The sequence below is a fragment of the Neoarius graeffei genome, chromosome 2, assembly GCF_027579695.1.
Source record: "Neoarius graeffei isolate fNeoGra1 chromosome 2, fNeoGra1.pri, whole genome shotgun sequence".
Taxonomy (NCBI): domain Eukaryota; kingdom Metazoa; phylum Chordata; class Actinopteri; order Siluriformes; family Ariidae; genus Neoarius; species Neoarius graeffei.
This window is the reverse complement of record NC_083570.1, coordinates 68,813,756-68,885,844: the sequence shown is the minus strand read 5'-3', so window position 1 is coordinate 68,885,844 and position 72,089 is coordinate 68,813,756. Positions and strand designations below refer to the sequence as shown.

The 72,089-nt window shown below is 42.9% G+C and overlaps 1 protein-coding gene across 2 annotated transcripts; it reads left to right on the top strand.

Moving 5' to 3' along the window:
* The first annotated feature begins 33,971 nt into the window (after positions 1 to 33,971).
* Positions 33,972 to 63,738, top strand: znf800a (zinc finger protein 800a). Of its 2 annotated transcripts, XM_060914789.1 has the most exons (6): positions 33,972 to 34,110; positions 49,097 to 49,225; positions 54,289 to 54,384; positions 54,516 to 54,659; positions 54,920 to 56,804; positions 61,654 to 63,738. In XM_060914789.1, coding segments are annotated over exons 2-6 (2,244 nt in total). In that variant the 5' UTR covers positions 33,972 to 34,110; positions 49,097 to 49,107; the 3' UTR covers positions 61,655 to 63,738. The 2 variants fall into 2 exon arrangements, with proteins under 2 accessions (XP_060770772.1, XP_060770771.1); XM_060914788.1 differs by lacking the exon at positions 61,654 to 63,738 and having other exon boundaries at positions 54,920 to 56,808.
* The last annotated feature ends 8,351 nt before the right edge of the window (positions 63,739 to 72,089 follow it).

Below are 72,089 nucleotides of genomic sequence, written 5' to 3'. Positions count from 1 at the left end.
CATCACAGATGTCAAGGTCATTCACTCAGACCACTACCTATATGAATCATTTTAATCATAAAAATTACTATATTAGATTTATTGTTAATGCTTAAAACTATTCCTGTGCCATTCTTGAGGTCTCAAGGCATTTATAAACAAAAAGTGAGGCCATGATTCTGTGTATCTCCTTTAATGTTTACACATAAGACAGTGTACCTATTATACACAATCCAGAACACACAATGAGCTATTAAACACAAGACAAATATACAAAAGGTATGATCCAGCACAACCAACGTTTACTCCTGTACCCTGCAAAATCAATAATACTAATAATAATACCTACATCAGCCAGCTTGTGGTCTTATTTTCCATTAAAGTGACTCACAGATTCTTCTCCATAGCAGAATCAAAAACAGCGATCACATTATCTTATCTCTGTACACAAACTATCAAACAAAACTTGAGGAAAAATAGCAAATACAGGTTGTTTGAACTTTTCCAGTATAAATATACTGTGTACTACAGGGGTGTCCAAACTGATCCATAAAGGGCCGTGTGGCTGCAGGTTTTCATTCCAGCCATGCAGCAGCACCCTGATTTGGCTTATTCAATCAACTGACACACCCACCCTTTAATCAAGGGTGGGTGTGGCTGCAAGTATTTGACTATGTGAAGACAGTTCAGTTGATTGAATGGGCCAAGTCAGGTGTGCTGCTGCATGACTGGAATGAAAACCTGCAGCCACACGGCCCTTTATGGATCAGTTTGGACACCCCTGGTGTACTATATTCCTGCATGTGGAGACTTACCATATCTGTGTTCTTGCTTCTCGTCCAGCTTCCTTACCTGTTCCTCAGATTCTGTCACATAGTGTTGAAGGCAAATTTTTGCAGTGAACATTTAGTTTCAGTACCTGTTTCCTAGTGTGACGTATGCATCCGCCATGACGTTGGATGATACACAAATCCAAAATGCCATCTCGTGTGAACAATAACTGTGATGCATCTCTGACTTTCTTGAAATATTATGATTCTCTGGAGTCCTCTGCCAAGTCAAGATTCACAGAAAAAGTTGAACTTTGTGGCTTTGACCTGTATATGTTAAAGCCATCCGATTATACAGAGGATTTAGCCTCATTACCACTGATTGAATACCCTGATATTGTGAACTATCTTGTTCTACAAAAAAAAAAAGGGGGGGGGGAGCATAAGTAAAACAAAATTACTGGGTTCCTGGAAAGTTGACCCACATTGTTTTCCTTGTGTACCCATGTGTTGCTTCTAATCTGGCTTTCTTGGCAGATCTTTCATTTATCCTGTTGCTTCTTGATACTGCGAGATGAGTTTTCATCTTGATCTTATCGTGTCCTAATTTGAATGTTGGTGTCCAATCTGGATTTATCACGTAGGTTTGCCGGTGCTCCTGCAAGGTGAGAAATAGAGTGTTCGCGTTAAAGCTTAAAAGTTCAATTTAATCAACAGAACACATAGCTTTAATTAGCAGTTAACTCCTACCAGATATAACGTGGTCACCATACACGCGAGTGTAATTAGCTTTTTTGTCAGTTAAGTCCTTACGATGTGTGTTTTTGAACCACAGCGCACGGCATTCTCTGGATAGTTCTTCATCTGTTTTGTCACCATTTTAAATTATTTTGGCAATTCTGAAGAACCATTTCTCTTTGTCACGAGTAGCATTAAAAAAAGTAGGCACTGTCTTTCTCCAGAGGCAATGAAATCAAAAGAAAATCATGGAGTGTTGCAGCAGCTCACATGTGAAGCGCTGCTATCTTGATTGTTGTTTTCATCTAACATGGCGGACTTCCGATTTGGAAAATAAGCATGACGTCACATGCACATGAAGAATTCATGCTAAAAGACCTGTAGTCCTACTAGCTCTAAGGGGATTCAAATTCTTATTGATATGTTGGCAATCTTGACCATGTGAAGTTAAAATGACATGGAAAGATGACTATTTTTTTTTACTGTTATTAACACTTATTGTTAATCTAACTGTTAGCTAATAGAGTGCTTCAAGGTCAGCGCGAACCCAGCGGCGGACATATTGGAAGTCAAAGCTCGCTGTGTCAGTGCATTGTTGTTGTTCAGCGAAGCAAAAAGGGGTGACAATGCCGAATACGTGTGTCATTGTCGGCTGTAGTAGCCGGGGGGAAAAGGGTGGCAAAAGCTTCCACAGACTCCCTAAAGTCGTGACTAACCAGGGAATTGCAGCACAGGAGAAAAGCGAGCGGAGGAGACGACAGTGGCTGGCTGCCATTAACCGATCAAATTTAGGACAACTTGACTGTATCCGGATTTGTTCTGATCACTTTGTGACAGGTAGGTTAAATTGTCTTGAATTTCATAGTTACTAAAATAAATGTGATACAAACTATTATCTTTTCTATGTACTTTCAGCAATGATTAATGGATATATTTGTCACATTAGGTAGCTTATGTCTACTGCAGTGCATTGTTGCATCAAATGGCATTTAAGATCTAGGCCTAGTAATGTTTATGTACACATGCTGTTAGTACAAGTTACATACTAGGCCTACATTTTATTCACTGACTAAATACTGACTAAAATAATTGATAATAATTATAATAGTTATAACACCGACACATCGCGGACCCAACCGGACACAAATCTATCGTATGCTTCCATACTCTTGTAGTTCTGGAAATCCTTTAGTTCACAAAATGGACTTGGGTGAAACAATAGATAGTTCACAAGATCGATGTATGTCACATGCGGCAACAAGCTGGGGTCAGCTTTCCATTCCTTCTCACTAACAGTGTATGGATCTACATTCCCAATGAAACGTACCTTCTCAGCATAACGCTCCCGTGCCTGCTTATCCAAACTTTCACAGTAGTGCTCCATCACTTCAGATGTCTAAATTCTTAAAAAATCCAAGCTTCTAAGCCCTCTAACGCAGAAACGAATCAGTGAATGTGTACTCTATGATGTGTACTCTATGAGCGCTCTGGAGCGAGTGACTTCCAAGATGGCCGCGCAGACCACAGTGTTACTATTTTTAGCATCATCTCGGAGCACTCTGTTAACTAGACATTAGTTATAAGCCAAGAACAAAACTGTTGAATGAATGTTTGGTTTTATCAGATACCTATCCTGCAGAATACAGAACGTACAATACAGGAAATACGAGTGAAAATGTTAACTTACAGTATTTTTGTTGTTTTTTGAATGAGGAAAACATGATTTGATTTGACACCCATGATTTGCTAGTATCCACTGTGATTGACAGGGGAGCGAATATGCCATCCCTCCCATCCAGAATTATTGGCCAGAAAGAGTTTCCCCAATTTTGCGCCTCCTCAGCCTGTATAAACTCACTCCCTCTCCACCCATTAACATCCACTTTCAACTTAATTTTTGTCTTTGCACTTTAACAGCTGATTTACACTAAATACCTTCAAGTGGCACATTCAAACTTACACCATTTTATATGCATAGTTTAGAATGTACAGTACCAGTCAAAAGTTTGGACACCCCAAAAGTTTGGACGCCAGCGGCGCCACCGAAGAGCCACGCTTGCTCAGAGATGACGGGGACCATAAGGACTTATTCATAGGGTTTTTTTTCTGTATTTTGACTATTTTCTACATTTTCTTCAGTACTGAAGACATCAAAATTATGAAATAACATGGAACATATATGGAATTATGTGGAAAACAAAAAAGTGTTTCAAAAACATGTTTCATATTTTAGATTCTTCAAAGTAGCCACTGTTTACCTTGATGACACTTTGTACACTATTGGCATTATCTTAACCAGCTTCATGAGGTAGTCACCTGGAATGCTTTGCAGTTAACATGTGTGCCTTGTCAAAAGTTAATTAATGCAATTTCTTGCCTTCTTAATGCGTTTGAGATCAAACAGTAAATAGTAAATAATAAAAATACAGTAACTAGCCCTACTCCACAACTGTAGTAATCCACATTATGTCAAGAACCGCTCAACTAAAGTAAAGAGAAACGACAGCCATCATTACTTTAAGACATGAAGTGTCATTTATTTAATAGAAATAAATAAAAACATTGTATTAGAAGGTGTGTTCAAACTTTTGACACTGTATATTCATAGTTATTTTGTTTCTTTTTGTTATTTTGTGTACATGATAGAGCAACCTGCCTCTCTGCCATTGGTTTTCTGAAATCAACACAGGGTCAAAATTATACATACAGGGTCAAAAATATACATACAGCACACCTAATATTTGGATTAAATGTCTCTTCGTAAGATTCACCTTGACCAAACATTTTGTTTACCATGAACAAGCTTCTGGCAGAATTCTGGTTGGATATTTCACGACTCTTCATGGTAGAATTGGTAGAGTTCAATTAATTTTTTTTTCTTGGCATGGACTCGACTTATAAGCACAGTCGATATATTTTCAATAGGGTTGAAGTCAGGACTTATTTTAAGCTTAATATTAGCCTGCTTTATCCTCCACAACCAGCTCCGATGTGTGTTTGGGTTCACTGTCCTGTTGTAACTCCCAAGTCCCAAGTTGTGTTCAAGTTTCTGATGGTTTATGCTGAAGAATTCTGAGGTTCTTCATTATTCCATCCACTTTGTGCAATGAACCAGTTCCACTGGCAGCAAAACAGCCCCAGAACATGATGATCCTACCACCACCACCAGCTGGTACAGTGTCTCTCTGTAAATGGTGGTCATTGTGGCCAAACAACTCAATCTTTGTCTCATCTGACCATACAGCTATCCTCCAGAAGGCTTTTTTCTTTGTCTGTGTGGTCAGCTTCAAACTTTAGTTAAGCTTGAAGGTGTCAATTTTGGAGCAGGGGGTTATTTATTGGATAGCAGCCTCTTAGTCCATGGTGATCTGAACTATAGACAGTGATCCATCACCTTCCAGTTCATGGCAGAGCTGTGCCATGGTGGTTCCCAGGTTGTTCCTGACCATCCAAACCAATTTCCTTTCAGCTGAGGGTGACAGTTTGGGTTTTCTTGAAGCAAAGTGGCTTGGAAAAGTGACTACACCTCACAATAACTTGGATACAATTGTTTGAACTGATTTTGGAATTTACAGTTATTTAGAAATGGCTCCAAGAGGCATTCTGGAGTTGTGTATATCTGCAGTCCTCTTTCTCAGATCTGCACTGAGCTCCTTGGACTTTCCCATTTTACTGTGTGTTGGTCAATCCAATAAGTGCTGTAAACAAACCCTTTTTATGAAGGCACAGAGAAGCTTCCAGCTGTAGTCAATCATGATCACTAACAGGAAGTTAAGAGCCTTGGCAAGATAAGACACATTTTGGAAGTTTCAGCACCTCTGCATTAATAATCTAAGCAAGCGTATGTAGATTTTTGACGCTGAATGTATAATTTTGACCCTGTGTTGATTTCAGAAAACCTAAAGAAAATTAAAACTTGTGCACCAAATTCTAGTGTTTTTTTAAATTAAAGATGTATGCTGTACATTCTGCCACAGAAAAAGAACAGTTCAGAGAAATTACTGAAAGCCCAATTATTGCCATGACATCCAAGATGACATTCATGTCACTGCATGTAAACTTCTGACCACAACTGTAGCTTCCCTTAAGCACTATAGTAAAATCATATTTGATCTTGTTTAAATATGTAATCAGCATAGTTATCCTGTTTATCCTGAAGTACCATAGTAAAACAGTGGTAGCCTCAGGGTTACAAGAAAGTAACATCGTTAACCAGGATAGCATCAGAGTTACCATGAAGTACCATAATAATGTTTTGGATGCCATGAACTGCCATAGTAAAACCATAGTTAGCCATGGTTATCCATGAGTATCGATGTGTTTACTGACAACACTGAATCTTAGTGAAAAGCAAACAATGTAATGAAGGGCATTTGCTACATACAAGCCTGTTTTGTGAGTGTTTCTCAAAAACCTTCATTAACAGAAATTTAAATAAACAAATAGGATTTTTTTCTTGTCTGATGAAATGCAGCTGATAATTAAACAATTGATCAACTGTCTGGAGGTAAATTCTTTACATGGATCAATGACTGTAACAGCATAAATATATGCTGACTGATGGTTTTATTTTATGAGGCAGATGACATTGTATGTATCAACATTTTACAACAGAAATTACCTTTGATTAGCTTTGATAATTTTGAAGAATAATGATCAAATTATATAAAGACTTTATATATATATATTTAATTTATAGGAGAAGTTTATCAATTGGGACGAGAGTCCTGTAGCTTCCACCTGTCACAAGATTTAATTTTAGAAATTTTATCATTACCTGCTTCTCATTTTATTTTATTGTAACTGTATTTATATATATTGTGACAAATAAATAAAAAAATTACCTTCTGAAATCAGAAATTAACTATTGGGGGAAAAAACAAGTTGCATTAATTTCTAAATCTCGTGGCATGGAATGCAGGAAAAAGAATAAAAGGGTGTCACGAGTGGCAAGCTGAGGTGAAGTGAGCACCCAAGAGCAGACTCAGAAAACAGGTAGTGTAAAGAAAAAACTTCTTTAATGAAGTAGATGGCAGAAAGGCAAAGGTACAGTAGGGCTCAGGCAAAAATCGGTAGTCAAAAAACAGGCCAGGAGGTCAAAAACACAGAGGAGCAGGTAGACATGACCAGGGACAAAAAACAGGACAGAAAGATCTTCACAAAAACTGATGAGCACATGGACAAGGGAAATCCAGGCAGAGGTAGCAAAAGACACAATCCAAAAGAACAGGCAGGTGAAAACAGGGACAAAAAACTGGACAGAAAAACAAGGAAAAATTCAGGCAGGGGGAATCAAGAAGACACAATACCAATGAGCTGTAGTGAGGCAAGGAAAGTCTACAAGAGACAGGGAAATGAAGACAAGGGGTTTGACTTGGGAGACATGGAAAGTTGGGCGAATACGGCGCATGGTTACGGGCAGATACAGTCTTACAGAGCAGGGATTAATTACCTTGGAGACGGGGAAAGGTCCTATGAACCTGGGGGCCAGTTTGCAGGAGACTGTCTTGAGGGGCAAGTGGTGAGTGGAGAGCATTACCCGCTGCCCCACCTGATAGATGGGAGCTGCCGAGCTGTGTTTGTCGGCTTGCTCTTTAAACATCTTGACAGAATGTAGGAGCTTTTTCCTGGTCAATGCCCACATTCTCCTGTAGCAGCGCACAAACATCTGGGCAGAGGGCACGGCAATGACTTCTTGGATGTGGAAGAGTGGTGGCTGGTAACCCAGAGAGCACTGGAAGGGGGAAAAGACCTGTAGCAGAGGTGGGTAAGGAGTTGTGAGCGTACTCTATCCAAGGAAGGGTCTTGCTCCAGGAGGCAGCATCCTTGGACACCATGCGCCTGAGAGCCACTTCCAGCTCCTGGTTGGCCCGTTCCGTCTGTCCATTGGTCTGAGGGTGAAAACCTGAAGACAGACTGCGAGAAGCACCAATGAGTTTACAGAAAGCCTTCCAGAATTGGGCAGAGAACTGAGGTCCATGGTCTGATACAATGTCTGAGGGGAGTCCGTGTAGATGGAAAACATGGAGTATCAGCAATTCGGTGGTCTCCTTGGCAGTGAGAAGCTTGGGCAGAGGGATAAAATGAACAGCTTTAGAAAAACGGTCGACAACAGTGAGGATACAAGTATTGCCACCTGAATTAGGGAGTCCTGTGATGAAATCCAGGGCTATGTGTGACCACGGCCAGTGGGGAACAGGAAGGGGTCTCAGCAGACTGGCAGGGGGTCTGTTGCCAGTCTTGTTCCTGGCACAGATGTCACAAGCTGCCACAAACCTCTGGATGTCCTCCTTGATGGATGGCCACCAAAAACGTTGTCAGATGAGTGCCACAGTCCGGGCTGCTCCTGGGTGGCACGCCATTCTGGAACCATGACCCCAATGCAACATCTGTGCCCGCACAGAAATAGGAACAAAAAGATGGTTAGGAGGTGCATTACTGGGCCCTGGGTCCTGCTCATGGGCATTCTGACCCAGGGTTTCCACCTCTAACAGAGCAGCCCCCACCAGGCACCGTGGAGGAAGGATGGTCTCAGGAGAGGTCGATTGCTCCTGGAGGGGAGAAAACATTCTGGACAAGGCATCGGGCTTACCATTCTTAGAGCCTGGGCAGAAGGAAAGTGTTAACCTGAAGTGAGAAAAGAAGAGAGACCATCGGGCCTGATGAGAATTGAGGTGCTTGGCAGTCCTGAGGTATTCGAGGTTCTTGTGATCTGTCCATATGATGAAGAGAAGGTCTGACCCCTCCAACCAATGTCTCCATTCTTCCAAGGCCAGTTTAATGGCCAACAGTTCCCTATTGCCAACATCATAGTTTCTCTCAGAGGGGGAAAGCCGATGAGAGAAGAAGGAGCAAGGATGAAGCTTGTTGTCACTAGCCGATCTTTGGGACAATATGGCCCCCACCCCTGACTCTGAAGCATCGACCTCAACCACAATCTGCCGGGACGGATCTGGAATGGTGAGTATAGGTGCTGACGTGAACCTTCGTTTGAGCTTGGAGAACGCCTTCTCGGCCCCTTCCTCCCAGCTGAAAGGGACCTTGGTGGAAGTTAGAGCCGTGAGGGGCCCAGCCACCATACTAAAGTTCCTGATGAATCACCTGTAGAAATTTGCAAACCCAAGAAACCATTGGAATTCTCGCCGAGAGGATGGGGTGGGCCAGTCAGCAACTGCCTTGAGTTTCAGGGGGTCCATCTGAATCTGTGCGGGGGAGATAATGAAACCCAGAAAGGAGACAGAACTTCTATGGAACTCGCATTTCTCGGCCTTAACAAAGTTTATTTTCCAGGAGTCGCTGAAGGACCTGCCTGACCTGGATGCGGTATTCATCAAGGGAGCAGGAAAAAAATCAATATATCATCCAGAAAAACAAAAATGTTAAGGTAGTCCCTCAGGACATCATTAACGAGGGCCTGGAAAACCGCAGGAGCATTAGTCAGGCTGAACGGAACCACGAGATATTCGTACTGGCCCGTGGGGGTGTTAAATGCCATCTCCCATTCGTCTTCTTCCCTGATCCTCACAAGGTGGCAAGCATTACGCAGGTCTAGCTTGGTGAAAATCTGGGCTCCCTGGAGTAATTCAAATGCCGTAGACATGAGAGGTAGGGGGTAACGGTTCTTGATGGTGATGTCATTTAGCCCATGGTAATCAATGCAAGGGCGCAAGGATTTGTCCTTCTTCTCCACAAAAAAGAATCCTGCCCCTCCAGGAGAAGAGGAGGGACAAATAATTCCAGCTGCTAAGGACTCGGTGATGTATTTATCCATGACTTGCCTTTCAGAAGGAGAGAGAGAGTAAAGTCGCCTCTTAGGTGGTGCAGTTCCAGGGAGAAAGTCAATTCCACAGTCATAGGGCCTATGGAGAGGAAGGGAAACAGCTTGAGACTTGCTGAACACAGGTTTTAAGTCATTATACTTGGGAGGCACGTTAGAGAGGTCAGGATATTCACCAATGGTGGGCTGGAGCAGCTCAGTGTGAGGGAGGGCAGATCTCAGGCATGACAATAAACAGAATTGACTCCATCCTAAAATGGTGTTGTTAGTCCATTTGACATGGGGGTTATGTAGAGTTAGCCAGGGAAGACCAAGAACTATGGGCACATGGGGATTACTCATGACAAAAAACTGGATGGATTCAGAGTGGTTGCCAGAAATTCTTAAGGTGATCGGGGCTGTTCTATGGGTGATGGTGGTCAGACCAGTACCGTTAAGGGTCAGGACAGTGAGGGACGGGTTCAGAGCCAGTAGTGGAATCCCCAGGTGCTTGGCGGTGGTCGAGCAGATCAGGTTTCTGTCAGCCCCTGAATCAATGAGTTCCTGGAGGTTGTGTGGCTGATTGCCATGGATAATGACCACTGGGAGTAGCGGTCAATTGGTAGTGGGCTGATTCTGGACATTGCCCACCAGTGCCCCTAAACTCACTGGTGGGCTCATCCTTTTAAAGGGCAAGATTGGCAGAAATGCCCTAGCTGTCCACAATAAAAACATGCCCTCATATCCCGATGGCGCTGTCGTTCCTCAGGTGAGATGTGGACTTGGTCTACCTGCTTTGGCTCAGCGGAAAGAATGGGAGGCTGAGGGGGAGAAAGACTAGTCAGAGTTCTCTCTTTCACCTACTGTCTGATCCGGGAGTCAATACGACTGGCGAGGTCCATGAGACCGGGGAGATCAGGTGGCAGTTCTCGTGAGACCAGCTCATCCTTGATGGAGTCTGACAGCCCATTCAAAAATGCGTCAAACAAGGCACTCATTCTAGCCACAAGATGCCGCCAAAGTGCGAAACTCAATCGCATAGTCAAAAGCGGACCGGACATCCTGCCACAGCCCCATGATTTCTCTTGCTGCCTCTCTGCCAGACAGAGAGCGATCAAAGGGCCGCCTCATCTCCTCTGTGAAATCCTTGAAGCTGGTGCAGCATGGTGCATTTGCATCCCACATAGCTGTTCCCCACTCACTAGCAAAGCTAGGTGGGGAATGATAGTGTAGGCCACGCGGGAACGCTCTATAGGGAAGGCCAGTGGTTGAAGCTCAAGGGTTAGTGAGCATTGAGATAAAAATGATCTGCAGGTACCTGGTTCTCCATTGTATGGCTGTGGGGCGGGAAGTCTCGGCTCTCTGAAGAGGGTTGGAGCAGGAGCTGGAGCAGTAGGTGGAGGGGGTTGTGTAGGAGCAGATGTTACTTGAAGCTGTTGTAGCTGAGTGGCAAGAAGATTGAGAGTGTCAGAGATGGCGACAAGGTTTTGATTCACCTGTTGGATGTTCTGTTGGTGAGTCCCAAGGAGAGCTCCCTGTTTCTGCACCGCTGCTCTTAGCTGGGCGAAATCTGCTGGGTCAATGTTGGCCAGACTGTGCTGTCACAATTGGCGAGCTGAAGTGAAGTGAGGACCCAAGAGCAGACTCAGAAAACAGGCAGTGTAAAGAGAAAACTTCTTTAATGAAGTAGATGGCAGAAAGGCAAAGGTACAGTAGGGCTCAGGCAAAAATCGGTAGTCAAAAAACAGGCCAGGAGGTCAAAAACACAGAGGAGCAGGTAGACATGATCAGGGACAAAAAACAGGGCAGAAAAATCTTCACAAAAACTGATGAGCACAGGGACAAGGGAAATCCAGGCAGAGGTAGCAAAAGACACAATCCAAAAGAATAGGCAGGCGAAAACAGGGACAAAAAACTGGACAGAAAAACTTGACAAAAAAACAAGGAAAAATTCAGGCAGGGGGAATCAAGAAGACACAATACCAATGATCTGTAGCGAGGTGAGGAAAGTCTACAAGAGACAGTCTGGCAAATGGAGTAGCTCCAAACAGTTCATAAAAAGCCCTGACTGATGGGAGAGGAGTGGTAGCAGGTGTGGGAGTGCTGCTTCAGGAAATGGCTTTCAGCAAGGCAGGACTGAATTCCTGTCCTGAAGCCAGCCTAGAGCCAGCATGGAAGTCCCACGGTCTAAAGTATGGATGGACTGGACCAGACTGTGACAAAGGGACGACACTGAACAGAGATTGTGGGTGCACCTTGTACAGTCAAACAGTGATTTCCACAAAACAATGGTAATTCGGTGCTAATAGATAAGAGAAGTTTCAAAAGAGAAGCCATCGGGGAGCAATGAGGAAGATTAATACTAATACTGTATTAAGTGCAAACCTGCTTTTAGAGGAACAACATAAAACAACTTTCAGTATTGGTACAGTACCAATGTTCTTGCTTAATGAACAAAGCGAGTGTAAAATGTTAGTTTGTATTCAAATAAATAAACAGTGGGTTGTCTATTTTGACCAATACATAACAAGGACTAGACACTGCATGAGACCAGCCCTTAGTTTTGCTTCCACTACAACATACTGTAGCATTGCATCTCTCACTCTCCTGGCCAGGAAGTGCAATGTCCTGCTGTTGCATTTCTGGTTTCATCCTTCCACATTAGGGCCACTGTGCCACTGAATTCACATACCACTCTCAGGGCAACGATTCTGCAAGTTTCTCCTGTACCCGGCCAAACTGATCTTTATTAACATCAGGGGGTGGCCATATAGAATCACTGGGTAATACCCTTGATATAAACCCTGGTACCTATAAGTGATCTGTTGTGTATGTACAATAACATGCAGATATAATGAATCATATCTAGCTCAACTTGATTTAAATAACCATTATCATGTTGTAGGCATTTTGGCCAATACCAATACTACAGTGTTTGAAACAATAGAGAAACTATAGTAAAGAAATCTGGGCTGAAAATTGTTGACTTTAAACACATAAGGTCTGTTTGTGGTAAGTGTATTGTGGGTCAAAAGGTGCCCAAAGTTAAGCAGCCACAAGTGTTTAACAGCATTTGTAATGTGGGCCTAAATGTTTGGTTCTTTCTTGACAAAAATGACTCAAGTGTAAACATATGGTCTCATCAAGGATGGGTTATAGGTGTGTAATGGGAGCCAGATTTTGATTATTTTATCACTGCCACTCCTCAGTGATATGTGGGACAGATGAAGTGGTTCGTGCAGTTCATGAGTGGGTCATTACTCATTTGATATCAGAGTAGTGCAGTAATGTTGTGGCCATTTGTTGTGCACCAAGGAACAAATCGAATATTCTAATGAGACTAATAAGCTGGGCACATCACTGCTCACTGCCACTGGTTGTAAAATTAACAGTTATTGCACAAAATCAAGTTGTACATGAGCTGACAGCCAATGAGGCACATAGTGTAGAGTTGGCTATAAGCCATTTATGATGAGATTGAATGGAATAACTGTTTTATTCTATTCACATTCACTGGATTTGGAAAAACAGAGCATTTTTAATTTATTTTTTATTTTTTGCAAATTTAATAAATAAAAACTTTATACAAAACGTCTGACAAAATTATTTCCGCTTAGAATGTAAACAAACCAGCAAAATGACAGTAGCAATTTGTGAAAAATGCTATAATAATAATTATTGAAAAATAAAAAAAATACATTCTTACCATCAAATAAATTTATTCCATATTTTATTGCTTTTTATATTTTTGGGTTGTTTTTTTCTTCTTTCTTAGGGTTTTTGGTGGTTGGCAAACCAACTTAAAGGTGCATTACTGCCACTGACCAAGCTGGAATGTAGAACAGGAGATGGGGGGGGGGGGGGGGGACGACAACTATATTCTTTTAGCTATTTCTGTTTCTTTTAAATACTCGATAACAAATTTTGGGGTTTTCTTTTTGAGTAGAGTTTTTATTGCATCCGCATTTGGTTCAGGAACATGCTCCACCATTTTACTTTTCTCTACTCATGGTATATGAGCTGATAGCCTAGTAGTAGAGTAGCCAATCAGAGCATGAGACTACTCATATGCAGTGAATGTGGATCGAATAATGGGTTTTCTTATATCGACATGAGTGCTTTACTGGGAAATACACCATTTGTATTTTTCATATGAACTATATCCAGGACATTGAGTAACATATTTTCCAATATCCTCACTTATGAGGAAACTGATTAATTGTTTTGATAAATTTGGGGACTTTTTGTTTGTGAATGTGTCTGTATAATAAAATGAAAATCACACGTTGGCTTGAAGATATGAAGTTTATCTTTTCATTTTGAAAAACTCATATTTTTCATACAAAACACGTCCTGGACCTGAGTGACATATTTTCCAATATCTTCATGCCCATGATGTCATTCCCAGTGTTTTCTTGCTGACTAGATGTGCATTGTCACAATGGCAAACCAGTTCAAACTTAAATTTTTTTATTACGTGTCTATATAATAAAAAGAATACTACATGAGGGCACAAAGATATGAAGTTTATCTTCTCGTGTTGAAAAATATTTCACTTGTTTGCTTCGCTCACTCGTGAAATATATTCACCACTCAAAGATAAACTTCACATCTTCGTGCCACCATGTAATATCCTCTATGTTTCATAGCATGAGGACAAACAACTTCACTTGATTCACTCCACAGGCTACGTTGCTGAGGCACTATCATCATCATCATCGTTTAAGTTTTTTTTTTTATTTCAGTGAGAAGCATGTGAGCTTAGTTTATAAAGAAGAGTGAGGAGTGAAAACACTGAACAACAACAATGTAAAAAAAAACTAAGTTTGGGCAAGTATATGTAATGTAGACGTTTTTAAAAAACAAAATTATGAAAAGAAAAAGCCTCCGCCATTTTGAAGTTGAACTGCATGGAAGATTCATAAAACAAGTGCATATTGAATAAATGAGTGGCAATAATTTAGATGCAGTTTTGGGAAATGCTCATTAATTTAAGAATGTTATTAAGACATCATTAAGTAAGTACTTAGTATTACAAACCTTTTTGAAAAATGCACCCCCACATGATTGACAAATTAAATGAAACACCAGTGACTCTATTATGCTGTGGGCTTTTGTGTGGAATGGTATGGGTTAGTTTGGACCCACTTGTCTGCTTAAAGGGAAGGGTCAGTGCAAATCAATACAAAGGTCTTCTGACTGATCATCTTGTTTCATCTTCTGATGAAGCATTTCTATCCTGATGGAAGTAGTGTTTTCCAGGGTGAAAATGTCCCCATCCACAGAGTATGAGGACTCACTGAAAGGTTTTATGAGTATGTAAGTGATATAAGTCACGTGCTATGGTCTTTGCAGTCACCAGATATCAATTTCAACCTAATCGAACACCTATGGGAGATTTTGGATAGGCATGTTAGAGAGTGTGCTCAACCACAATCATCAAAACATCAAGTGTGGGAGTATCTTTTGGCATAATAGTCTGTCCAGAGTCCCAGAGACTTGTAGAATTCATGCCAAGATGCACTGAAGGTATTCTGTCACCTTGTGGTGGCACAACACATCTGACACATTATGTTGGCATTTTTCTTTAATTTGTCATCTGTCTGTAAGGTATAACAAACCACCTAGACACTTTCTTGGAAACATTTTGCCTGAACAAGGAGACATTAGATAAGCCACAGAGATTCCATTGTTCACTTTGAAGGGACTCTAGTGTTTATGAGAGGAGTAAAGGAGCCCCATTCAACCTATAGAGATCTCTGCATAACTGTGGCCTGTATGTTGGAGGGCACAAAAGATCTGAAGGCTAATACCCAAAAAAAACAAGGCAAGTGCATCTGTAATTGCCCAGAAAGGCTAGACTATGATCTGGTGCAAAATGAGAAAAGATTTAGAATTATCTAAAAATAACTAAGTGGCTGTGCTAGCACTTTCTGGAGACCAGACCTCTTTTTTTTAATATTGCAATTTTTTAAAAAATTCGATCTTCTGGAACAGTTGCAAACATCATCTGTCAGCAGGTGGTACAAGTGTATAAAAAGAAAAAAATAAAGGATTATGATGGCCGCATAAGGCCTAGGAGTTTGATAACTGCATTTCACATGCATGAAGCTCAGTTTTGAACGTAACTACATTTTGACTTAGGTCAAATTTACTTCCACCTCAGTACATAACTGGAAAGTTGTGGTAAAATTACCCCTGAATCATTACAGTACACGTTAGTAGCTAGATTTTGTTGTTCTATTGGATGTTCTTAATTTAGGAACATTTAGAGTTGCATATAGACTCCAGGGCAGTGGACACTGAATGGGTTACAGCTCTGGGCTACTGATCTGAGGGTCAGGGGTTTGAACTCCAGCACTTCCAAGTTGCAATGTTGGACCACTGGGCAAGGCCCTTAACCCTATTGGTTCAACCTATCCACATTGACCCCATGTAGAGGAGGGGGAGATGTAAGAGGAAAATGTAAACTGTGGTCTGGAATCAAGCAAAAAAACTCTTGAAAGTTATTCATGTTGCTTGTCCCCAAAATGAAATGCAAACATGGTAAAAACTACTTCCCTGTATTGTTTCTATTGTCATTCTAATGCTGTGAAATTCTAAGCTGACCAGATGTAAGGAATCTCATTTAGGACACGAGTCAACATTAAACCTTTTCTTCCTGCTTCACAGGTCAAAGGTTCTTTCAAACAAAAGGTAATCCAGTTAGCATTGTCTGTCTTGGAACTTGGAACAATTGCTAGTTTAAATAAATTTCATAGTTAAACCTAAATACAGGGTGTTTCAAAAAATTTGACATCATTTCACAATCTAATAACTTTGCCAATTCTCGTTCAATCGACCTCAAATTTTAACAGCATGTGTGGAAACAGGTCAAAAGTTTATGATCAGTGTTTTTTGTTTTTATCTTTTTAGGTATAGAAATGCCATTCACTGGAAAAGAAAAGGCGTTGTGTGTGTTAGAGTATGCTCGAACACAGTCGAACAAGACTGTGCAGTGTGCATTTATGAGAGAATTCTCTAAAAATGCACCAACTGCAATGGAAATTTGGACATGGCACAAAAAGTTCAAAGAGGAAGGCTGTCTGTGCAGGGCAAAAGGATCTGGACGACCATCAGCATCGGAAGAGACGGTCGAGCAGGTTCGCGAATATTGAAACTTTGTGAAATCGTTCATGGAATCCACATACCTTTGAATTTCTCATTCAAATTTTATATTGCTCAACATTAAGCCTGTTCAGTTTCATTTGCCTAGACTATGTAATTTCTGGAATATTTACATCTCAAATTATATCAGATTTTTTTGAAACACCCTGTAGTTCCTTAGTGTACAAGCAATCATTATAAATTTGTCTAGAGATGCCTGTGTGTTGATTGTGTGGGATTTTCACACACAATAGTCTCTAGAGTTTACACAGACTAGTGCAAAAACAAACAAACAAACAAAAATAACGGAGTGGCTGTTTCATGAGTAGAAACAACTTGTTGATGAGAGAGGTCAGAGAAGAATGACCAGACTGTTTCAAGCTGACAGGAAGGCTATGATAATTCAAATAACCACTCTTTGCAACCATGGTGAGCAGAAAAGCATCTTGGAATACACCATACATTGAACCTGGAAGCAGATTGGCTCAAACCAACTCAAATGGATCACATTCCCCCCTGTACAGTATATATATATATATATATATATATATATATATATATATATATATATATATATATATATATATATATATATATATGTGTGTGTGTGTGTGTGTGTGTGTGTGCGCCACAGCACTGGCACATTTCCAGAAATGTTGATTAATGTATGTTGTCCTGAGAAATAAATAAATATTTAATGAAAAAAAGAGTTTGTTTTCTACAAAGTCGAGAAAAATGCAGTCGTCTGTGAGGAGCCACTGTCATCTGCTGGTGAGAGGTATTGTGCAAGGAAGGAATCCTTTACCAGGAAGGCTGTTCATGTTCACTGTGACTTTACCTGAATCCCTACAACAGCGTAGTTTAAATCCTGTTAAAGAAGCACCATCCATTCATAATGTAGCACAAAACAAACAAATGAACAAACAAAACAGGAAGGATGCTGAAGGGGCCATCATGGAGATGAAAGGTATGTTTTTCTGCAGCTTGTGCAAGAGTGAGTTCAGCTCCAAAATGTTGCTCAGGGAACATGAAATTTCTGACCCATATGGAAAAGATGTAGATAAATCTTATAAAATTTGTATGTCCTTTGTCTGAAACTTGTATGTAAAGCATACAACAGTGAAACCAGATATAAGATCCTTAGTAAATTTGAACAAAATGAAACTTGTATGATTTGTGTATTTATCAGAACAATATATGACAGGAATGCAAAAGTGGCCACTTTCAGGAGTAAATCATATTCCTTATATGATGCACAATACATGAAACATAAACTGAAGGTGATGGAAAGTTTTTTTTTTTAAATATGTTTCTTCTATTTCTTTTCCATATGGGTGAGGCTGACCATGACCCTGTGGATAGACCAAAAAATGTACACCATGACTTCTGTGCATACTACAGACAGAAGCTGCTGGAGATACAGAGTTAGACAGAGAAAGGCACAGGTCCCATCAGCTTTCTCCATAAGGTCCACTCCACTGGAATACAGTTTTGCTGTCAGCTACAACACCTTCATTTCCAAGACAGTTTGAGTAAACTTCCCAATTCCTCATTAAGCTCATGTCTACCTTGGATAGAAGAATGAACTATAAGACTACTGATGCTTAGAAACCATTTTAACCCTTTGATGCAAAACATATGCACACCCCTTCTAATGCACAACAGGGGTCAAAAATGACCTGCATTCATTTTCCAAGTTATTTCATGCTGACCAGGGGTGCAGATAGGATTTTTGAACTGGGGGGGACTGAGCTGTCAGCAAATGATTCCATTTTGTGTATATATGTATGTGTGCGTGTGTGTGTGTGTGTATATATATATATATATATATATATATATATATATATATATATATATATATATATATACACTACAGTTCAAAAGTTTGGGGTCACTTTGAAATGTCCTTATTTTTGAAAGAAAAGCACTGTTCTTTTCAATGAAGATCACTTTAAACTAATCAGAAATCCACTCTATACATTGCTAATGTGGTAAATGACTATTCTAGCTGCAAATGTCTGGTTTTTGGTGCAATATCTCCATAGGTGTATAGAGGCCCATTTCCAGCAACTATCACTCCAGTGTTCTAATGGTACAATGTGTTTGCTCATTGCCTCAGAAGGCTAATGGATGATTAGAAAACCCTTGTACAATCATGTTAGCACAGCTGAAAACAGTTGAGCTCTTTAGAGAAGCTATAAAACTGACCTTCCTTTGAGCAGATTGAGTTTCTGGAGCATCACATTTGTGGGGTCAATTAAATGCTCAAAATGGCCAGAAAAATGTCTTGACTATATTTTCTATTCATTTTACAACTTATGGTGGTAAATAAAAGTGTGACTTTTCATGGAAAACACAAAATTGTCTGGGTGACCCCAAACTTTTGAACGGTAGTGTGTATACATGTTATTTCACCTCCCTCACTGCCATCACCAGGAACTACCTGCAGGTCAGGACAATGATAACATTTTAACATAGCCTATGGAAATCCAAAGTTTACACATTGTCATCATGCACAGAAATTGCAAAACTGCAAAACTAGTTTTAAAACCGCTAAGTTCCAACTGTTAAACATAGCGAGAGGCTGGGCTACGTGTGTGTGTGTGTAAAGTGTAAACCAGTGCATCCTGACTTTCTAACTATGCCTGTGTGTTGTGTGAGCGGCAGTCAGTCAACAACTCTTCGCAAAGTTTCCTTATGAAACAATATGCTCGCTGAAATTATGGCAGGGAACGCCAGATTAAACATTAAAACTGCCTTCTGAGCACTGTATCTACAGGCTACCACCGAAAGAAGGAGGCTACCAGAAAGGCATCTCTATTCCGTACGATTTTACTTTCACTATCACTACGACATTACTTTGAACAGACTATCAAAAAATTGCAAGGTGATATGATAAAGTAAGGCACAGTTTACTTACAGTCGTTTTTTTTTTTTGAAAAAAACGATGCAATCGTTTTCTGCCTTTTGGCACCCTTCATCATGCCGTGTTGGGGTCCTGAACTAGCAGGAGCTGTCCCCGATATGCCTGTCAAACTTGTTGTGCGTAACCATAGCAACCAAGCTCGAGCTCACAACCCGTGCAGTCTGCGCAGTTGCAACTATGTATGTACTGCTGTGCACCTCAATAAACCGAATGGTAATTAGTCTTTTGATTTTTCCGTGAGGTTTGCCTTATGCAAAGAAAGACAGCATAGATGTTTTTTCCTCCCTATAAGTGGGGGGGACCGAACGAGGTGAATTTAAATCTGGGTGGGACAAATCCCCCCCATCCCCCCCTCTATCTGCGCCCGTGATGCTGACTGAGTTTTTCCTTTGCTCTATCTTTTGAAATCAATTTATTTTATGATTGAATATTCCAAGTATTCTTTAAATATCTTGTTTTTAATTACCACAAATTATTAATTTAATTTTTTCTTTCCTACTTTATGAACAAAAATACTTTTTATATTACTACACATGGGTTATCCAAGCGTGATTTAAAATTAAATGTCTTAATACTATAATAATCATTTGTTTCAAGTAATTATTTTAGCAGTGAATGGGGCCAGTTATTTATTTATTAACTATGTTAGCTAAGCCAACTACAATAAAATTAGCTAACTAAAGTAGAATATGTCAACAGCTAGGTAGCTAATAGTAATTGCTTGTAACTTTCTGACAAGTAATCTACTCACTCTCAAGGTAACCTAAACATAATCAATTTTTTTCTAAGGTAATGTTAGAACAATTGAAAAACATTACTTGCATGTATTAGATGGGCAAAGGGCGCTGTGCTGAGCTGTGAAATATCTGACACAAGCACAATTCACAGTTCCCACCAAACGCTGTAGTAAATGCATGCGGGTCGGTTCTGACCCATGTGTGTAAACTTGATGTAGAATTACAAAAGCTGTGCTTGTTCATAACTTAAGAAAGGAAAAATAAAAATGATGATTTGTGCTAAACAAAAACAAGATATTTACTGCATATTTGGAAAAGTAAATGACAAAATGAATTTATTTCAAAAGTACATCATAGAAACACTCAGCCATACATGAAATAACCTGGAAAATGAATGCAGGTCATTTTTGACCCATGTTGTGCATTAGAAGGGTAGTAATACAGAAAGGGTTTTTATTCAAAAAGTAAGAAAAGAAAAAAATAAAATAAGGATGTGATGATAAAAAACAAGTTAATTGAGGAATACCTTGAATACTGAATGATGGAATTAATTTATTGCAAAGATATAGAAGATAAAAACTCAGCCGGGTCACTTTTGACTCATGTTTTGCATCAAAGGGTTAAATGTGAACACTACAGACAGTCAACATGTAAAATGCTCCATTAAATACTGAAGTACAATTAAAATTTATGTTATTATCCAGACAAAAAGAATCCAATTTGTAAAAGCATGGACTAGTGCATCTCAAAAACTGAGAACATCATGAAAAAGTTGAGTACTTTCCATCAGTTATTTAAGAAAGTGAAACTTCAATATATTCGAGACTCATTACAAAATAAACCCAAATGTTTCAAGCATTTTTCTATTTTAATTTTGATAATTATGGACTACAGCACCAAAAAAAATTCAAAAACCATCTCAAAATATGAGAATATTTCATTTCAAGTTTGAGTAAAACAGTATTAATACTGCACATCTCTCGGTCTAGTTCAGTACACACAACCGCAATCATGTGGAAGACTGCTGACTTGACATTTGTCCGGAAGACGATCATCAATACCCTCCACAAGGAGCATAAGCCACAGAAGGTCATTGCTGAAAAGTCTGGCTGGAAAAGGTGCACAAGCAACAGGGATGACTGCGGTCTTGAGAGGATTGTCAAGAAAAGTCAATTCAAGAACTTGGGAGAGCTTCACATGGAGTGGACCGAGGCTAGTGTCAGCACATCAAGAGGCACCATGCACAGGTGTCTTCAAGAAAGGGGCTACAACTGTTACATTCCTAATATCAAGCCACTCCTGAACAAGAGACGTCAGAAGCATCTTATTTGGGCTAAGGAGAGAAAGTACTGGACTGTTGCTCAGTGGTCCAAAGTCCTCTTTTCAGATGAAAGTAAATTTTGCATTTAATTTGGATCAAGCTCCTAGAGTCTGGAGAAAGAGTGGAGAGGCACAGAATCCAAGGTGTTTCAAGTCCAATGTGAAGTTTCCCACAGTCTGTGATGATTTGGGGTGCCATGCCATCTGCTGGTACTGGTCCACTGTGTTTCATCAAGTCCAAAGTCAACACAGCTATCTACCAGGAGATTTTAGAGCACTTCATGCTTCCATCTGCTGACAGGCTTTATGGAGATGCTGATTTTCTTTTCCAGCAGGACTTAGCACCTGCCCACAATGCCAAAACTACTACCAAATGGTTTGCTGACCATGATATTACTGTGCTTGATTAGTCAGCCAACTCGCCTAACCTGAACCCCAGAGAGAATCTATGGGGTATTGTCAAGAGGAAGATGAGAAACACCCGACCCAAAAATACAGATGAGCTGAAGGCCACTATCAAAGCAACCTGGGCTTCAATAACACCTCAGCAGTGCCACAGGCCGATCACCTCCATGCCACACTGCATTGATGCAGTAATACATGGCAAAGGAACCACAAAGAAGTATTGAGTGTATAAATTAACATACTTTTCAGAAGTTGGACATTTCTGTATTGTAAATCCTTTTTTAAAAAACATTAATCTTAGGAAATATTCTAATAATTTGAGATACTGCTATATGGCTATTAGCCATAATAATAAAAATTAAAAGAAAAAAGGTTCAAAATATTTCACTTTATATGCAATAAATATAGAATATATGAAAGTTTACCTTTTTGACTTAAATTAAGAAAAAAATGAACTTTTTCATGATATTCTAATTTTTTGAGATGCACTTGTATGTCAACACACTGATTCTAAGTATGTTGCATATAACGCTTAGCTGATCATCTACAACGAATCTTATTTAACAGGAGTTTAAATGTTGAAAGAAAACAGTTCTGCCTTCACGTAGCCTTCTGATCTTTAATATCAGTGTTCTTTTAATTTGGCTGCAGTTGATAAGTAATGCTTTGTTCAATAATTTTGTAATTTGAAGCCATTGTCTGACTTAATCGAATTGCTTATTATTCTGTAGACATTGTGGGACGTGTATGCCAAGCAATTTGAGAGCTGAGATATTTTGATTTTTAACTTGTATTCTTTTGCTTAGAAAAGTCATAATTTTCTGTCTTTTCAGGATCCACAGATGGTTACTAAAATAGTATACCGCTTTTTACTACAATTCCAAATAAAGTTCCAAGACCCTAGTACTATGAGGTTGTAACACTACAATTCCACCTCATATTTTTTTAAAAAGCAGTAAATACAGTGTTAGGGTTTTGCTGGGATTCGAACCTGGTTCGTTGGTGTGATAATCCAGCAAACCCCCACTAGGCCACCAGGGGGATGACTCAAATGCAGAGGCGTGAGGCGGAAGTAGAAAAAGAATCAAAAGGTTTATTTAAACTATATACACTATATACAGGGCAAAACAAAAGACAACAAAAAAACCAAAGAGTATAATCCAAAAGAAAAGCAAAGTGCAAAAATACAAAAGCTAGGAAGATCAAAAAACACAGTACAAAGGAAACTGGAGATAAACATAACAGCACAAAGACTCCGTGACAAGAGGACTGAACTCAGGGGTATAAATAGACAAACTAATTAAGGACACAGGTGAAGATAATTAGGCAATTAACACAAACACAAAACACAGGAACAGTGGCGGCCTCTAGAGGCCAAAATAAACACGACATGAAAAGGAAATAACAGCGGCCTCTAGAGGCCAAAACAGTCCTAGTCCTAACAGGACCCCCCCCTCTAGGAGCGTCTCCTGACGTTCCCAGGGCGATCCGGATGGGCCGAATGGAAGTCCCGACATAGTTCTTTATCAAGGACATCCCGAGCAGGAACCCAGCAGCGCTCCTCAGGACCATAGCCCTCCCAGTCCACCAGATATTGCAACCCGCCGCGGACCCGGCGGGAGTCAAGCAGGCGATTCACAGTGAACACAGTCTGCCCCTGGAAGATGCGGGGGGGTGGGGGGTTCCTAGGGGCAGGGGCATACGTAGATGTCAGTACGGGCCGTAACAGGGAAACATGGAAAGTGGGGTTGATCCTCAGAGTCCGGGGCAACTGGAGCCGGTAGGAGACAGGGTTCACCCTGCGCACCACCTTGAAGGGGCCAATGTAGCGAGGAGCAAGCTTGCGGTTCTCCACCCGCAGTGGAAGGTCCTTAGTGGACAGCCAAACACGCTGCCCAGGGCGGAAAGCGTGTGCAGGTCTTCTATGGCGGTTGGCCTGAGTCTGGTTGGTTCTGGAGGTCTGTATGAGGGTCTTCCTGACCTTGCTCCAGGTCTTGCGACACCGTCTCACATATTGGTTGACCGAGGGCACCCCCGCGTCCTCCTCCTGGTCCGGGAACAGAGGTGGCTGGAACCCGAATTGGCACTGGAATGGCGACAGCTTGGTGGCCGATGACTGCAGGGTGTTGTGGGCGTACTCCGCCCATGGCAGCCAGGTGCTCCACGATGTCGGGTTATCCATAGCCAGGCCTCGCAGGGTGGTTTCCAGGTCCTGGTTGAGCCTCTCCGTCTGACCATTGGACTGTGGGTGAAACCCAGAGGAGAGGCTGGCAGTGGCTCCGATGACCTTGCAGAACCCGTGCCACACTCGGGAGGAGAACTGGGGCCCTCGGTCTGAGACGATGTCCTGTGGAAGACCAAAGACTCGGAAGACATGATTAAACAAAAGTTTCGCAGTTTCAAGAGCAGAGGGGAGTTTGCACAGTGGTATGAAGCGGCAGGCCTTGGAGAATCTGTCAACTAGGACCAAAATGACCGTGTTACCTTGTGACTCAGGGAGACCCGTGATAAAGTCGACTGCCACGTGGGACCAGGGACGCCGGGGAATGGTCAGAGGATGCAGGAGACCCTGGGGACGCTGTCGTGGGTTCTTGGTTCTGGTGCAAACCTCACAGGACAGGACAAATGACCTTACTTCCTTCTCCATGTTAGGCCACCAGAAGCGTCTTTTCAGGAAGTCCAGGGTCCTCCGAGCTCCCGGGTGGGCGGTGAGAGGGGAAGAGTGACCCCACTGGAGAACCTTGGCCCGGGCTTGATGTGGGACGTACAAGAGGCCTGGTGGCCCCGTCCCAGGACCGGGGTCCTGGCGTTGGGCTCGTCGGACAGCCTCCTCAATACCCCAGCGGACAGGGGCCACAATCCGGGACACAGGGATAATAGGCCCGACTTCATTCTCCCTGTTAGTGGCAGAGAACAGTCTGGACAGTGCGTCAGGTTTGGTGTTCTTGGAGCCGGGGCGGTATGAGAGGGTGAAGTCAAACCGACTGAAAAACAGGGCCCACCTAGCCTGTCGAGGGTTCAGTCTCTTGGCTTGCTGGAGGTACTCCAGGTTCTTGTGGTCAGTCCAAACCAGGAATGGATGTTGTGCTCCCTCCAGCCAGTGCCTCCACTCCTCAAGGGCCAGTTTGACCGCTAGCAGTTCTCGATCCCCCACATCGTACCGGGACTCAGCAGGACTCAGGCGGTGGGAGAAGTAAGCGCAGGGGTGCAGCTTTCCTTCCGAACGTTGAGAGAGCACCGCGCCGACACCACTGTCCGAGGCGTCCACCTCCACGATGAATGGTTGGGAGGTGTCCGGGAGAACCAGAATGGGTGCCGTGCAGAAGCGGTCCTTGAGGTCTTTGAACGCCTTTTCTGCCTGAGGAGACCAGCCATAAGATCCACCTGTCCCTTTGGTGAGGTCAGACATGGGTGCTGCCACAGAACTGAAGTTCCTGATGAACTTGCGGTAGAAGTTAGCGAATCCTAAGAACCGCTGAACCTCCTTAACGGACTTGGGAGTAGGCCAATCCCGGACGGCCAGGGTCTTGGCAGGGTCCATTTGGAGTTGGCCTGTCCGTACAATAAATCCCAGAAAGGAGACCTCGGGAACATGAAATTCGCATTTCTGGGCCTTGGCGAACAGATTGTTCTGTAGCAGCCTCTGGAGAACCTGGCGGACATGGTGGCAGTGCTCCTGCACGGTCTTGGAAAAGATAAGGATGTCGTCGAGGTAGACAAAAACGTATAGGTTAATCATGTCCCTTAAGACGTCGTTGATTAGGGCCTGAAAAACAGCTGGTGCGTTGGTGAGTCCGAAGGGCATCACCTGGTATTCGTAGTGCCCAGACGGGGTGTTAAAGGCAGTCTTCCACTCGTCTCCCTGTCGGATACGGATGAGGTGGTATGCGTTCCGTAGGTCCAACTTGGTGAAGACGGTGGCGCCTTGGAGCAGGTCGAAAGCTGTGGACATCAGCGGAAGGGGATATCGGTTGCGCACAGTGATCTTATTCAGGCCCCTGTAATCAATACATGGTCGGAGCCCCCCATCCTTCTTGCCGACAAAGAAGAAGCCGGCTCCAGCAGGTGAAGTGGAGGGTCGAATAAACCCAGAGACCAGGGCATCTTTGAGGTATTCCTCCATGGCCTTGCGTTCTGGCTGAGAGAGTGAAAACAGTCTGCCACGAGGAGGGGTAGTCCCAGGGAGCAAGTCGATGGCACAGTCGTAGGCCCGGTGCGGAGGAAGAACGGCGGCCCTGCTCTTGCTGAATACCTCCTTGAGATCCCAGTACTCTGTGGGAACTTGAGATAACTCGGTGAGATCAGGGGGCTCGGCAGGAGACACAGGAGAGCTAGAGAGCAGACAAGAGGCATGGCATGCAGGGCCCCATTCCACAACCTGGCTTGTTACCCAGTCTATGCGAGGGTTGTGGCGAGTAAGCCAAGGAAGGCCTAGAATAACTGGGAACTCAGGTGAAGGAATCAGGTGCAGGGATATTTCTTCCTTGTGACCTTGAGACTGGAGGAAAACAGGAGAAGTAACTTGGGTGACTCTTCCATCACCTAACGCTTGGCCATCGAGGGCAGACACAGACAGTGGGACTTCAAGAGGTGCAGTCGGAATATTGATGCTTTGGGCGAAGTGAATATCCATAAAGTTCCCAGCCGCCCCTGAGTCTATCAAAGCTTGACAAGAGTGGACAGACTCACCCCAGGAGATGGAGACCGGGATGTAGATTCCTTGGCCAGGGAGTCCGGGAGAGAGGGTAGGCCCCGTCACAACCCTCCCTCGGCTGGACGGGGCGGTCCTTTTCCCAAGAGTTCGGGACATGATGCTCGGAAGTGACCAGGCTTGCCACAGTAGATGCAGCACTTGTCCCTCCTTCTGCGCTCCCTCTCAGATGCGGAGAGGCGAGTACAACCCACTTGCATGGGTTCTGGACAGTCACTGAAGGAGGTAGACGGTCTCCAGGTAGAGGTAGGGAGGCTGGGGGGGCTCAAGGCTTGGTGGCGTTCTCTCATCCTGTTGTCCAGACGAATAGCATGTGAGATGAGGGTTTCGAGGTCACTTGGGCATCCAATAGAGGCCAGACCGTCCTTGATGGGGTCAGACAGACCATGGTGGAAGGCTGACACCAGGGCAGTCTCGTTCCATCCACTTACTGCTGCGAGTGTTCGGAACGAGATGGCGTAATCTGCGACGCTTCCTCCTTGCCGGATGGACATGAGCTTTCGGGCTGCGTCGGTACTGATGTCTGCCTGATCGAAGACCCGAAGCATCTCTTCAGAAAACAGCTGGAAATCAAAGCACTCAGGTCCCTGTCTTTGCCAGATAGCAGTAGCCCAGGCTCGCGCCTTACCAGCTAATAAGGTGATCACAAAGGCAATCTTGCGGCGATCCGTAGTGTAGGTGGTAGGCTGAAGCTCAAAGGTGAGTTGACACTGGGTAAGGAACTCTCGGCACTCACTGTGCTTGCCGTCATACCTCTGTGGTGCAGGAAGGCTGGGTTCGCGAGGTGAAGAAGGCAGCATTGCAGGAGGCACTGGAGCAGGAGTGGGAGCTGGATCAGGAGCAGGAACTGGATCAGGAGCAGGAGATGCAGGCAGAGATGTCAGCTGTGCCAGGGTTTTCCCAATTTGCTGAAGCAGTTCCTCGTGGCGAGCGAGGGCCTCACGTTGGCTGGTGAGCGTACGTCCATGAGCGTCCATGGTCGCTCCGAAGCGTGTCAAAGCTGCCATAATTCCCTGAAGGTTGGCCGGGTAGACAGTTGAAGCAGCCTCTGCTGAGTCGGTCATGACGGAGTCTTTCTGTTAGGGTTTTGCTGGGATTCGAACCTGGTTCGTTGGTGTGATAATCCAGCAAACCCCCACTAGGCCACCAGGGGGATGACTCAAATGCAGAGGCGTGAGGCGGAAGTAGAAAAAGAATCAAAAGGTTTATTTAAACTATATACACTATATACAGGGCAAAACAAAAGACAACAAAAAAACCAAAGAGTATAATCCAAAAGAAAAGCAAAGTGCAAAAATACAAAAGCTAGGAAGATCAAAAAACACAGTACAAAGGAAACTGGAGATAAACATAACAGCACAAAGACTCCGTGACAAGAGGACTGAACTCAGGGGTATAAATAGACAAACTAATTAAGGACACAGGTGAAGATAATTAGGCAATTAACACAAACACAAAACACAGGAACAGTGGCGGCCTCTAGAGGCCAAAATAAACACGACATGAAAAGGAAATAACAGCGGCCTCTAGAGGCCAAAACAGTCCTAGTCCTAACATACAGATAACATTGAAAATATACAGTGTCTTGCAAAAGTATTCATCCCCCTTGGTGTTTGTCCTGTTTTGTCACATTACAAGTTGGAATTAAAATGGATTTTTGGGGGGTTAGCACCATTTGATTTACACAACATGCCTACAACTTTAAAGGTGCAAATGTTTTTTTTTTACTGTGACACAAACAATAATGAAGATGAAAAAGCAGAAATCTGGAGTGTGCATAGGTATTCACCCCCTTTTGTATGAAACCCCTAAATAAGAGCTGGTCCAACCAATTCACTTCATAAGTCACATAATTAGTTGATTAAGATCCACCTGTGTACAATCAAAGTGTCACATGATCTGTCACATGATGTCTGTATAAATCAGCCTGTTCTGGAAGGACCCTGACTCTGCAACACTACTAAGCAAGCAACATGAGAACCAAGGAGCCTCTAAACAGGTCAGAGACAAAGTTGTGGAGACGTATAGATCAGGGTTGGGTTTTAAAAAATATCCCAAACTTTGAATATCCCATGGAGCACCATTAAATCCATTATAGCAAAATGGAAAGAATATGTCACCACGATAAACCTGACAAGAGAAGGCCACTCATGGAAGAGTGGCCAGAAAAAAGTAATTGCTTAAAGAAAACACGTTTGGAGTTTGCCCAACAGCATGTGGCAGACTCCCCAAACACATAGAAGAAGATTCTCTGGTCAAATGAGACTAAAATTGATCTTTTTGACCATCATGGAAAATGCCATGTGTGGCGCAAACCCAACACTCTGAGAACACCATTCCTACAGTGAAGCATGGTGGTGGCAACATCACGCTGTGGGGATGTTTTTCATCTGCAGGGACAGGAAAGCTGGTCAGGATTGAAGGAAAGATGGATGGCAATAAATACAGGGCAATTCGGGAGGAAAACCTATTTGAGTCAGCCAGAGGTTTAAGACTAGGACGAAGGTTTACATTCCAGCAGGACAATGACCCTAAACATACTGCTAAAGCTATATTGGAGTGGTTTAAAGGGAAACATTTAAATGTCTTGGAATGGCTTAATCAAAGCCCAGACCTCAATCCAATTGAAAATCTGTGGCATAACTTGAAGATTGCTGTACACCAACACAACCCATCTAACTTGAAGGAGTTGGAGCAGATTTGCCTTGAGGAATGGGCAAAAATCCCAGTGGCTAGATGTGCTAAATTAATAGAGCGATAACCCAAGAGACTTGCAGCTGTAATGGCAGCAAAAGGTGGCTTTACAAAGTACTGATTTTGTGTGTGTGTGTGTGTGTGTGTGTGTGTGAGAGAGAGAGAGAGAGAGAGAGAGAGAGAGAAGGTGAATACCTACAGTATGCACACTCCAGGTTTCTGTTTTTTTCATCTTAATTATTGTTTGTGTCACAATAAAACAATAATTTTTACCTTTAAAGTGGTAGGCATGTTGTGTAAATCAAATGATGCTAACCCCCCAAAAAATCCATTTGAATTCCAGCTTGTAATGCAACAAAACAGGACAAACACAAAGGGGGACGAATACTTTTGCAAGACACTGTACCATGTAAACTCAATGCAAGTGTCCCAAAATAATCCAAAAATAATGAGTAAACCTGTTACACACACACACACACACACACATAGCGAGCCTCTTTGGATTTGTTACATGCACTCCATCTTCGGCCTCTTACACATGCGACCAGTAATGTTACAAATAAATGTTTGATTCACTGGCAACTTTATGTGAAGAAACAGTGTACACCACTTATGATTTAACCAGCTGGCCAGAAAAAACAATGAAAAATAGGTGTCACGGTTACAAAATCTGATGTGATTTTTTTATTCCTAAGGAGCTCATATAGGTAGCTAGGCTAGCTACCTCCAGTTAAAAGCTAACAAAGGCCTTACTGATAACATCGCAAAATGATTAAGTGAGGTGTGGTCACTTGGCTAACTGAGACACACTTGACCAAGTGTGTAGCTAGGTAGGTTAATTAATGCTGGTAACAATGCTATCAAAGGCCATTTCACCAACAAAACAAACTAAGACAATGAAAGGCTTGCTGCCAACTGACCAAGCTATCATAACAAAGTTCTGTAAATTGTATGTATTTTTCCTGTAAATTTTATGGGACAGGTTTGTGATTAACAGCTAGGTTTGAAACTTAGCTAGCAGATGGATAATTAGCTAGCAATCTAAGTAATGTCGATAAAGTCCACTGGACAGCATATAAATTGGAGGCACATAAGCATGCCTGAGAAATTGGGTTAAGAACAATTTGTGCTTTATCTTGTAACCACTAGAGCTCCAGTTCTATCCGGTGCTTCTTTAAAGGCCGCTTCACAAAAATATTATCTTTAACATGGACATTTTTGAGGCATTTACTGAGCTTATTTCTCCAGTTCACTTTCTAATACACAAGAAATTGTGCACTAAATTCTTCTGACTTATCTGAGACTGGCATCATTCAGATGTGAGGATGCATCACTTGATTAATTTCTTCATCTCCTGTAACTGCTTTATCCTGATCAGGGTCCTGTATCTGAATACTGGACAAAAGGCAGGACTGCACCCTGGACAAGATGCCAGTCCACTTAAATAAGTGTACTGAATACAAAGACATTGTAATATCAATCATATGTGTTACATGAAAGAATAGTATAAAGATAATTCCCATGTTGTTGAATAGCTTACATTTCAACAACATTTCAATTCACTGAAAGTGTAATCAATGTGTTCCATTATGTTGTCTAACATTATTATTTTACAAAACAACACTGTGGTCACATTGTTGAAGTAGTGTTTTCTTGCTAGTTGGCTAATATTTAAAATGTTTTTTTTTAAATATCTTTTATGGAAATCTATCAGCTGGTAGCCTAATATTCCGAGTTTATATATAGCAGCTAATATACTAGGTATAAATACATTCGTCAGAATTAGTTTTTGAAAAAAGCTAAGCTATTGAGAAATGGTTTTATTTTTGGAAATGTGAAATGTCTAGTTAACTTTGTTATTATATAATGAAATAATGACTTTGCTTATTGGGCGGCACGGTGGTGTAGTGGCTAGCACTGTTGCTTCACAGCAAGAAGGTCCTGGGTTCGAGTCCAGGCCAGCGCCCGGCGAGGGCCTTTCTGTGTGGAGTTTGCATGTTCTCCCCGTGTCTGCGTGGGTTTCCTCCGGGTGCTCTGGTTTCCCCCACAGTCCAAAGACATGCAGGTTAGGCTAATTGGTGGCTCTAAATTGACCGTAGGTGTGAATGTGAGTGTGAATGGTTGTTTGTCTCTGTGTCAGCCCTGTGATGATCTGGTGACTTGTCCAGGGTGTACCCCACCTCTCGCCCATAGTCAGCTGGGATAGGCTCCAGCTTGCCTGCGACCCTGTACAGGATAAGTAGCTACAGATGATGGATGGACTTTGCTTATTATGTCTTCAAATAGTATTGTGAGGAGTGTAATTACAGTTAATAATTGATTGAGGACTTATAAAATTCCTACTTAAACAAGCACACTCCACAACAGGGGCAAACATGGCATTTTTTTAATTAGCTACGAAACTACCACATCTAATGTCTACACAGCATTTACATTTTTGGCTAAAAGTCTCCCAGTCGTATAGCTGAGATAAGGGCTCCTCAATGTTCAAGCAGAAATGTCTAATCTTGAATCAGACTGATCTCTGTCATTACACCTTGGTCTCCTACTGAGTAAGATGCAAAGTCAAGCCTTTCTTAAATGATGCTCGAGTTTAATGCCTGATCCATCCTGATGCCCTGTGTCTGGTCGGAGTCTCATCACATCGCTCCTGTAGAGGACGGCCCCATATGGACAGTTGAAAGTCACACTTGGAAGACGCTCTGGACACTTATAGTAATGCTTTTATGGCTGAGGACTACAGCTGACTTGCTAAGTTTAGGACTGTAGTTGTCATGAACAGTTTTGCCCTCAAGTATCCATTAATGAAGAGTTTATAACATCAACTAAACTGACTTCATGCTAAAACTGTTAATGTTAAACTCATGTTGTCTGTTATCACCCAAATGAGGATAGGTTCCCTTTTGAGTCTGGTTCCTCTCGAGGTTTCTTCTTCATGTCATCTGAAGGAATTTTTCCTTGCCACCGTCGCCACAGGCTTGCTCATTGGGGATACATTAGGTATAAAATTAGCTCGTGTTTTAAGTCATTCAAATTCTGTAAAGCTGCTTTGTGACAATGTTTATTGTTAAAAGCGCTATACAAATAAACTTGACTTGACTTTAATGGGAAAAGCTGTACAGCTTGGGGCGGCACGGTGGTGTAGTGGTTAGCACACAACAAGAAGGTCCTGGGTTTGAGCCCAGTGGCCGGCGAGGGTCTTGCTTTGTGGAATTTGCATGTCCTCCCTGTGTCTGCATGGGTTTCCTCCAGGTGCACCGGTTTCCCTACAGTCCAAAGACATGCAGGTAAGGCTAATTGATGGCTCTAAAATGACTGTAGGTGTGAATGCGAGTGCGAATGGTTCTTTGTCTCTGTGTCAGCCCCGCGATAACCTGGCGACTTGTCCAGGGTGTACCCCGCCTGTCGCCCATAGTCAGCTGGGATAGGCTTCAGCTTGCCTGCGACCCTGTAGAACAGGATAAGCGGCTATAGATAATGGATGGATGGATGGATGGATGGATGGAAGTGGAAAATTAAATATGGTGGTATAGTGGTTAGGACTGTTGCCTCACAGCAAGAAGGTCCTGGGTTCGAGCCCAGCGGCTGGCGAGAGCCTTTCTGTGCGGAGTTTGCATGTTCTCCATGGGTTTCCTCCGGGTGCTCCGGTTTCCCCCACAGTCCAAAGACATGCAGGTTAAGCTAATCGGTGGCTCTAAATTGACCCTAAGCGTGTACCCTGCCTCTCGCCCATCGTCAGCTGGGATAGGCTCCAGCTTGCCTGCGACCCTGTAGAACACGATAAGCGGCTACAGATAATGGATGGATGGATGGATGGATGTACAGCTTGGACTTCAAAACAACTCATGCACATACTCAAATATGTCCACATTTCAAATGTGTATATTTTAAATTCTTCCTACTTTTGTCTTTGCTAAATTATTCCATCTGTTCAATCACCAAAACAAATTGCTTGTACAGTATGTGAGAGTGGACTTGGCAATAAACTCGATTCTGATTCTGGTTCTGAATGCTGCTGTTCAGCAGGCGGGCCGTTTCACCTGCAGCTTTCAGTGCAATGCAAGTGTAAAAAAAAAAAAAAGAAAGAAAAAAGAAACACTGAAGCCATGGATAAGTGTGTGTGGTGTAAGTACTCATCAACATTGGCTAGTATAAAACTTATTCACTTTTCATAGCTGTCTATACTGGAGCTGTTTTGTCTTGGAGGATTTAATGTTATTGCTTAATTCGGCATTAGTTTACACAAGTTATTTGTTTTCCCCCCCTTTAAAGATTTAAGCTTGTCTGTGAGAACAGGACTCAGCTCCTGCCTGGCAGACAGACCATGAGAAACACTTGAAAAAACTGCCCTGTTTAAACGAGAAATAACTCGAAAGACTTTTAATAACTCGTACTGGGGAAATCAACAAACTTTCACCGACCAAAAAAGTTGCACGACGTTAAGTCGAAATTAATTAGCTCGAACCAAAACTAGTTTGATGAAAAAGTGGTAAACTTTGCGGTTTCACATCGCTATTATTTGACCGAGTTTAAGTTCTGTCTTCTGTCCTAAACTCCAAACTCCGTCAAGAGTTTCCTTGGGTTGGTAGAACTGAAGCAAATTTAGTAAACAAACGCGCTTTTAAAACGACAAAAGTGTTCAGTTTAAGCGATTGAGAGACTCTGTTGTCGGTCCGTCCAAAACCGTAACTCAAAACACGGTCACGTTTGTGCGGTCCCGAGCGTTCAAACTGCGCCTTTGCGCAACAGCCGCCTCGTTTGGAGGAGTCCGGTTAGTGCACAAAGACAGCGCCGGAGAGAGAGACAGAGCGAGCGAGCGAGCAGCCACACACACACCGTCTCCACACATCCACTCGGAGAAATCCTCCGCCGGAACTCCAAAGTTATACCTCGTGAAGGCCGAGGCTCGGTAGAGCCTTTTAACAAAGGTAAGAGCCATCCAGCGGCACATTATACAGTCATTTTAACCGCCGGTTTCCTACTTTGGGCCCGACATCGCGTAGCGGACCCGAGTGGCTTCGCTTCCTCACCGAGCGTGGTGCTCTGAGCAGAAAAAAATGGCGTCACCACCTATCCTGCCGGCTGTACGGCCGGGTGAAAACGCACTTATTCCTGAAGCTCACACGAACTCCGAGCTTCAGTTTAAAGCGTGATAATGTTATCTCTAGGCGGATTCGAGCTAGAAGTCGAACTGGACGGTATTACAAGGCCTCGGGTCGAAATAAATACCCCGAGAAGGACGCGTAAAGCCGGAAGGGTCACCAGACCTGTGCGCCAAAGCCTGTTCAGGGAAGATGTGGCACCGCAAAGCGCAGCACTTTTACAAACACACACGCCGTAGATTAGAAACACCCTCTGTGTAATATGTAGACGTGCGAAAATAGCTGAAAACCGTGCGGGCTGATGGATGCATGGATGGATGGATGTGTATGGATGGTGTTCGGTCTTTGTATCGGCTGCTCGGTTCAGCCCGCCTTTACGCTGCACTCGCTGGGAAGAGCGTCAGCCTCTTGAGCGTGTAGGCTTCTCTCCACCATTCTGAAAAAGATGGACTCTTCCTTCCTTGATCAAAGATAATCTGGCTCACATCGTGGCCTGGAACGGGCAGATTTGGGCCGTAGGAAGCTATATTAGTGCGAAGATAGAGTCGGATATGGGAACGTGAGCGGTTTTACGCTAAATGTCGTGCAGCAGGCGAGAAAAAAGTTGCTAACTCGGGTGGGTTTGTGTTTCGTGCCTGCGCCTCGATGGCTCGTGTTGCGCAGAACGGCCATCAAGGCAAATGGTGCACGCCACCTTATCCGGCAGGTTTTAGCCTCAGCGATAGAGCCGACGGAACAACCTGTCTAATGCGGAAACGGAGGCTACAACACGATTCCTCCTACGCGTAGAGTAGCACAGTGTTGTCTTGGCCGCGTGTTTATTGTGTGGAGTTGGCGATGTGGAAGTTGTTCATGCGTTATCGCACACAAACCCGCACATGGTCATCCGCGGCGTAGGCGTCGCTATCCGATGGCATACACAACTGGGAAACTCTTATTCCGACGCCCAAAAGCACTTTGGATCATTTTAAGCGATGGATATGCCTTCTGGCCACTCAGTCCCTGTTCCACTTATTAAACTTGCCAGATTCATCCGATCACTAACACACGAGTGGCGCAGCTTTTTAAACATTCTTATTCGGCTTGGCTGTAGCAAGTTGACATTTTTGACATGGTTCAGAGAGAAGTTTATGCCTGGTAGTAGGTGCACAGCTGTATTTACAGTCTGAGTCGATTAATCAATTACGAATGTTGTTCTATCCAGGCGGCTCGAGATCATTTTAAATGATTTTCCGGTCATGTGACTCACGCGGGTGCGAATTCTTCCAAACCCTCTTACTATTGTCAGCTTTTGAATACAACGCGTCCATGCTAGCGTACTGTTTTCATACACTAGACTACTTAGTATAGTAGTATTGTAGTTAGTCTTGGATATAGCGGCTGTTTTTGGCGCTTCACTTTGCTTAAACAATGATCTTGGTTGCATGGGAACATTTCTGTTCTGTAAACTCACAGAGCGGACCTTGTCAAGTTTAAGTGCCTGTTCAAGTTGTTACACACGTGTTCCTTTAGTTTGCTTTAAGGGACAGATCAGAACATTATGATCTTGAACAGTGTATTTCACATTAACTTGGTTCTTACAGCATTGTGGGTTGAGGGCAGGCAGGGCAGGTGCATGACTTGAAGTTAAATTCAGCTGGATATGGAATTGGTTTTAATCTGCTCATCATAATCTGCATTATTTTTTTTCAAATCGTGCGCTCTGATTGGCTCGCAAGAGGTCCGGAATCCTACGACCCCGACCCCGGGTACGGACCTTTGGCGACTTCACAACAACAACAAACATAGTAGCAATTTTTTTGTCAAGATTTATTTTCGCATTTCTCAGTATAATAGTATTAATTTTACAGCATGGATAGCGATAACGACAGTGTTCACAGCGAAAGCGAGTTTTACTGCCCTGATGAAGACGAAAGAAAAGAAAACGTTTCGGGAAAAAGCCGAGTAGCAGGTTTGTTCTAAATATGGTTTCCCTTTCGGGCGCTTTCATTTTCTGTTAGAATTTGGTAAAGAAAAAAGTAAATGTATTATTTACCAGCTTAATTCCTCAGTCACAACCGGACGTGCGATTTTTGGCGTTTCCCAAATCGCTGCGTTTTTTTTGTTCATGGAGAAAGATGCACGTTGGCCGTAAGTTTGTCTTGCAACCTGAAAAAAACGTAAGCGCCCGTAGAGTTTGTTTGACATGACAAAGAACCTCTGCGGCTGGTCTGCGGCTCGAAAATCAGCACGTCACACGCGCGCCCTCCGTGCGTTTCACATACGCCCTCCGTGCGTTTCTTGCGTTTTTTGCACGTAGACCGGCTGTAGGAGCACGTACGGCCGGTTGTGACCGAGCCTTAAGGTCGGTCTGTATCGTGAAATACCATGACCTCAGCCTTGAAAATACTGACCTCGACCCAGAGGCCTCAGTCAGTATTTTCAAGACCTCAGTCATGATATTTCACGATACGGACCTCCCAGGTGGTAAATTTTATATATATGTCATCAACATGATACTGATTTGGATTTTTAGAAATCTGTTTACTTTGAACACAGTGTGTTGTTTATTATTATTATTATTATTATTATTATTGCATTGCTGACAGTAATATTGTGCTTACTGTAAAGTGTGCAGCAGAGGGCAGCTCAGGACATATCCTCATCACTACTAAGGTTTTTCATATGAAACACAACTTTTCAGTGTTATTGTAAAGTAGAAGTTTCATGTTTGGTGTTGCAAAACATTTGGGACAAGGGTGATCCTTTGCTTTTACCAGTATTACTGTGGAATATCCTGTTCTGAACGGATTTTATTGTGAATGTAGGCCATTAAACACAAAGATGTCTCATGACAAGAATCATAACAATGTCCGCACTTCAGATATTCTGCATCAGGGCTTCCATAATTTAATACCGGTCCTAACAACTTCATATTTGTTGATGGACACGTGTTAGGGTGGCAGGGGAAAGCTAGACAGGGTCACAGTCATGGGGAGGCAGCGTATATTTTCCGAAACAAAACAATTTTTTAAATTAAATAAAGTTACACTTAAACTCTTGCTATTTATGACCAGTCTATCATTTATGCTACACTTGGATTTTACGTTTGCTGGAATTGGGGTGTATTGGTGTGCTTGTGTGTTCCTCTTGGTTTGCTTCCGTTGACGTTTTAGCATAACATTAGCAGCTGGTCAGTCGCTAGAAAAAAGGGACAAAAAGGCCTCCGTCAGCTAAAGCCTTCTCCTCACAGGTAAATAAAGAAAAGGAAAAATAAGCTCACCAGTTCTTTGGAAGAGCCTTCAGTGCTCAGCAATCACACACCACCAACTCTATAGCATGCACCTGCTAGTTCAGAACCTGTTAGATTTATGAATATGACTGATTAGGTTTTGTGGAGGGCCCATATAGTTCCATATCCACACTGTTTCCAGCCAGTGTATGTGAGCAAGCCAGTCAATGCATATTTAGTGATCTGAAGGTGTGTGTGACTTTGACTCCACTCACTGGTGCATTGATTTGGCCTGGTATTACTCTGGTTATAACCTATTTCTGATTTTTCTGATTTATTAATAACTGACAAATAACTCATTCTGTTTTTTTTAAACATTTATAACTATTAATTTGGTGCATGCTTTTAAAATCAATTAAAATATAAAAGGCTCAAACACCTCACCAGCTTGAAGGTAGTTTACTGTACATTGGTTCTGTCTTGTGATTTGGTGAGTTTTCTTACTATTAGACTCAAAATGACTTTTACTGATCTGATGAGCTTAGCAGTTTGTGGCCATAGTATTTCAAGATTCTGTCTGGGTGAACAGTGGATTTGAGATATTGGCAATCAGTGATGTCTTGACTGTAAGGAATTTGCAGTTTGATATGGCCTACACTTCAAAAGTGCTTTAAACTTACCAGAAATATCTGGAAAGATGTTTCAGGTGTCATAACTTCAAAAGGTGCACTTTGATTGGTCACAGCCACCAGTATGTTTTATCCATCCATCCATCCATCCATCCATCCATTATCTGTAGCCGCTTATCCTGTGCAGGGTCGCAGGCAAGCTGGAGCCTATCCCAGCTGACTATGGGTGAGAGGTGGGGTACACCCTGGACAAGTCACCAGATCATCACAGGGCTGACACATAGAGACAAACAACCATTCACACTCACGGTAATTTAGAGCCACCAATTAACCTAACCTGCATGTCTTTGGACTGTGGAGGAAACCGGAGCACCCGGAGGAAACCCACACAGACACGGGGAGAACATGCAAACTCCACACAGAAAGGCCCTCATCGGCCACTGGGCTCGAACCCAGGACCTTCTTGCTGTGAGGCGACAGTGCTAACCACTACACCACCGTGCCGCCTAATATGTTTTAGTAAAATGAAATGTGTTCCAGTGATGAAGCTTACATGCTGAACTTGCATGAACAAAATGCCAAATAGAACATTATAATACTATAGTCACAAATTACCCATGGCTTTTGGAAGAATGCTGAGTGATTGATTATACTTTGATTGGTCACAGCCACAATATGTTTTATCCATCCATCCATTATCTGTAGTGGTGGTGTAGTGGTTAGCACGGTCGCCTCACAGCAAGAAGGTCCTGGGTTCGAGCCCAGTGGCCGGCGAGGGCCTTTCTGTGTGGAGTTTGCATGTTCTCCCTGTGTCTGCGTGGGTTTCCTCCGGGTGCTCCGATTTCCCCCACAATCCAAAGATGTGCAGTTAGGTTGACGTGGGGCAGCCTTGGGCTGAGGTGCCCTTGAGCAAGGTACCTGATCCCTGACTGCTCCCTGGGCGCTTTGGTGTGGCTGCCCACCGTTCTGAGTGTGTGCGTGTGTTCACTGCTTCAGTGGGTTAAATGCAGAGGATGAATTTCACTGTGCTTGAAGTGTGCATGTGGCGAATATTTTTATGTTGAATTGTAATGAATCGGTGGCTCAGATATTTGAATGATTTCAGTGTAACGAATGTAACAAATGTAATTATTCTGATCATTTCGTTGAAATGGATGATTAGTTATTAATGTAAGAGTTCACTGGTGCTCTGTACAGCAAATGCATTAATCCTACTGTTTTTAGGAGAAATTTGTACTCATTAGCAGGGCTCCTGGGCAACTGTGATTGGTTGGCAATTAATCTTGGTGTTACCACCATGTTAGACCTAATTTCTGGTTTGTGTACTATTGGATACAACACCGGGAAACATGTGACTCACGAGCAGTCTTACTGCAAAGACTTGGGGGTCCAAAGACTTGGGGTGGCTGAGGTCCAAAGGACATTTTTTTTCAATTTTAAAAATACCTCTTTTCCAGCTTTAGGCAGAGTAATTAATGATAAATTTAATGAAGTAGTTATTAACATTTTTCCTCCATACTAGTTTAACTTTATTTCAAAGAGCTACACAATACGACTGGACACAACTATGTGTAGTAGCTCCAGAAACAGCATTTGAAGGCGGAAATTGTAATGAATTGGACTACACTTGTAATTGTGAGGAGGAACTTATCCATGTCTTAATAATTATTTCATAGTCTGTACTTAGCCTCATATTTGCCAGTTTCTTGTTCTAATTTTCCATTCCAGTTTAAAAGATACAATAGTTACTAGAGCCCAACCGATAGAGGATTTTTTAGACTTATGAGGATTTTGATATTTGAAGATTTAAAAATCTGACAATCATATATTGGCGGATATCCCTTTTTTTTTCCAGAAACACATAACATAAAAAAAGATTTTTCCCTAACATTTATGTGTAGTTATTTAAGAGTTCTCACCAAGATAACATGACAAACATAATACAGTTTAAAAATAAACTTTTATAAAGTTTTATTGCCATAAATGGTACTTTTTACAAAAATACAAGAAAATTTGTTAGTTTTGATAAATAAAAGTCAAATGAATAAAACGCACAAAAAAATCAGATCCATTATACAGGTGGTGTAGTGGTTAGCACTGTTACCTCACAGCAAGAAGGTTCTGGGTTTGAGCCCAGTGGCCGGCGAGGGCCTTTCTGTGTGGAGTTTGCATGTTTTCGCCGTGTCAGCATGGGTTTACTCCGGGTGCTCCGGGTTCCCCCACAGTCCAAAGACATCCATCCAGGTTAGGCTAATTGGTGGCTCTAAATTGACCGTAGGTGTGAATGTGAGTGTGAATGGTTGTTTGTCTCTATGTGTCAGCCCTGTGATGATCTGGGGACTTGTCCAGAGTGTACCGTGCCTCTTGCTCATAGTCAGCTGGGATAGGCTCCAGCTTGCCTGCGACCCTGTAAAGGATAAGGGCCTCTGCATGCTCTTGCGACAAGGCTTTCGCAGATAGCTTTTCGCAGACAGTTGTAATTTATCGTTGAGCGGGGAGTAATAGGCGTGCGCGATGTTATTCACCGCCACAACGCAAGGGGGCGCGAAGTCGCGAAATCGCTAGGAGTAGTTGGTGGGTGTGGTTAGTGGAGTGTTTATCCTCCGGTTACTTATAATGACTAGAACTGGAGTCGTATAGATGTACGTACTTCCTCACTTCCTCGATCAACCGCTCTTCGTGCTGCTCCATCTTCGCTCGTGTTTTTAAAAATGGCGGTCGTGAAAACAAACCAAACCGGGAAAGTAGGGAAGCGGAAGTGCGTGTACAGCGGATGTAGAGTGGACCAATCAGAGCCCTCTTGTCTGCGACGCTGTCTGCGAGGCTTCTGCGGTGGTCACAATTTTTGGGAGGTGCGCGCAGAGCGTCTGCGAAGGGGGCTACGTAGACGCCATCTGCGAGGACTGCGTTGTCAGCATAAATTGGCCTTAAGAGATTACGGATAATGGATGGATGGAGATCCATTATACAACCCCAATTCCAAAAAAGGTTGGTATGCTGTATAAAATATAAATAAAAACAGAATTGATGACTTGCAAATCATGGAAACCCTATATTTCATTGAAAATAGTACAAAGACAACATATCAAATGTTGAAACTGAGATATTTTATTGTTGTTTGAAAAATATGTGCTTATTTTGAATTTGATGTCAGTAACACATTTCAAAAAAGTTGGGATGGGGCATGTTTACCACTGTGTTGCATCACATGTACTTTTAACAACACTCTGTAAACGTTTGGGAACTCAGGAGACCAATTGCTGTAGTTTTGAAAGAGAAACGTTGTCCCATTCTTGCCTGATTTACAATTTCAGCTGCTTAACAGTTCTGGGTCTCCTTTTGTCTTTTTTTGTTTGTTTGTTTAATAACACACCAAATGTTTTCGATGAGAGACAGATCTGGACTGCAGGCAGGCCAGTTTAACACCAGGACTCTTTTAGTACAGAGCCATGCAGTTGTAATATGTGCAGAATGCAGTTTGGCATTAGCCTGGGCCCGCCCATCCTAAGCGTGACGCAACATGAGGGCCTGTTGCGAGCTTAGTCTGGCCAGGCAAGCTATCTACAGCTCTTCCAAGCTCCCGAAAAATCGGGAACCAATCAACTTTGAGCATCTCCAACGGCCCTGGGTAGAGGCGTGTTCAAGGCACTGACGTAGTAGAACTGCGACCGGAAGCCATAGATTGTTTACAGAATCTATGCCGGAAGCGCTTCATTCACGCTTCCACATCTGTTACGCATAGATGCTGTATTGAAAGCATTCAACGGGAAGTTCTCATTGAAAACGGAGCCAAGAGCAGCCCTGGAGGTATTTATTGAAAGGAAGGACGTTTTCGCCTTGCTCCCGACCGGCTTCGGTAAGAGTTTAATCTACCAGTTAGCCCCGTTGCGTCGCACACGTCAGAGGAAAGAGTGATGTGATTGGTTTAAGCTTCGACACAGCCTTTTTTGGCTTCGACCAGTAGCAAACTGAGGCATTTCAGGAAGGCGGGTCAACCACGGGCTTTGGGAAACGGTTGGGCTTAATATCTTGGCCAGACCAATAGCTCGTAGAGCTTTGTCGCGTTAGCCAGACTAGTTTGGCATTGTCTTGCTTGACCTTCCCTGAGAAAGATTTTGTCTGGATGGCAGCATGTTGCCCCAAAACCTGTATATATCGTTCAGCATTAAACATGCCTTCCCAGATGTGAAAGCTACCCATGCCATGTGCACTAATGCCCCCTCCATCACAGATGCCGGCTTTTGAACTGTATGCTGATAACAAGCCGGATGGTCCCTCTCCTCTTTAGCCTGGAGGATGCGGTGTCCATGAATTCCAAAAAGGATTTCAAATTGTATTTTGTTAGACCACAGGACAGTTTTCCACTTCGCCTTAGTCCATCATCAATAAACTTGTGTCCAGAGAAGGTGGCGGTGTTTCTGGATATTGTTTATATATGGTTTCTTCTTTGCATTGCAGAATTTTAACTTGCATTTGTGGATGCAGTAATGAACTGTTTTCACAGATGATGGTTTTCAGAAGGGTTTCTGAGCCCGTGTAGTGATTTCCACTCTAGAATCATGTCTGATTTTAATGCAGTGTCGACTGAGGGGCCGAAGGTCACAGGCATCCAATATTGGTTTTTGGCCTTGTCCTTTGCATACAGAGATTTCTACAGGTTCTCTGAATCTTTTAGTGATCTTATGTACCACAGATGATGTTATCCCTAAATTCTTTGCAATTTTACATTGAGGAATGTTATTCTTAAATTGTTGCACTATTTACCCACACAGTCTTTCACAGAGCAGTGAACCCCTTTACTGTTATTAATTAAGATACTTCATGTCTTAAAGTAATGATGAATGTCATTTCTCTTTACTTAGTTGAGCGGTTCTTGTATAGTATGGATTGCTACAGTTGTGGAATAGGGTTATTTATTATATTTTTATTACTTACTGTTTGATGGTCTCAAACACATTAAGGAGGCAAGAAACTGAAAAGCATTCCAGGTGACTACCTCATGAAGCTGGTTAAGATAATGCCAACAGTGTGCAAAGCATCATCAAGGCAAATGGTGACTACTTTGAAGAATATAAAAGATGAAATGTTTAGGTTTTTTTTAAACACTTTTGTTTACCACATAATTCCATATGTTATTTCATAGTTTTGATGTCTTCAGTGTTGTCCTGCAGTTTAGAAAATAATCAAAATACAGAAAAAAACTCTATGAAGGAGTAGGTGTGTCTAAAATTTTGACTGGTACTGTATATACATTATATGGCCAAAAGTTTGTGGACACCTGTCCATCATTCCCATATGTGCTTCTTGAGCATTCCATTTTAGATTTTCTATTATAATAACCTTCACTCTTCTGGGAAGGCTTTCAGCTAGATTTTGGAGTGTCGCTGTGGGGATCTGCTCGTTCAGCCACAAGGGCTTTAGTGAGGCTAGGTACTGATATTGGGCAAAAAGACCTGCATGTAGTTGGCATTCCAGTTCATCCAACACAAAGGTGTTCAGTGCTCTGTCCAGGCCACTTGAGGTCTTCCACACTAACCTTTGCAAACCATGACTTTAATTACCACGCGTTTTGAACAGGGGCATTGTCATGCTGGAACATGTTTGGCCTTGGCCCCATCGTTCCAGTGAAGGTCAATTATAATGCTGCCACATACAAAGGCATCCTATACTTCCAAGTGTTTCAGACTTTGTGGGAACAGTTCGAGGAAGGTCCACATATGGTCAGGTGTCCACACACTTTTGGTTATTATAGTGTATATGGTGGTGCACAATTGTTTAATTTTTTTTCTAACAGACCAGTTATTCAGAAAAAGTAGCAGACTGTTAGTCTTTTCTAAAAGAGAAAATACGCAGTTGATTGTCGAATTTGCTTCATCTACTCTGAAATATTACATTTATACAACTTTTTTTTTCTACCAACTACCTGTATTTCATTACCATCTGTCTCTGTTTTTCTCCCCTACTCCAACTAGTCGATGTCCCCGTAGCGGCGACTAGTGAATGTATTAATCTAATCAGCAATCTGTGTAGACCCATCCATCCATCCATCCATCCATCCATCCGTTATCTGTAGCCGCTTATCCGGTCCTACAGGGTCGCAGGCGAGCTGGAGCCTATCCCAGCTGACTACGGGCGAGAGGCAGGGTACACCCTGGACAAGTCGCCAGGTCATCACAGGGCTGACACATATGCCGCTTTTCCACTACCAACGTGGCTGAGTTGGGCTGAGCCGTGCCGTGCTGAGTTGGGCTGAGTGGGGCTGTTGGCGTTGCATTTCGACTACAATCGCGCTGAACCGTGCTGGCTGGAAGTGGGTGGACACATTGGGTGGAGTTAGCGAAAGTGGGTGGACGTCAGGTGATGTCGTTAGGTGGCGCAAACAGTGACATCAGTGACCTTTTAAGCGGTAGTCTCACAACCCGGAGAGTAAACAATAAACATGGAGGACATGGAGTCGTTAGTGTTGCTGGTCTTGGTGCTGTGGCTTGTTGTCACCGACAACGCCAACAGATACTGGCAAGAGCGTATAGATGAGGCAAGGCGCATAAGGCTTCATAATTCTCGTAATTCGTAATTCTCCTTCTTCCGGGTTTACGGTGTTTACAGATCCCAGCGTGCTCGCTAACTCCACCCAATGTGTGTGGGTGTGTGAGGACACTCCTCCTCACCAATCAGTGCACAGGGGAGTGTCTCCTCACGCCCCCAGCCTCACTCAGCTCGGTTTGGCTCGCTTCAGCCCCACTCCAAAACCGTGCGAGTTTTGGGGGCTGAGCAGGGCTGAAGCGAGCTGAGTCGTGCTGTTCTTAGATAGTCGAAACGCGAGCCGTGTCGGGCTGAAGTGAGCTGAAGTGAGCTGAAAAAGGGTAGTGGAAAAGGGCCAATAGACACAGACAACCATTCACATTCACACCTACGGTCAATTTAGAGTCACCAATTAGCCTAACCTGCATGTCTTTGGACTGTGGGGGAAACCGGAGCACCCGGAGGAAACCCACGCGGACACGGGGAGAACATGCAAACTCCACACAGAAAGGCCCCTATCGGCCTCTGGGCTCGAACCCGGACCTTCTTGCTGTGAGGCGACAGCGCTAACTACTACACCACCGTGCGCCCCTGTGTAGACCCTAACTACTAAAAAAAACAAAAAACCTTTAGGCAGTATATCACTTAATGGTGCATACAGCTGAATAGTTTCTGTTAGACCTTCTTTATTCTGGAAATAGCATATTCCACTTCAGAGCCAGGTTATTGGTGTGAATCAATGGAACAGACAGTAAAAAAAATTAATAGGCTTAGTTCATGACCCTTCAGAGGGTCACAAAACTACTGACATGGCCAGGTCAGAATTTTAGCTTGACACCCCTGATCTAGGCTGTACAATTTTGCAGTTGAAAAAGAAGTCTACTTCTCACCCTTTCACGCTGAACTGCTCCCTCAGCTCCTGCTCCAGCAAACATCAAAATCCTTCTGATGTCCATCGACATCTATCTAGCCTAAATAAGCCAGAATTTAAGTGAACACACAAAACAAAAAATGTAGTGGGAAGCATATAGTATGCTTTTTTAAATTATACAAATCATTGCATTTTACCAAGCAGAAAAGTTGTCTCTAGTAACATAGTTAGCTTCCAACATTAGCTAGCTAACGTAGTTAGTCGTCTGTCAGTGGGTAATTCGCCTGATAGCAAATTATGATGATGATCTCAATTGTCATATGGATTAACTACAACATAGTTAAATAACATGGTACATAGGTTAACCAAGGTAACTATGTCAACAAAAGTTTGACCTCTCATGTTTGAATAAAAAAAAAATGGAGAGATTCAGGAACGTAATCAGGGTGAGTCTGTGTCTGTACATTTGGTGAGAATAAAAATGAGAGAGTCGAACAACAGCCCTGCAGAGGTAAGGAGAATAGTAGGTAGAGGGGCCGGGAGATTTCCGAGGTTCGGATTTGAACACACAAATGGTCAAACGGAGGGGATGTAAACTACAGCTGGCAAGACAGGTTCGGAGCTATAGAACAAATATCTGGGTCTTCAGCCCAATAGCCCGGTCTTAGGCACGCTCCTGGTGAATAAAATAATGTGAAATAAAGCACCCCAGTGTTTCCGATATGCTCCCTTGATAGTTAAACCTATAGGGTTGGCAACTTGATGTCTTTTATGTCAAATTGGGCTAGTTTTAAAAATCAAATCAGAAAAGATCAGGTGCCACAGTGAACTTGTTTCCAACACCAAGAAAACCGCGACTCTCTTTTCCATTGCCCAAAAGTCTGAATGGATAATGCAAACACCGTCATTATTATATTTTCAATTATTGTACTTTTATAATGTTTAATTTTTTTACTTTATTGAGGCAAAGCTTATTTTTTGCTGTATTGAAAATTTATCAAATTAAAATTGTCTGTTGTTACACCCTGACACTTAAAGTGGAAAAACACTTCAACAAGCTCCAGGCGACAGAGAAGCTACTCTCGACAGTTGCACATCCAGCTAATTCTACAAATTTAGTCAGTGAAAGCCTGGTAGACTTAACTGATCTGATATCATGTTTGTAGCTGCTGTCTTTGAACAAATGTAGGTAGAGACAGTGGCCACAAACCAACAAACCATCTCTGACATCTTGGCACCAATGTCAGTTTCTTGTTCCTGACCATGAAGCAGCCATCAAATAAAATCTAAACAAGACACTTTGACGCATTCTTACTTTGAGAGCAAAGCCAAATCTAGCACCAACAGCCTTCACGCATCTAATTATAGCAACTGCAAAAGTTAATGAACCCTCAGACTTAAGAAGCAAGGAAGAAATATCTTCCAAGTCTTTTTGTGTACCAAGTTTTATTGCTGAAACTAGCTAAGTAGCATACTGCATGCTTCATATGCCTACTGTTCTACTTACTGCCTAGCAACAGTAGGCTCACAGCATTATTTGATTTCAGACATCAATTTTAATGTAATGCCCAATAAATGAAGACTGTAATACATTGTGATAATTAATTTAAAGCATGAGGAAAAACCTACACTTTATATACTCAAATGACATTCTTTCCTTCACCAGCACTTTTTGGATTATGATCTGTAATAACACAATTGGACTGTACCTGTTAATATGTATAGAGGATGTGGGACTGGAGAGAAGAGATGGAGGCCGTTAGTGGCTAGGTCTGATGGTTTGCATGATCGCCAACATCAATTATTTTAGCTTTAATACTGGTGACTACACTAGCAGAGCAGCATCCTATAAAAAAAAAAAACACAAAGGAAGTTTGGTGTCATTTGATAGATTGATTAAAAAAGAGCACATAGTCCTAAGATTTATTTAAAAAGCAAACAAAAAAACCCCCCGCATTATCCATGTCAGTGACTGACAGAATAAACTTATAAGTGTGTTTGAACCTTTGCAAAGTGAAATGTATAATCAGTGCCTGCCATGATTATTAGCACCTCTTGTAAAGATCAGTAAAAAGGGTTAGGAAAAAAATCCCCTTTTGGTGTATTTTAAAAATATTAAATGCAGAGGGTGCCAGTAATTGTGGCACATATTTTTGTGGAAAAAGATTCCTGCTGAGGGATTTGTTTTTCTCTGAATAAATTTATTTCGGTTTAAGGTTGGATTTTTCTCATTTTTTACAGTGTGAGGTGAAGCTACTTCACCAAAAGGTGGATTTTTTTCTGACTGTTTTTACTCGTGACAATAATCGTGGAGGGTACTGTGTGTGTGTGTGTGTGTGTGTGTGTATTATATTGACACAAGTGTTTTACTGGGAAATAGGTCACTCATATTTTTTCATATGAACTTAATCTGGGACAGTGAGTAACATATTTCCCAATATCCTCACTTGTGAGGACATCTATGAATTATTTTGATAATTTTTTATTTGTGAATGTGTCTATACAATAAAAAGAAAATCACATGTTGGCTTGAAGATATGAAGTTTATCTTCTTGTGTTGAAAAACTCGTATGTTTCACCTGAAATACATTCCGGACCTGAGTGACATATTTTCCGATATCCTTACTCTGATGATGTCAGTACCAGTGTTTTTCCTGCTGACTAGATGCACATTGTCAAAATGGCGAACCAGTTCAAAATTTAAATTCTTTTGATTTAACTTTATTTATTTATTTTGTGGATGTGTCCATATAATATAAAGAACATTACACAGTGGCACAAAGATATGAAGTTTATCTTCAAGGTTCAAAGATTCTTTATTGTCAATTCACTATATATCCAGGACATATAGGAGAATCGAAATGCCGTTTCTCTCTCATCTTACTTGTAAAAAACAGATAAAGATCTCACACACAGAAAACAAAACAAAAAAAAACTATATATCTAGAAAAGCACTCAGAGAGCGCAGACCTCCACCAAGAATCCTTTAAAAAAATCCGGGATCCAGAAGGTGATCCGGATCACCGCCAAAATTTAATGGATTGTTACTTGTGCCCAGTCACACCTCTGGAAAAAATTTCAGAGCATTCCATTCATTACTTTTTCCATAATGTTGCTAACAGACAAACCAACGCTACCGAAAACATAACCTCCTTGGCGGAGGTAAATATTTATAAATATAGATAATATAGATTTTAAAAATTAAGAAAACCAATATATATAAATATAGATAATATAGATAAAAAATACACTCTAAAATCAAACAATGTACAAAAAATAGCAGTAGTGCAATACAGTGCAATAACGGAGAAGATGCTAGAAGAGCAGCTTATGAGGTGTATATGAAAGTAGTGCAAATGAGCAATAGCAGGGATCTTCTCGTGTTGAAAATATTTTCACTCATTCGCTTTGCTCACTCGTGAATATGTTCACCTCTTGACGATTAAACTTCATATCTTCATGCCACCATGTAATATCATATATATAATATGATATTACACATTCTCTTTTTGTCAAAATTGATGTGAGAGATTGAATTGTCCGATATATTAGGCATTAATATGTGGGTGTATGTTCTAGAGGTCTGCAAGATGGAGGAAATTGGCATTGAAGTGACCCCAATCAACGACAAGTGCTGTCAGACCGAAACACTGTCTTACTGCAGTTGCCAGCCGGCTCAACAGCAAGAGGGCTGTGACCAACTGCAAGGTACACAGGCTCTACTTTTAATACAGTTTGTTTTGTGTGTGCATGACATTATGATAATAAGTATCTTACACAGATTAGGCTACAGATGTAGAAGGAGGCATGTGATTTGCATAATATCAGCAAGTCTATCCCTTATCAAAACATTCCTGTGCAGGGATTGGCCAAGGATGGCTCATGTGACATAAAATAGTTCCCCCATTGATTAAGCAATGTATCACGTGATGTCAAAAAAAAAAAGAAAAGATGTGGTGTGAGTCAGTCATGGTATATCCTGGATATACTATGAACTGATGTCATGATTTCAAGCTATACAGCCAACTCGAGTCACAGCTGTGGGTCCATGAGCATTTCTGTGTGTGTAGATCTATGTATTATGATCATGCCTAGCGAGGCAGGTGACAGCATGGTAAGTAAGTAAGTAAATAAATAAATGAATGAAGGATTAAAAAAAACCCAAACCCGATAGCATGGAACATTGCACATTCGAAGGTCGCTCCGACGTAAACTACAAACATGGCTGCTTCCAATGAGTTTATGCTGAGATTCAATCTCATAGATGAAAGTTAACACTTTTTTTAGTTTGGAATTTTTTGATGAGGGATATAAATCGAATATATATTCGGAGCTGCACCCCTCGCAAAATAGTACTATGCCAGTCACCTGAGAGAATCCATAATTTCAACCAGAGCCTCTCAGTGCATGGTATATTAGATTAATATCAGCAAGTTAAAATAAGAGTGAATGCAGAGATGACAACAGAGTAACTGAGATTCCAAATCTACTTCATAATATAAAAATTTTATCATAATCCATACAGTTGAGTTCTGTGTCTATACGGTTTATTTGCCCATTAAAAATACATGTATTAACAGTGTGTTGATGTCTTTCAGTGGACTCAGAAAAGAATCTTTAAAATACCACTTTTCCATGATCACTTTTGGGGGTACACAGACTTTAAAATGCTATAATTTTGCTTGTTATTGAGCTCCATGCCAGCAAGAAACATAATTCAGGAAAACCTGTAGTTTTCCAATCTTCATACAATACAAAATATCACCATGTGAAGGCTACAATACATATTATTATTTCTAAGTGAAGTGAAATTCTATAATGAAAGGGGGTATCTCTACAAAGGGATGCAGGTGGTGGTGATGGTAGGTGCTAACTGATAACCACACAGAGCTCATATGTTTTTATCTAATGCTTATTTTATCTAGCAGCATTTCACTAGTATGTGAAGTACTATGTTTTAAGTATCTGTGACGACTCCATGGAAATATCTGATCCATTAAATGGCTAGTAGGACTTGTTAAAAGCAAGTTACTTTTAAGTACATGTAGTTCAAACTTCAAAAGAAGTAAATCGGTTTAACCTGAATAATGCTGGACTCTACAACAAAATAAAATTCGAGGTCTGTTGTCTGATGGAAACTTAATGCTGTATCTGTTTAAGATTGTAGCCTATCATAAAGAGATCTTAACCTCAACAGTCCATAAAGAGAACATAAAGACAACTTGCAAGTAAACTGTGTCCACACACCAACAACATAAAGCATGTTTATTGGTTTAAAATAGCATAGCGGCACTTTTCCCCATTTAATTTCGTCCCCTTTTTCTCTCTAATTTGGACACCTGCCAAATTGAATCCCACCCACCAGATAGCTCTCCCCATCATAGCTGCAGAAGGTGAAAACACACTTGAATCCAGCTACATCCTTTTGAATTGTTGCTCATGCTGTGTAACGGGGCAGTGTAAAACACTTGGAAGAAAACACTATCCGCTTTCTTCTTCATACTTGAGCTCGCAGACACCCACAATTGGCTAGTGTTGCTCTGATTGACAGGGGAGAGAGAGTAAGGCCCTGTCCACACGGCAACGGATTCAGGTGAATCTGATAAAATTTTTTAGCGTTTCGGCCTGGCGTCCACACGGCACCGGCGTTTTGGGTGCCCCAAAACGATATTTTTTGAGAACGGTTTCCAGAGTGGAAAAATCTGGCAATGGCGCCGTTGCGAAGTCGTCTGGATGAGTAGAACGGATTTGTTTACGATGACGTCACAACCACATGACTAGAACAAGTCATCACGCCGGGTAGAAGAAGGGGTTTATGCGCATGCGTCCTACTTCTTCTATTGTTCTGGTGTCTCCGATGGGACCGTCTTACAGCGCACGTAGAGGTGTGGCATGTGTATTGCATCATTTTCAGCAAGCGTTGCGTTGCCATATGTACCTGATATTTTACTGATCCGTTGCCCATGTGGACGCGATATTTTTTTTTACCCGGTAAAAAAAAAACTCGTTGCCGTTGTCGTGTGGATGTAGCCTAAGCCTTTCCCCCAGCCAGACTCCCAGCCACGGATGGATGCAGCAACTTCAGGATTGGAACTTGAGATCTCCCAATGACAAAACAACGCTTTTCTGTTGTGCCACTCAGGAGCCCTGGACACAACAATTAAAGAACCATTATTGCTGCTTTGTTCTGATTTCCACCAATGCCAGTTAGCCATGGAACCTGCCGATTTTATAGGCAAAATTAATTCTTGGTCAGACCATATGTTCAGGTAATTTTTTAAAATGTATTTTTCTTCAGATGTTATGCTCGCTTCAGTACTGTTAAACCACTGTTAGGACAACTTGGGAAAGAGCCCAATAAATAATTTTTGTGGCTACTGCCTCACATAGAGGCTGTAGCCACTATGTCACCGTGTTGTAAGAATGAATGTAACAATTATGCATGCGCATACACATACTGTACACGTGTTCCTATTAAAAAGGCCGGTGAGTGTACACAATTCGGTTCACCATTCGAAATAAATGGACAAGACTAAAGAAATCGCTTTCAGACGTGTTTATGCTTATTACAGAGCGAAAGTGCGTTCCTATTTTAAAATATACTCCAGGTTGTCCCCCTTTCCTCGCCTTCTTTGGCCAGTGCTCCCATGTGTGATGTACAGTGGTGCTTGAAAGTTTGTGAACCCTTTAGAATTTTCTATATTTCTGCATAAATATAACCTAAAACATCATCAGATTTTCACACAAGTCCTAAAAGTAGATAAAGAGAACCCAGCTAAACAAATGAGACAAAAATATTATACTTGGTCATTTATTTATTGAGAGAAATGATCCAATATTACATATCCGTGAGTGGCAAAAGTATGTGAACCTTTGCTTTCAGTATCTGGTGTGACCCCCTTGTGCAGCAATAACTGTAACTAAACGTTTCCGGCAACTGTTGATCAGTCCTGCACACCGGCTTGGAGGAATTTTAGCCCATTCCTCCATACAGAACAGCTTCAACTCTGGGATGTTGGTGGGTTTCCTCACATGAACTGCTCGCTTCAGGTCCTTCCACAACATTTCCATTGGATTAAGGTCAGGACTTTGACTTGGCCATTCCAAAACATTAACTTTATCCTTCTTTAACCATTCTTTGGTCGAACGACTCGTGTGTTTAGGGTCGCTGTCTTGCTGCATGACCCACCTTCTCTTGAGATTCAGTTCATGGACAGATGTCCTGACATTTTCCTTTAGAATTCGCTGGTATAATTCAGAATTCATTGTTCCATCAATGATGGCAAGCCATCCTGGCCCAGAGGCAGCAAAACAGGCCCAAACCATGATACTACCACCACCATGTTTCACAGATGGGATAAGGTTCTTATGCTGGAATGCAGTGTTTTCCTTTCTCCAAACATAACGCTTCTCATTTAAACCAAAAAGTTCAATTTTGGTCTCATCTGTCCACAAAAAATTTTTACAATAGCCTTCTGGCTTGTCCACATGATCTTTAGCAAACTGCAGACAAGCAGCAATGTTCTTTTTGGAGAGCAGTGGCTTTCTCCTTGCAACCCTGCCATGCACAACATTGTTGTTCAGTGTTCTCCTGATGGTGGACTCATGAACATTAACATTAGCTAATGTAAGAGAGGCCTTCAGTTGCTTAGAAGTTACCCTGGGGTCCTTTGTGACCTCGCTGACGATTACACACCTTGCTCTTGGAGTGATCTTTGTTGGTCGACCACTCCTGGGGAGGGTAACAATGGTCTTGAATTTCCTCCATTTGTACACAATCTGTCTGACTGCGGATTGGTGGAGTCCAAACTCTTTAGAGATGGTTTTGTAACCTTTTCCAGCCTGATGAGCATCAACAATGCTTTTTCTGAGGTCCTCAGAAATCTCCTTTGTTCGTGCCATGATACACTTCCACAAACATGTGTAGTGAAGATCAGACTTTGATAGATCCCTGTTCTTTAAATAAAACAGGGTGCCCACTCACACCTGATTGTCATCCCATTGATTGAAAACACCTGACTCTAATTTCATCTTCAAATTAACTGCTAATCCTAGAGGTTCACATACTTTTGCCACTCAAAGATATGTAATATTGGATCATTTTCCTCAATAAATAAATGACCAAGTATAATATTTTTGTCTCATTTGTTTAACTGGGTTCTCTTTATCTACTTTTAGGACTTGTGTGAAAATCTGATGATGTTTTAGGTCATATTTATGCAGAAATATAGAAAATTCTAAAGGGTTCACAAACTTTCAAGCACCACTGTAGATGTGACACACATCCAAGTTGTTACGGGAAGTTGTCAAAAAGAGACCACTGAGCTCTTGCGCCGGGCCTTTCCCGGGAAATAAGAGTTTGGGTCATGGCGACAGCGTCTGTATGTCAGCCTCAATTCGGAGGTTTCAGTTTTGAAAACTGTAAGAGGTAAGAGTAGAATAATATAAAGTACAGACACTTGGTATATTTTACTTCTGTGATTTTTAAATTGTTCATTTTTGGATTACACTTCATTTTTGTGGCTACTGCCTCATAGAGTAAATATATACAGTATGCTATATTTACTGTCTGGACATGGTATCAGAATTTTTTATTTATTTATAAGCAGTAGCCACATGTACCCATAGGGTACCTATTTTTTTTTTATTGGTATACTTTAAGCACAGTGGAAAAAAGATAATTGAATACATGTCTGTGTATGTTAGAATGTTCTGATTTGCAAACCTGGCCCTTGATCTAAAGCTTTCTATGACCTTTGGCATTTTTCTAGTGCATATTATTGAGCCAGGAGACCCACCTCTACTTCAACAGCAGCTCCAGACTTCTAAGTCAGGAATTCAGCAAATAATTGAGTGCTTTCGCTCAGGTACATAAATATTAGAAGTTCTTTATTATTATTATTATTATTATTATTTCTTCTGACAAGTTGATCTTAAATGAAAGAAATCTTCCTATGACCTTCCTGTCAGCTATTTTACTGTGTTGATGATTTTGCAGGTACAACCCAGCTCAGGCACATGTTGTTGAAGGAAGTGGACACCATCTTCGAGTGCAGGCTTTGCCGAAGTCTTTTCCGTGGTCTACCCAATCTGGTCACACACAAAGAGTTCTACTGCCTTTCTGGACATCAGGAGCAAGATGGTCTGTATTGTTGTCTTGTATTCCACGCCTCTGTCAGCTCTATTAAATTCCAATCACACTCCACCTATTTCTTTATTATAGCCTGTTTCTGTAGCCTGATTTTTATACAGAATTTCTCCCATCTCTTAAATCTCTGTGATATTTTCACTTCTTTTACTTGGTACTTTTATGTGAATGGCATGAAGTCCCCTTTACTATGCCTTGAGTTGTGCTTTAAGCTTAATTTACAGTGTATCATTAAAGATGATTTTATTCTATAGATTCTTCTGAACCAAACAAGCAGAACCAGGCTGTCAAAGAGCTTCTAGATGCAATCTATCCACAACGAGACAAGCAGGAACATGTGATTCAGCTGGAGACGATAGAGACCAACCCCAATGCTGTGTTCCAACACCTGTCTGTTGAGAGTTATGAGAACGAGAATGTGACCATGTCCACTAATTCCCATCAGCCGGAACCTGGACCGCAAAAACCGCATCGCCGCAAATCTTCTGTAGCCCCGAAAAAGATTGAACAGCAAAACCTAGAAGACACAGATGATGACATGGATACAGCATCTGATAAATCTCCAGATATAGAAGATACAAAATCAGAAGAAATGGACAACACAGAACAGGATAAGAGGGTGGAAAAGGAAGAGGAAGCTCCCCCTGAGATGAAGGAGACAAGGATATCTTGCTGCCTCTGTCAAAAGGACTTCAGCTCAAGGAGCAGCATCCGCCGCCACTGCCGCAAGATGCACCGGCAGAAGCTGGAAGAGTTGTGCAAGTTTACCGAAACACGCACAGTGCCCATCAGCTTGCTGTCTATGGTAAAGACCAAACGTACAGAAGATCCTCCGCCAGCCACTGGCAAGAGTTGCCCTGTCTGCCAAAAGTCGTTTGCTACCAAGGCGAATGTCCGTCGGCACTTTGATGAAGTGCACCGAGGACTGAAGCGAGACTGCATTACACCTGACATTGCCACCCGACCTGGGCAACCACTTTTGCTCGAAGGTTCACCAGTTCCTTCAAAACAACCCAGCTCCTTCACAAAGCAAGACCAACAAGAGGTCAACGTTACAACCTCTCGGTGCAGGCTGTGTAGAAGGAAATACAGCTCACAAATCATGTTGAGGAGGCATATGCGCATTGTCCATAAGGTTCACACGTTGGAAAACGGCTCCTCCGCCAGCCGCGCTGTCTTCACCAGGAAAAACAAAATGAAGACTGGCCCTGATAATGAGGGTTCCTCTGGAAAAATTGGTCTTCCATCCAATGCATCCTCTTCATCTGATGCAGATAAGAGCACAGTGTGCTCGGCATCAAAGCCTAAAGTCGCAGAGGACAGTGGAAACCTCCCATTAAGTTTTGACTTCAAGCAGATGTACTGTTGGCTATGCAAGCGACAGTTCAGCTCCAGTCAGAACCTGACCAAGCACATTACCGAGCTGCACATGGATGGTAATGACAGTATCTACATCAAGTTTTATGGGTGTCCTATCTGCAGATACGAGTCACGGCGGAAGCGGGATGTCATCCGTCACATTACCGTGGTTCACAAGAAGTCCTCTCGCTACCTGGCCAAGATCATGCCAATCCTAGAGAGTCGTGCGGTGAAGAAACCAGCTGAGGTTGTTCTAAATAGTAGTGGGAAGAGTGTGTCTTCAAAAGAGGACATCTCTGTAAAGCAGCATGGTCCATTGTCCAGCACGCTAACAACATCAGACCAAGCATCTTCATCCAAAATGAGTCAGCAAAACTCCTCTTGGTTGCCTGGCATCAAGAAAAGCGAGTCTTCAGTTTACCCGAATACTCGTAAGAATTCAGCCCTTACATCTCTTAACACTGCAAATCACGAGCAGGAACATTTACAGCCCACCAAAGTGTGTAAACAAGAGAAGAAGCCTCAAGAGCCAAAGAATCCACATGTTACGCGGAGCCACAAACCCACAAGAGGACCTCCCATAACGAGAAGCCAGGAGTCAAGCACAGAGGTGAGGGTTACTAAGAACTTTTCTCTGCATGGATGTGACATGTGCAGTCGGGCATTTGCCAAGAAGGTTTTCCTTGAGACGCACAGACGAAGCCATAAGACCAGTATCAGTACCCCAACTGGAGGCACTAAAGTACAGGGAAGGAGTACTCGGTCAAAGGCGCTGATATGGTGAGTCACTCTATTATATCATTCAAATTAGTGCCCTCTACAATTGACTATTTTTTCCCCTGCAGCCTGTTAATATGAATAATGTTATAAGATGAATAAAATACCATTTGAGCTAGGAGTGAACAAAAATGGCTTAAATGATAAGGATTATTTTACTCTGTGATGAATAATTATGCACATAAATTTTGGAATAGACCAAATAAACTTTATTTGAAAATTTCAAATGGAAGCGCTGCAGAACTTGATTTACATAAACAATTATACCCATTTCCTCAGATTATCTTCATGCTTAGATATAGGCTTTTCCCAAAGTATTGGATCAGAGCAGTTAATTGAGGTTTAAATATTGAGGCTGCAGTTAACACACACCCATCAACTCCTGCAAACACCACTGTCCTACATTGCTATTTCTCCAAGTTTTTATTCTTACACTTGATCCATTTTAATCTCTCACCTCAAATTAAAGAAATTACTCATGGATAGCTTGTCATATACCCATGTCAGAATGTGGTACATAATGAAGGGGTGTGATTTTTGGAACTGTGGTGGTGGAGTTTAGGCTACGTTCACACTGCAGGCTGAAGTGACTCAAATCCGATCTTTTCGCCCATATGTGACCTGTATCCGATCTTTTATTGACAATATGAACGACACAGATCCGATTTTTTCAAATCCGACCCAGGCCGTTTGGATATGTGGTCCTAATTCCGATTTCTATCCGCTCTTTTCATATGCGACTTCAGTCTGAACCGCCAGGTCGCATTCATCCGACTTACACATCATCAACAAGCCACAAACGTCACTATTCTGCGCTGAAGTAGGCGGCGGGTCTCTCAAAAAAAGTTACAACAACATGGCGCATATGACATCAATGCGAGGGACGCTTCGGGCTGTGAAGGTTCTGAATCTTCTCAATGGAAGGACGCAGAGGTTAGGGAGCTGATTTCCATTTGGGGGGATACAGCTATTCAAGCTAGATTGGATGGGTCATACCGCAACCGGGCAGTTTTACTTCCGTAAACACTGGCCATGCTCACTGCGTGTGACGTCGTCTCGTATCCTGCAATGCGCATGCGGAACACTTTTAGGTCGCTTTTCGTTCATACTGAGGATCACATACAAGTCGCATATATTTGTTAATGTGAACGACCTTACAAAAAAATCGGATTTCACAAAAAAATCGGAATTGAGCATTAAGCCTTGCAGTGTGAACGTAGCGTTAGATGTGTGTAATTTAAAAAAATGTTTTTGCAAGAACTAAGTTCAGCAAGATTATTCACACAAGTTGCAAATTGTACATTATCTTAGAAGCACTGCATAGTAGTACAAATTTTAAAAGACTCTATATGGCCAAAATATGTGCTTTTTGACCATCCAGTTCCAGATTTAGTCCCCTTTGCTGTTATAATAACCTCCATTTTTCTGGAAAGGATTCCCACTAGATTTTGCAGCGTAGCTGTGGGGATTTGCTCATTCAGCCAAAAGAGCATTAGTGAGATCAGACATTAATGTTGGGTGAGAAGGCCTAGCATGTAGTCGGTATTCCAGTTCATCCAAAAGGTGATCAGTAGGGTTGAGGTGAGGGCTCTGTGCAGGCCACTTGAGTTCTTCAACTCTAAACTTGGCAGATCATTTCTTCATGGACCTTACTTTGTGCACTGGGGCATTGTCGTGCTGAAACATGTTTGGGCTCAACCCCTTCATGCCAGGAAATTGTACAGTGGTGCTTGAAAGTTTGTGAACCCTTTAGAATTTTCTATATTTCTGCATAAATATGACCTAAAACATCATCAGATTTTCACACAAGTCCTAAAAGTAAATAAAGAGAACCCAGTTAAACAAATGAGACAAAAATATTATACTTGGTCATTTATTTATTGAGGAAAATGATCCAATATTACATATCTGTGAGTGGCAAAAGTATGTGAACCTTTGCTTTCAGTATCTGGTGTGACCCCCTTGTGCAGCAATAACTGCAACTAAACTTTTGCGGTAACTGTTGATCAGTCCTGCACACCGGCTTGGAGGAATTTTAGTCCATTCCTCCGTACAGAACAGCTTCAACTCTGGGATGTTGGTGGGTTTCCTCACATGAACTGCTCACTTCAGGTCCTTCCACAACATTTCCATTGGATTAAGGTCAGGACTTTGACTTGGCCATTCCAGAACATTAACTTTATTCTTCTTTAACCATTCTTTGGTAGAACGACTTGTGTGCTTAGGGTCGTTGTCTTGCTGCATGACCCACCTTCTCTTGAGATTCAGTTCATGGACAGATGTCCTGACATTTTCCTTTAGAATTCGCTAGTATAATTCAGAATTCATTGTTCCATCAATGATGGCAAGCTGTCCTGGCCCAGATGCAGTAAAACAGGCCCAAACCATAATACTACCACCACCATGTTTCACAGATGGGATAAGGTTCTTCTGCTGGAATGCAGTGTTTTCCTTTCTCCAAACATAACGCTTATCATTTAAACCAAAAAGTTCTATTTTCGTCTCATCCGTCCACAAAACATTCTTCCAACAGCCTTCTGGCTTGTCCACGTGATCTTTTGCAAACTGCAGATGAGCAGCAATGTTCTTTTTGGAGAGCAGCGGCTTTCTCCTTGCAACTCTGCCATGCACACCATTGTTGTTCAGTGTTCTCCTGATGGTGGACTCATGAACATTAACATTAGCCAATGTGAGAGAGGTCTTCAGTTGCTTAGAAGTTACCCTGGGGTCCTTTGTGACCTTGCCAACTATTTCACACCTTGCTCTTGGAGTGATCTTTGTTGGTCAACCACTCCTGGGGAGGGTAACAATGGTCTTGAATTTCCTCCATTTGTACACAATCTGTCTGACTGTGGATTGGTGGAGTCCAAACTCTTTAGAGATGGTTTTGTAACCTTTTCCAGCCTGAGGAGCATCAACAACGCATTTTCTGAGGTTCTCAGAAATCTCCTTTGCTCATGCCATGATACACTTCCACAAACATGTGTTGTGAAGATCAGACTTTGATAGATCCCTGTTCTTTAAATAAAACAGGGTGCCCACTCACTCCTGATTGTCATCTCACTGATTGAAAACACCCAACTCTAATTTCACCTTCAAATTAACTGCTAATCCTAGAGGTTCACATACTTTTGCCACTCACTGATATGTAATATTGGATCATTTTCCTCAATAAATAAATGACCAGGTATAATATTTTTGTCTCATTTGTTTAACTGGGTTCTCTTTATCTACTTTTAGGACTTGTGTGAAAATCTGATAATGTTTTAGGTCATATTTATGCAGAAACATAGAAAATTCTAAAGGGTTCACAAACTTTCAAGCACCACTGTAATACTACAGCATACAAAGACATCCTGCACAATTGTGTGCTTCTGACTTTGTGGCAAAAGTTTGGGGAAGAATCACATACGAGTGTGATGGTCAAGTATCCACATACTTGTGGCTATGTAGTGTATTTAGCGAAGGCTACGGAGCAGAAAATTATTTATTTCTAATTGAAAAAATGCCTTGATTCTTTTTTCTTATACCCTTAGGATAAAACAGGCTGATGTTGGGGGTGTTCCTATCCGGGCTCAGATCTGTAACCGATAATTATAAAATTTTGATTGTGCGTTTCTATTTTAACAGCTTCAGCTTTTAGTCTTTTAGCTTTTAGTGGCTGAGTTCAAAACCACTACGTTCTGAGCACAAAGGTGCACTACACAGGGTGTACAGACAGTCATCTCATACTCGTTGTAGTACACTTGTCTAGGGAGCATGGTACATGCTGAAACTCAGCCAGTGAGTATGCAATGCATGCACACACACACACAGGGGTGTCCGACAAATAGAGAAAAGTCATTTAAATGACTAGCAAAATTAATAGCATTGAAGGTATTGTGGATCCTGCAACAAGTATTGGCAATAACTTTCTAGAAAATTAGCATACATGTTACCTCAGCCAGAGGAACACGTAGCAGTTTATTTATTTTTTGCCACAGACGGTTGGTATTGATCCCTCTTTTAGGAACAATTTCATTGTCAGTCCTGCGTTGTATGAGCCCAGGCTGTTAAAGCAGTCAGACACAAAGCAGTCAAACACACACAAGTTGGCACTTTCCATCAAAAACTCAGTTCTTCTCTGCTCTCAGATAGTGTCGATGTATCGATGTGTCCTGCTCTGTGCAGCTGACAAAAGGGCAGGTCCTGCACTTGCAAGAAAAAAATGATGCATCCTTTGCAAAGACAGTTCTCAAGCCATGGGTGGAGATACTCAGGTGTGGGGTATCATTCTTATTCCTCTTTACGTAAGAACGGGAGACAAATCTGAAAGGCTTGTTGAAAAACACGTTTTCTGAAATAGGCAGCCCAAAAGAAACTGAGTGCGTTGTCTTATAGGACCTTCTTGAAAATCGCTTTGGTGAAGAAGCATCCTGTTAAAATATCATTAAATAAATAAATCTTATTTCAATGTTTGTGGGCTGGTACGTACTCCAGATACCCAGAAGTACTGTATGTGTTGAAGCATCAAAAAAGTGAATTTTTCATAATATGTCCCCTTTAAAATGAATTAATAAGCATTACCTGTGTTTCATCTTCTACACATTAAATGCAAATTATTTGCATATTTTATGGGAGGTACAAACTGCAGTGGGCGTAAAGTGTGGGAATCATCAGAATTATTATTATTTTTTTTAGTTACTTTACTAGATTACTGGGTTACAGTGTTTATTTTAGAAATCTGAAGAAAACAGAACTGGTTCATTTCGTTCCTTGATCATTTATAATGTGTGTGTAGTTTTAATAATATTATGTGCTCTTTGTGAATATTGTACTTTTAAGAAATGATTCTTTTCCCCCCTTTCTTTAGATATTCAGATCCATGTAAATGACACTCACTGGAATGTAAAGATCTTCAGCAAATAAAAAGCAGCAGTGTAGGAATGGAAAGCTTTATCAGAGACAGAATGGCTTTTAAAAGGAAGGATCGATGCAAATCATGAGGAAAAGAACCTGCACCGACTGTACTGCAGAGGGTGCTGCGACCAAACATTTCTCATCTTCTCACAGATTGTTCTCATCCAGATACTTTACCAAGTTACATGAATTTGAAGGATCTCTCTCTCTCTCTCGCTCTCTTTTTAAATAGTCTGTTAACAATACACTTTACTTTTAATGAAGTATATTTGTGCAGAGTACGCTTTTACTTAGAACCATGTGGTTACTCATCTGCATTGTTGGTCACATCTCAACTTTTGGTCTAGTATGTCAAATAGAGAGCATTGTCACCAGTGAAACATCACTATGTTCCTGCTGACTTGTGGAGTTGCAATGAAATTCTGTTGTTGATTTAAAAATGAAAATGGCTCATAGAAATCAGTACTTTGCTTGTACAGTTGGAGATGACTCATTTGACCTGCTGTTTTTACTCTAGTTGTCGCAGGGCTACTTGAGTTGATGCTTTAAAGTAGCTTAACAGTACATTTATTTTATGCTAGTCAACCCTCTGATTTTCATAGAAATGTAGCCTGTATAACATTTTAATTAGATTTGCCTATTGAACTAATCAAACTGAAAACTAAGCATTGTGCTTTCGAGTCCATTTCTATTTTTTTTTCTTCCTTGTTCTCTCTGAAAAGGATCAGTGAATGAATACTAGAACAGATGATGTACTCGTCTCTTTATGTAACTTTTTGGTTTGCTTTTAGTTTACACTGCTCAGATGTAAAAGCTTGTTTAATTGTAAATGCTCTGCAAACACTTTGGGTAGATATTTGAACGAATATTTTTCCTTAAGCTCATTTTAATATGTTAATATTGCATATATAAGTAGGACTGCTTACATCAAAATTAAAGCTGCATTGTCCAGTTTTATGTAGCAAATGCCAGATAACAGCTAAAAGCAAATAGGTGAAGAATCATGTTCTGTACATTACTTAAGAGAACCCCACCACTAACCTTACACATGCCCAGACCCTTTCTCTGGCAAATCACTGTTGCACGGCTTACATTTGCAGAATTACAGTAAAGTTAAAAAGTTTTTATATTATTTTTAACATAATAAGTAACCAACCAATTGATTTCATGTGCAGAGTTGAAATATTTTCTTAGGAGTGGTCAGATTGAACAAAAATAAAATTTAGCCTGGAGAAAAATCCAATCCATTTGAATGAGAAATAACATGAAAGCATCACAAAATCATTTGCTTTTGGAGGTTGTTTATTTTGCTTTGTGCCATGATAATCGAAGTGGACCCCCCCCCCCCCCCCAAAAAAAAAAAAAAAAAAAAGAATTCACAGACCTCAGAAACATCAGCTATTAGAGAATGGATAAGGTGAGAAGTTTCCCATGATCCCATGGTTGGTCTGCATCCCTAGAATGTTGAGAGTCTGTAAAAAAAAACAACTACGTTTAAAATGACAGTGCAGCTTTAATCCATATTTACCATTCCACAATGAATGAAAAATGCTGCTAATCCTTTCGCATTGTAACTACTGTCTGTGCTTATGTTTCTGCTTCCCTTTAATGAGTCAGTGCTGCTCAGGTTGCGCTAAGATAAGTTTTTTTAAGGAGTATGATTGATGAAATCAAATAAGAGGTTGCAACTGTGATCAAAGGGTTAATTAGATACTACTGCATCCATTTTGTATTATGTTGCTTTTATTAGCCTAACAGTTAAAAAACTATATCTAGACCTAAAATTACCTCTGTCTACTTTAGTATGTAATTATTAATTAGTTATTTGAGTGAGAGTAATGGGTGAAATGAAGTACAAATCTGTCTTGGTGTGCATAACGAATGCTTCTGCTTGATCCTATGTACATTTATGAAATAAGGTGTAACATTTTAAAAGGTAATTGGCAAGACTTGTACTGTATATATACATACACAATACTTGCAAGCCTATCCCTGCTTCACTAGAAATATCTTTGTTCAAATAAAGAGTTTAAAAATGCGTTTTGTTGATATTGTATTCAATTATTAGTTTCTCTTTTTTTTCCTCTGAAAATATTTTACTGCAGTTTTATAAATGTAATAAATAGATAAGTACATGGGCAGTGGGTAGCATTACCTTGGAGCTCCAGGTCCTACCTGGGTCCGATACTGAGCTTGTGTTACTGTCTGCTGCACTACAAAAAAAATGATCTCTTAGCAAGTTAGAATATCTTGAATTTATTCTGTCCACATTCACTGGATGTGAGCAATCATGCACTCTAATTGGCTACTCTACTATTAGGATATCAGCTCATATACCGTTGTAGAAATAGTTTAAGGTGGGTGGAGCACAGAAGTACAGCAGGCCAGAACTGAGTTCTCACAAACTCTTTTATTGCACTTTTCAGTGTCTTATATTTTACTCGCCCACATACACACAAGTGTCCAGGTTGGGGGAGAGCTCCCTTCCTCTGCTCTCCCTCTCCTCTTATAGGGTGCGGTCACTGGGGAAGACACACAAACACAGATTAATTCCCATCAGGTGCAGTGATTCTGCCACTTACCTTCCCTGACTCCGCCCTCCGTTCACAGACCGACGCTTGACCACGCCCCCGCTGCCACATACCCCCACCGCCCGACTCAGGCCAGGGAGCCGTCCGGCCTGCAGACCACCTTGAACTTAAACGGCTGGAGTGCCAGATACCAACGGGTGATCCGCGCATTGGCATCCTCCATGCGGTGGAGCCACTGCAGGGGCACGTGGTCCGAACAGAGGGTGAAAGGGCGCCCCAGCAGGTAGTAGCGGAGGGCGAGGACTGCCCACTTGATGGCGAGGCATTCCTTTTCTATTGTGCTGTACCTGCCCTCGCGCACCGACAGCTTCCGGCTGATGTACAGCACTGGACGGTCCTCCCCCTCCACCTCCTGGGACAGAACAGCCCCCAGCCCTCTGTCCGACGCATCCGTCTGCAAAACAAAGGGAAGAGAAAAGTCAGGGGAGTGTAACAGTGGCCCCCCACACAGTGCAGCCTTTACCTCAGAGAAAGCCCGCTGGCATTGCTCCGTCCACTAGACCGGATCTGGTGCCCCGTTTTTAGTGAGATCAGTCAGCGGGTTGGTGACGTCCGAATAATTAGGTATAAACCTACGATAGTAGCCAGCCAGCCCCAGGAACTGTCTCACCCCTTTTTGGTCTTGGGCCTCGGGCAGGCCACAATCGCTGCTGTCTTATTGATTTGGGGATGCACCTGCCCATTGCCCAAGTGGAAGCCCAAATACCGTACTTCCACCTGCCCAATCGCACACTTCTTCGGGTTGGCTGTGAGACTCGCTCACCTCAGTGACCTAAGGACGGCCCTTAGGTGTTCTACGTGCCGCGGCCAGTCATTACTATAAATAATAATATCCAAGTATGCGGCTGCGTAGGTGGCGTGGGGGCGGAGGACCCTATCCATAAGCCGCTGGAACGTAGCGGGCACCCCAAACAGCCCAAACGGAAGCATGACGAACTGGTGTAAGCCAAACGGTGTGGAAAAGGCCATTTTTTCTCGGGATAGCGGAGTCAAGGGGATCTGCCAATATCCCTTTGTCAAATCCAGTGTCAAATAAAAATGAGCCGTGCCTAGTCGATCGAGCAACTCGTCAATACGGGGCATTGGGTACACATCAAATTTAGACACCGCGTTGACTTTTCTATAGTCCACACAGAACCGGACCGACCCGTCGGCCTTGGGAACCAAGACCTTCAGGCTGCTCCAGTCACTGTGGGACTCCTCGACGATGCTCATTTCGAGCATGGCCTCGAGTTCTTCCCGAACCACTTTTTTTTTTGTGTTTGGGCAGTCTGTAAGGGCAGCTGTGCACTACTACCCCCGGGGGCATCTCAATGTGGTGTTCTATGAGGTGGGTGCAGCTGGGCAGGGGCAAGAACATGTCAGAAAATTCTGTCTGCAACTGGGCGACCTCTGTGAGTTGGGTCGGGGAGAGGTGGTCTCCACAGGGGCCTGGAGCAGTGGGCGATTGTCAATTTTCCTTTTTGAACCTCCGGCCCCAGCTTTGCCTTCTCTGGAACCACCGACACCAATGCCACGGGGACCTCCTCGTTCCAAAGTTATAACAGATTGAGGTGGTAAATCTGTAACTCCCCACCCCTGTCCGTTCGCCTCACCTCATAGTCGACGACCCCGACTCGCCGTGTGACCTCAAAGGGTCCTTGCCACCTGGCGATCAATTTGGAGCTCAACGTGGGCAACAACACGAGTACTTTATCTTCTGGTGTGAATTCCCTAAGGCGCGTGCCCCTGTCGTACAGACGGACTTGATGTTCTTGGGCCTGCCACAAATTCTCCTGGGTTAGGTGCATGAGTGTGTGGAGTTTGGCGCGCAGGTCGATAATGTATTGAATTTCATTTTTACTTGTTGAAGGTCCCTCCTCCAAATTTTCACGCAGCACATCTAGAATGCCACGCAGCTTACGCCCGTATAATAATTCGAATGGGGAGAACCCCGTGGAGGCTTGCAGGACCTCTCGCACTGCGAATAACGGGCTCAAGCCATTTATCCCAGTTGCGTGCGTCCTCGCTTACAAATTTCTGAATTATGTTCTTGAGGGTGCGATTGAACCGTTCAACTAAGCCATCCGTTTGTGGGTGATAAACGCTGATGCGGATAGGCTTAATTCCCAGTAACCCATACAGTTCGCGCAGTGTGTGTGACATAAACTTACTGCCTTGATCAGTCAGAATCTCTTTGGGGATTCCGACTTGGGAGATGACGCGGAAGAATGCTTCTGCAATACTACGTGCTGAGATATTGCGAAGAGGCACTGCTTCCAGATATCGCGTTGCATAGTCCACCAGAACTAAAATAAAGCGATACCCTCGTGTTGACTGATCTAATGGCCCGACGAGTTCCATCCCAATTCTTTCAAACAGGGTCTTGATAAATGGCAGAGGGCGCAAAAGCACTTTTAGAATGGCCGTGGGATTTACTAACTGGCATTCGTGGCACGCCGTACACCACCTACGGACATCACCGCGAATCCCTGGCCAATAGAACCGGGCCATTATTCGGGCTAGTGTCTTATCCTGCCCCAAGTGTCCGGCCATGGGATTAAAGTGAGCCGCCTGGAATATAAATTCCCGGCGGCTCTTTGGGATTAAAAGCTGTGTTATCGGTTCCTTGGTCTGAGTATCCTGCGTCACTCGGTATAACCTATCCTTAATAATGGAGAAATAGGGGAAGGACGGGGTGGCGTTTGGCTGGAGCATTTGACCATCGATTACTCTCACTTGGTCAAACGCATGCTGCAGAGTCCCGTCTCGCGACTGCTCTAACGGAAAATCTGCGAGGGATTCCCCGAGAGAGGGAGGAGGAGCCTGCTGCTCCTCACTCTGACTCGGTGATGACGTAGACGGCTATTTGACAGCTGCTCCCGCCAATGCCACACCGGGACCTCCCCCCGCTAAATTATGGCAGGCCCCACTCTTCATTAAATGTGCCATTAATTCCCTAAATCCCGGTCAATCACATTCACATCACACATCACATTATCTCTAGCCGCTTTATCCTTCTACAGGGTCGCAGGCAAGCTGGAGCCTATCCCAGCTGACTACGGGCGAAAGGCGGGGTACACCCTGGACAAGTCGCCAGCTCATCACAGGGCTGACACATAGACACAGACAACCATTCACACTCACATTCACACCTACGGTCAATTTAGAGTCACCAGTTAACCCAACCTGCATGTCTTCGGACTGTGGGGGAAACCGGAGCACCCGGAGAAAACCCACGCGGACACGGGGAGAACATGCAAACTCCGCACAGAAAGGCCCTCGCCGGCCCCGGGGCTCGAACCCAGGACCTTCTTGCTGTGAGGCGACAGCGCTAACCACTACACCACCGTGCCGCCCCCCGGTCAATCAATCCCCAAAATTATCAAGTGGGTAAGGCAAGGATTAACCGCTGCCTTTACTCTAAATTTCTCCCCTCGAAATAGAATGTGGACCGACACTAAAGGGTAGTTGTGAACATCCCCGTGCACACACAACACCTTCACCAACTGTGCTCTCCGCAATGCTTCATCTTGCACCAGGCTTTGGTGGGTTGAGGTCTGATTACAGCTGGAGTCCACCAAAGCCTGATACGTATCCCCTAGGATACTCACGGGTATGCAATACGCTCCGGCCCGATCGAGGGTGGTCCCTGGCACATCGGGGATCCAGACCACCGCGCTCACCTCCATCGCTGAGCACTGATGCTGGAGGTGCCCCGGCTCCCTGCAACGCCAGCATACCAGCCCAGGCTCTCCCTCTGCACTGGTGTTCCGGAGCTCACTCACGTGAGGGGGGGAAAGACACAGACACGGAGGTAGGAAACGGTAGGGCACTGCGGGTACGGCGGGCTAGCTGGGGTGGAGCCGGCCCCTGCCTCCGCAGTGGGGGAATGGGGCGAGGACGAGGAACAGAAGGAGAGAGAGAGAGAGAGAGAGAAGAGAGGGGAGAAGAGGAGACACACTGTCCTGTCATCGGAACAGATGCCATATGGTCCTCCGCCAGCTCGATGGCCTGATCCAGTGATGCCGGGCGATAGCACTGGACCCACTCCGCTGTTCCTTCCGGAAGTCTGGCGATGAATTGTTCCAGCGGCACCAGGTCGATGATTCCCTCGGCGTCACGGTTGTCGGCCCTCAGCCACCGCCGGCAGGTGTCCCCGAGTTGCTGGCCAAACGTGAACGGCCGGCCGACCTCCTCCAGGCGCAGCGTGTGGAAGCACTGCCGTTGCTGCTATGGGGTGTGCCCCACACGTTGGAGGATGGCCCTGCGGAGGTCGGCATAGACCAGCCGGCTGTCAGTGGGGAGCTGTAATGTGTCCAGCTGCGCCTCACCCATTAGCAGGGGGAGGAGGCGCACCGCGCGCTGTTCCACCGGCCAACCCCACGCCTCTGCTGCCTGCTCAAAAAGAGTGAGGAAGGCTTCGGGTTCATCATGCGGACCCATCTTCGTTAGGGTGAGGTGGGGAGGGTCTGCGGTGGTGGTGATGGTGGACCCCGCCGACGCAAGCAGGTGCCGGAACACCTGGCGATCTTCCTGCTGCGCCAGCACCAGGGCTTCGAACCGTTGTTCCTGCTCCTTCCGGAGGGTGACCAGCGCCTGATGCTGGCTCTGTTGGGCCGTGGCGAGGGCATGGACCAGGTCCTTGAAGGAGGAGGACTCCATGAGGCTGTTTTCTTCTGTACTCCGTCCCGGGTTTTGGCACCACTGTAGAAATAGTTTAAGGTGGGTGGAGCACAGAAGTATGGCAGGCCAGAACTGAGTTCTCACAAACTCTTTTATTGCACTTTTCAGCATCTTATATTTCGCTCGCGCTCACACACACACACACACATGCACATGCACACACAAGTGTCCAGGTTGGGGGAGAGCTCCCTTCCTCTGCTCTCCCTCTCCTTTTATAGGGCGCGGTCACTGGGGAAAAAACACAAACACAGATTAATTCCCATCAGGTGCAGTGATTCAGCCACTTACCTTCCCTGACTCCGCCCTCCATTCACAGACCGACGCTTGACCACGCCCCCGCTGCCACAACCGTGAGTAGAGAAAAATAAAATGGCGGAGCGTGTTGTTGAACAAACCGAGGACGAAATAAAAACTACTCAAAAAGAAACCCACCAAAATTATCAAGTATTTAAAAGAAACAGAAATAGTTTTTTTCCTCAATATCTCCTGTTCAACACTCCAGCTCAGTCGATGGTAGTATCCATCCATCCATCCATCCATCCATTATCTGTAGCCGCTTATCCTGTTCTACAGGGTCGCAGGCAAGCTGGAGCCTATCCCAGCTGACTATGGGTGAGAGGTGGGGTACACCCTGGACAAGTCACCAGGTCATCGCAGGGCTGACACACAGAGACAAACAACTACTCACATTCACACCTATGGTCAATTTAGAGTCACCAATTAGCCTAACCTGCATGTCTTTGGACTGTGGGGGAAACCGGAGCACCCGGAGGAAACCCACACAGACACGGGGAGAACATGCAAACTCCACACAGAAAGGCCCTCGCTGGCCACTGGGCTTGAACCCAGGACCTTCTTACTGTGAGGCAACAGTGCTAACCACTACACCACCATGCCACCCATTTGGTGGCAGTAATGCACCTTTAAGTTGGTTTGCCAACCGCAGAACAAACAAACAATAAAAAAAAACCCTCAAGAAGACCCCCCTGAAAAAAGGAATAAAAGTATTTGATGGTAAGAATGTATATTTTTTTCAAGAATTATTATTATAGCATTTTTCACAAATTGCTACTGTCATTTCACCGTTTTGTTTACATTCTAGGCGGAAATGATTTGGTTGGACGTTTTGTATAAAATTTTTATTTATCGAATTTGCAAAAAATAAAAATAAAAATGCTCTGTTTCTCAAAATCCACTGAATGTGGATAGAATAAAACAGTTATTCCGCTCAGTCTCATCGTACGGCGCTACATGCCTCGCCGGCTATCGGCTCATGTACGACTCAGTTTCGTGGAATAACTGTTAAATAGTTGAAACGATCTAGCATTTCCTGTTAGAAGAATACAAGACACCAACTCTGAGATTATTAAAACTAGTTCTAGATTGTAACCAATGTATTCTAAGATGTCTTGCCAAGTAAAATTATCTGTCCATGCAGTAAGATAATTTCACTCGTATTTAGTAATTTTCTTCTCAAATTCAGTTTTTTGCAGTGTGTGTTTCTGTGCATGTCGTTCCTGTGGCTGTGTGGGATCCTTCGGGTTCTCTGGTTTCCTCCCACTTCTGAAAAACATCCCAGTAGGTGGATTATCTATACTAAATTGCCCCTAATGGTGTGCATGTGTGTATGTGTGGTGCCCTGTGATGGACCGTCACTCCATCCAGGGTGTATGTTTTCACCTCTCTCCCAGTGTTCCTGGGATAAGTGTTCCCAGAGTTTGCCAGGTTCCTGATCAGGATACAGAGGTTATTAAAGATTAATGAATGGATTAATTTCTATGAGAGAGTGTATATACAGGAATCAGCTGAGGTGGCTCGGGCATCTTTTTCGGATGCCTCCTGGACGCCTCCCTGGGGAGGTGTTCCAGGCATGTCCCCCCGGGAGGAGGCCCCGGGGAAGACCCAGGACACGCTGGAGGGACTATGTCTCTCGGCTGGCCTGGGAACGCCTCGGTGTTCTTCCCGAGGAGCTGGCCGAGGTGTCTGGGGAAAGGGAAGTTTGGGCTTCCCTGCTTAGACTGCTGCCTCCGCGACCCGGTCCCGGATAAAGCGGAAGAAGACGAGACGAGACGAGTGTATATACAGTACAATGGGTATTAAAAAAAACTGCACACCCCTGTTAAAACTGCAGCTTTACATGCCAAATCCAGGTGTGGTAATTTGGTGGACTCGTACCCAATAAGACTGAGTACGGTATTACAAGCAAAAGGTTCTTTAACAAAGGATTAGTTCAGGGGTGTGCACACTTATGCAACCAGGTTATTATGTGTTTTCTCTCTCTTTTTTTCTTAAAACTTTTCACTTGTAGGGGCGGCACGGTGGTGTAGTGGTTAGAGCTGTCGCTTCACAGCAAGAAGGTCTGGGTTCGAGCCCCGTGGCTGGCGAGGGCCTTTCTGTGTGGAGTTTGCATGTTCTCCCCGTGTCCGCGTGGGTTTCCTCCGGGTGCTCCGGTTTCCCCCACAGTCCAAAGACATGCAGGTTAGGTTAACTGGTGACTCTAAATTGACCGTGAATGGTTGTCTGTGTCTATGTGTCAGCCCTGTGATGACCTGGCGACTTGTCCAGGGTGTACCCTGCCTTTCGTCCATAGTCAGCTGGGATAGGCTCCAGCTTGCCTGCGACCCTGTAGAATAGGATAAAGCGGCTAGAGATAATGAGATGAGACGAGACTTTTCACTTGTATTTATTTTTCACTTAAATGTTTGGTGTATCCACAAGAGGGAAAGAGATCTCATCTCATTATCTCTAGCCGCTTTATCCTTCTACAGGGTCGCAGGCAAGCTGGAGCCTATCCCAGCTGACTACGGGCGAAAGGCGGGGTACACCCTGGACAAGTCGCCAGGTCATCGCAGGGCTGACACATAGACACAGACAACCATTCACACTCACATTCACACCTACGGTCAATTTAGAGTCACCAGTTAACCTAACCTGCATGTCTTTGGGGGAAACCGGAGCACCCGGAGGAAACCCACGCGGACACGGGGAGAACATGCAAACTCCACACAGAAAGGCCCTCGCCGGCCCCGGGGCTCGAACCCAGGACCTTCTTGCTGTGAGGCGACAGCGCTAACCACTACACCACCATGCCGCCCCAGGGAAAGAGATATGACAATTTATTTTGGTTTAATTT

What these genes read in the sequence shown, in the direction of transcription:
- znf800a (XM_060914788.1), top strand. Translation starts at nt 49,108, where the DNA reads ATGGAGGAAATTGGCATTGAAGTGACCCCAATCAACGACAAGTGCTGT. An exon ending in GGGCTGTGACCAACTGCAAG is followed by an intron (nt 49,226 to 54,288) that starts GTACACAGGCTC and finishes GCATTTTTCTAG; the next exon opens with TGCATATTATTGAGCCAGGA. An exon ending in AATTGAGTGCTTTCGCTCAG is followed by an intron (nt 54,385 to 54,515) that starts GTACATAAATAT and finishes ATGATTTTGCAG; the next exon opens with GTACAACCCAGCTCAGGCAC.